The 71,667-nt window shown below is 41.3% G+C and overlaps 6 protein-coding genes across 6 annotated transcripts in view; 2 read left to right on the top strand and 4 right to left on the bottom strand.

Annotated features, from left to right (window-relative positions):
• LOC131302280 (beta-amyrin 28-monooxygenase-like) overlaps nt 1-1,656 on the bottom strand; it is a 2,138-nt gene extending 482 nt beyond the window's left edge. The window contains exons 1-3 of the mRNA XM_058328831.1: nt 664-1,656; nt 357-544; nt 1-31 (exon numbers count right to left, since the gene is read on the bottom strand). The exon at nt 1-31 is cut by the window's left edge and continues 482 nt beyond it. Of these exons, the coding sequence (XP_058184814.1) occupies nt 1-31; nt 357-544; nt 664-1,603 (1,159 nt within the window). The 5' untranslated portion in view covers nt 1,604-1,656. The remainder of the gene's footprint in view (nt 32-356; nt 545-663) is intronic.
• Nucleotides 1,657-7,808: 6,152 nt separating this feature from the next.
• On the bottom strand, nt 7,809-10,051 carry LOC131302317 (uncharacterized). The gene has a single exon (XM_058328883.1). The coding sequence runs from the start codon at nt 8,455-8,457 to the stop codon at nt 8,002-8,004; it is 456 nt and encodes a 151-aa protein (XP_058184866.1). The 5' UTR covers nt 8,458-10,051; the 3' UTR covers nt 7,809-8,001.
• An 8,963-nt stretch (nt 10,052-19,014) lies between these two features.
• Nucleotides 19,015-21,899, top strand: LOC131302318 (beta-amyrin 28-monooxygenase-like). The gene is made up of 3 exons (XM_058328884.1): nt 19,015-20,069; nt 20,914-21,099; nt 21,600-21,899. Exons 1-3 carry the CDS (start codon nt 19,131-19,133, stop codon nt 21,897-21,899), a joined length of 1,425 nt encoding a protein of 474 aa, XP_058184867.1. The 5' UTR covers nt 19,015-19,130.
• A 5,614-nt stretch (nt 21,900-27,513) lies between these two features.
• On the bottom strand, nt 27,514-29,455 carry LOC131302769 (beta-amyrin 28-monooxygenase-like). The gene is made up of 5 exons (XM_058329570.1): nt 29,448-29,455; nt 29,268-29,354; nt 28,375-28,412; nt 27,879-28,066; nt 27,514-27,711 (listed from the first exon to the last, which is right to left on the bottom strand). Exons 1-5 carry the CDS (start codon nt 29,453-29,455, stop codon nt 27,514-27,516), a joined length of 519 nt encoding a protein of 172 aa, XP_058185553.1.
• A 1,514-nt stretch (nt 29,456-30,969) lies between these two features.
• On the top strand, nt 30,970-31,359 carry LOC131302770 (scarecrow-like protein 9). The gene has a single exon (XM_058329571.1). It carries the CDS (start codon nt 30,970-30,972, stop codon nt 31,357-31,359), a length of 390 nt encoding a protein of 129 aa, XP_058185554.1.
• Nucleotides 31,360-32,914: 1,555 nt separating this feature from the next.
• LOC131302279 (beta-amyrin 28-monooxygenase-like) lies at nt 32,915-35,732 on the bottom strand. The gene is made up of 3 exons (XM_058328830.1): nt 34,725-35,732; nt 33,679-33,866; nt 32,915-33,414 (listed from the first exon to the last, which is right to left on the bottom strand). Exons 1-3 carry the CDS (start codon nt 35,662-35,664, stop codon nt 33,115-33,117), a joined length of 1,428 nt encoding a protein of 475 aa, XP_058184813.1. The 5' UTR covers nt 35,665-35,732; the 3' UTR covers nt 32,915-33,114.
• Between the last annotated feature and the right edge of the window lie 35,935 nt (nt 35,733-71,667).

Raw genomic sequence — 71,667 nt, forward strand, 5'->3', positions numbered from 1 at the left:
TTCTATGAGTCGAGTTTGGGTTCCAATATAACTGCATATCAACAAGAAAAAAAGTACAAGTTAATTGTTCCTGAAAATTTTCTGAAATCACAATTTCAGAACTCAAAAGAAAGTAAATTTTGAAAATCGATAACATCTTTTTGAGCTTTCCTTAAAATTGGTTTATTTCCATAAAAGGTATGCAGAGAATTAAAAAAAAAATGTTTTGAAAATGTCTTATCACAATTTTGATTCTAGGAAAAAACAACCGAACACGCTATAACTGACTAGCTAATATACTGCTAAAATCAGCAGTTGTTGACTAAACAATATATATGGACCATAGGACGTTTTGTTTTCAGGATACTTGCTCTTACCTTCGACCCTTTCTGAATTGAGAAACCGTCGTACGTGAAATCCGCTATTGCTTCTCTGAAAGTACCTAGGTTAGGGGGTGCAAGTCTCATCACTTCACATGCTACGTTCCATGAATATTTCATCTTTTGAATGTCATCCCAATTCAACAATTCACCTGGAGCTTTTGATTTCGCAATCTCCACTTGCTCTGTTTGTCAAATAAAAAATTAAAAAACAGAACAACATTGATCCATGTTTGTAAGTGTGATGAACTTAGCATTGCTTCTAAATTGTGACAATAACACGAAAAAGTTAGGAGTATATTACCTTGATAAACTACTTGGTATATATCAGGTAGCTCAGCAAGATACTTGACAATGGACGTACAAACGGAGCTGGAGGAGTCATGGCCAGCAACTATCATACCCAGTATCTGGTCGGCAACATCTGCCTCATGCATGAACTTGCCATTGTCATCGCTTGTCGAAAGCATACGCGACAAGATATCCTGAGTTGGCGACGCCTTTCCCTCGACCAAATCTATCTTCCTTTGTTTGATGATCACCAAAAGTTCCTTTCGAATTAAATTAGAAGCCTTGATTGCGCGATTAAATGCGGTTCCAGGAAAGTCTATGGGCATCGACACGATCCCCGCTGCCAAAACCCCAAAAGGCTTTTCAAGTATGGCAACATGTTTTGGATCCTCAACGCTCACAAACAAACGGCAGCCAAGCAAAAAAGTGTAGTGATGGGCAAGAGGGAAAACAACCACCGTGTCCTTTTTTTCCCAGTCAGTAACAAAGTGGCGGTGGGCGACGGTATCCATTAAACCGAGGTAGCCTTGTAACGCCATGGGTTTAAGGAGGTTTGGAAACATTTGCTTTAGCCTCAAGGCTTCTTTACTGGTTGATTTCTTTGTAGAGTGTTGGAAGATTTTGTCGATAGAACTCGGAGACCATGCTTGGACAAGCTTGTTCTCGTTGGAGAATAAGAATCGGTGCCCGTTTGATCCGCAGAAAACAATAACTTGGGAGCCAAGAAGGCTTGTTTTAAAGACGTGGGAGGAGTACTTGGCTATGCGATCGAATATGAATCTCTCAGGGTGTCCTTTCCACCCGGCAGAGAGGAACTCAAGGGTTTCCCCGATCGCCGGAAATCCGGTTTTCCCAGGTGGCCGAAGGTTTGCATTTCCACCCGACTTGTGGTTGTAGTAGAAGTAGATGACAAGAAGAAAGAAACCAAGGAGAGAGGCATAGAGAATTTCCATTGTAATTTCTTCTGCCGGTTGACAAATTTATATTTGTGTGTTTTTAATGAGACGAGTTTCGAACTGCGAAGGGAGGTGTATTTTATAGGGAGGAGGTTGATGAAGGTGGATAAATTAATAAGAAGCTCCAATTAACAATTTCATGAGTTTTGCAACGTTTAACCTTGCTGACAACGGTGTGGACTCTTATTTAGGCGTTAGACATCAGTTTCGTCTTTTTGTTTTTCTTATATATCGTTAACTTTAAGGCTTAGTTGTGTCTTTGTATCCGGGTGGAAATCTGTAAATGTCGTATTGTCTGATCTGTATTCAATCCGATGATAATCTGTAGATGCCGTATAGCTTTTTTAAATAGGTATGCTTCTTCAATCCGTTGAAAAAAAAAAGAAAACCTTCTTTAAGGAGAAATTGAGCATGGAATTGATTACTGGTGTAATGGCCTGTCTGCAGTCAAGGTTTGGACTGCAGATGTGCAGTCTAAGTAATTGCAACCGTCGGATAATGTTTTAAATGGTTCATATTTGTTTTGATATTCTTACTGGTAGGAATATATTTTTACCAATAAAAGTATTCAACAAATCTGAACTACTGATTGTTTTTTTTTTTTATTGGCAAAATAATTTTATTAATTTCCGAACAGAAAGTTACAAAGATTAAACAGGAACAGGAGGAAAACGACGTCACAACCAAAAACCATCAAAGACTAAACTGAACAACTGATTCTTAATATGAATGGTACAAATTAAACTGTACATGCTTCTCTGCAGTTGACACCTGAGAAGCGGGATCCTACTTCTTAATTTCGGTCCTATGTACGTATATTGGAATCACCGTCCTTTGCGGTTAGAACTTGTTTAATGGTTATGTATAACCGGGGGTTTGGTACCCACTCTCATTAATTCCCATTGACAAATTTCAATTATCACACGATTCTTTTATCAGATTGCCGTTTTGTTGGATTCAGGGGTGTGTTGTGCACCATCGGAACCATCCGTCTCGACAATTAATGGTCTAGATTTTTTAAAAAACTTTTTCAAGAAAGCGTTTTTCTTTCCCAAAATTTTTTTTTAAAAATTTGGATCATCCAAAATACTTTTGGACGTTTGAAATTGCACAGCACAATACTGTGCAGGGAAAATTTTAAAAAAGCCTCTGAACTATCAGTGTAATGTCCCGTAGACCTCCAAACTTTCTGTATTATGATACGATCGATCGATCGGCACCTCTCCATGGACGTCACCATCCCGCCATCCTCTTCTCCACTTGCCTGGTTTTAAAGAAAATCCATATCTCAATGATAAACCCATTTGCATACACAAATCCACCTCTGGCTCCCAAATCCCGCCTAATCTGTTTCCTTCTCATCAAACCAAAACAACGGAGGATGTGATTGTGTGTCAAAAATTAAAGATTTTCAGGAAAAAAAAAATATTTGACAAAAATGAATTACAATTCTTATACAATTTTGACACTTTGTAACGGCGGCACAACTCATTTGGCTACCGGGTTGCCTGACCACCATAGTTTTAAATATCGGCCGATACGTACCGTATCGGCCGATACGTACCGGAATTTTCGGCTTCCGATACGGATATTGGCCGATATATCGGTGAGATTGAAATTCACAGGCGTATCGGCCGGTTCCCGATACGTATCGGTCCGTAACCGATATTTGGACCGATACGGCCGATACGGCCGATACGTATCGGTGCTGAAAAAAAAAAAGAAAAGCAAAAAACAAAAAACTCCTTCCACACAGCTTTTTTCACAGCTTTTTTCACAGCTTTTTTGCAAAAATTTTGGATCTTGTCTTGGAAAATAAGTAAATGTGATAATTAAGCCAATGTTTGGGGTAAAAGTATATTTTTCAAGTTTTATACATGTTGCTGATGATTTTTAAAAATTCACGACCGCGACACCCGATTCCCGCGACGTATCACCGATATGTCCCGATACCGATATACCGCGACCGATACCGCGACGGCGACCGATACCGCGATTTAAAACTATGCTGACCACTCCGCCAATATACGGTTCTCACGATGTTGATAGCTCCGTTAATTGATCGTAGTTTGCAAAATAGGTGGTTGGGTTAATTTGACAGCCAGCGTACAAAAGAGATATTTGTGTGGTGGCCGGGGGCGAAGAAATAGGTAAATTCAACACCCCTTTCTCACATAACAGTACCCTATCAAACCAACGAAACTCTCCGAGAGCGCTTTGTGAAATATTTGTCAGATTGCGGGAACCCCTCGCCATATACAAACACAAGGAACTTGGTAATGTATATTCGGTTTTTGACTGGTTAGCGGTGCTTTGTGTACGGTATACCAATAGGAGTAGTTCGATTTTATAAGTGTCCATCCCACACGAACAAAAGGATTTATTGGTTTCATTTCTTTCTCCTGTGATCAAAATTTATGGCCACTCGGAATAGAGCCCAAGTTCTGGAGATCTTAGACTCCCCTTCTGCCGACCTGGTGGAGCTCTGCATTCTAGATCGAGATAGGATGAATCACATACAGTATTGCTTCATCCATCGTAAACTTCCTTTGCCACTGCTGTTGATGATAGGTGGGTAAATATGCCCCCATAACTTAGACTTGTTACGTCTATTTAGTGTGTTACTTGGAGTTTAATACTTGTTAATTGTATTTCAGGACTCTTGAAGCCGATAGATAACATTTGCAGCTAAAGCGCAAAGTCTGATTTTATTTGGTGGAAAAGCAAAGCCGGTGAACAAATTAGTTCGAAGGATGGTTCCAAGCCCTGATTGGCAATTCATTGGCTGATGATTTGGGAATTGGGATAAGATATCAAAGTATATCTGCATAAAATAAAGTTGGCCGGGCTTGTGGGTCCAATAGGAAAAAGGCACACGTGTATTTTTAGTGGGCCAAAAAAAAAAAAAAAAAAAAAAAAAGAAGGGGGAAAAGGGAATTACTCATCCTAGGTTTTACACGGCAACAAACTTATAAAAGTAGAAGGGTTTTTGTTCTTGGGAGGAGGACGAATAGAGAACAGGGTTGCCGACTGCAGAACGAAGAACGGGGCTGCCATCACGAGGATTGTTCCGAATATATTCTAACAGCTTTAGACTTTTAGAGTTGTTTTTCTTTTTAAGTTTTGAAGCTTTGTTCAATTATTCGCACTCCGATAACTCATTTTAATTTTAGTTCTTTGTAAAAGTTGCTCGTTGGTACTCGATTAGTTTATACTACTTGTTTATTTTCTCTCTCGAGTAATAGAAATATGTTTCAAACTAGGGTTTTTTTCAATTTTTACTTGATAATGAGTGATTAGTTGTATAGGTAGGGTCGCACATCGTGGCCAGGTCGGACACATTCTGCTCCTATTTCTCAATAACAATAAAAAGGCAATTTTAGGTTAGTAAAGTATTTTCGTTAGACGAACCTGGGTATTGTCGGAGCCTATGAGTGGCGGGGAATGGGGGACCAAAATTTGTTCTCCGCAGCGCATGGGTGAACGGCAACCAAAAAGGTTCGCATCTTTCGAGGTAACTTTTTCTATCTAAAGTCAAATGTTTTAAGAACACCGATTGGAACAGATGAGTTCGGAACTGGTTGCGAGTGTTATGAACCCTACGACCATACCTCCTTTTAATTATTTGAAAAACCTAGCAATTTCTTAAGTTTTAGTTAATCTCAGCATTAAACACAAAGGGTGGCTACCTAAGAGCCAGTTTAATCAGCTAATAACCCAAGTTTTTGTCAGCACACATCACCGTTTTTGTAGATTCGACTCTGGTTTTATCGGATATTGTGCTACGTCGGTCTCAGTCATACACTTGGGACAACCCATTATTTTAGGACTAGGAATTCGTCAATCAGTCGACTGAAGACTCACCGGAGGAACACACTATATATAATAAATACTAGGCCTAAAGGAGGAGCGAGTTCTGGCTATGATATGGAATTACATCAGAAAGAAGGTAGGAGCAGGTTATCCGCATCTTGTCTTAATTCCCATATATGACCTAGCACGGGCGAAGTAGACTTCCCTGATACCTTGGATCCAGGGCCAGAGACCCTTTTTCTTGAGTAAGGGAGCAAATGTCTGGGTACAGAAGAAAGAAATAAGGTCAGGCAAATCCACCATTAAAGAGCTTACAGTGAAGGGTCAATTGGGCAGTTCAAGTAGTCTCCGAGAAGAAGAACGGGCTATCATCATTGTCTTGGCATCCCTGTGGAACGGAATCGGATTAGAGAGGCACAACACGCCTCTGGATTGCTTTCGTTGATATGAATGACATGTGATCTAATGGTCGTTTTCTACAAGGAAAATGGATTAAAACATCAAAGAAGTAGAGGCACCATCGCATAAGTAAGTATTATTAGCAAAACAAACTATTACTACAATGTTGGGATGACAAACATCGATCTACGTACTTGTCTAGGACATCCCACAAATGGTACAACATGTTCATATCGATCTATACGCACAATTGTTTCCTAACGGTCCAACACACACACACAATATTTACACACCCCATAATCTCTATGGGAACAAGAAATTAGTGTGGAAAGAGGCGAATTGGAATACCTTTTTTCAAGACTAGGGAGGGGAATATAAAAAACCTTCTCGTTATGGATCAATTTTCACCACCTAAACCTCTTAACTAGGTGGTGCATGAATACGAGTATTTGCAACCTCACGAATTCTTTTCCGGGGCAAATCCTAGGTCCACCACCAAAAGGTAAAAATGTGTAAGGAGCAGGTCAGAACTTTCAAATTGTGATGGATCAAACTTTTGTGGCTTGGCAAAAAATTTGTGATTTCTATGAGTCGAGTGTGGATTCCAATATAACTGCATATCTATTAAGAGACTTGTCCTCAACTAACTCAACTACTATAACCAACTCAACAGAAGCTGTTGCTGGCGGTTTGGGCTGATGGCTTTGGAGGCAATGGTGGTGTGTGGTTTCGGCTCCTCTCAACCGTCCCCATCTCTGTTTTGTGGTCATCCGGTGTGCTATGGTTGTTCAGTGGAGGGCGCGAGAGTGCATTTCAGCTTTGGTGGCTGTTATTGGTGGTGGTTGTGGCTGTGGGCCTTGGATAGCGGGGGAGTGGAGGCGGCGATGGTGAGTTGGTGGCGTTGTGGCTGTTTTTTGCCTAGGGTTTTGGTGTTTAGTTTGGGCTGTTGGGTGTTTTGGGCCTAGCCCATTTGCTTGGGCTGGGTTCCTTTTGTTAGGGTTGGTTCCTTACCAAACCCTTGGAATTTAAAATTCTTGACCGGTCCCAAATTTTATATGGGGTTTCATACAAATCCTTTTTTAAAGTGTTATCCCATCTAGACCTTTTTTAAAGATACTTTTACTATTTTACCCCTATTACTTTTCACACCTCAAGAATTCACACCCTCAAGAATTCACACACCCAAAATTCACACCCCTCTGCAAGAATTCACACCCCATCGAATTCACTTCTATTTGCAGAATTCACACCCTTTTGCAGAATTTACACCCCCAGAAATCTCACCTTTTTGCACTTTCACACGCACAGAATTCACATCTTTGAAAAAAGACAATTCACCCCTATTTGCAGAATTCACACATACAATTTACACATATTTGCAGAATTCACTCCAAAATAGCTCGGTCTGCAAATTCACACCCTAAAATCCAAAATTCCCACTCTATCTACACAATTCACAACTCTCAAATTACACAATTTACACATCTAACTCTAGAATCACGCCACTCATCATTTTCCCATTCAGTAAAGCATCTCGAAGACTCGAACGAACATCATCATCTATGTATGTATGTATGTATGTATGTATATATACGGTTACTTATTTCATCGTTTCCCACTATATATGTATTTGTATGTGTATATGTAGAATATAGATTCACACGAAAAATTCACACCAATAATTTTCACTCCCAAAAATTGAAAGGCGTGAATTTTGGCGATGTGAATTCTGCCCTAGTACACCCTCTCTTTTTTTTTTTGTAGAATTCACACCTCATAATTTATACCTTATCTGCACTATTCACACCCCTTTGTAAAATTCACGCTATTTTGTGAAATTCACATCCATAGACATAATTCACACAATTTTTTATTTTATTTTATTTTTATAGAATTCACACATCATCTTCGCTATTCGCACACCAAAATTCACACCTCATCTGCATGATGCAACAACCAAAGTAGATTTGCAAACAAAAACCAAGATATTACTTAGAGTAGGTAAACAAATATTTAATTTTTTTTCCCGATAGGCGTCGTCGTCACGTCGAAAACTCATCTCTCCCAAATTGGATTCACTGAATCTCGCCTACAGATTCATAAAATCACACCCTTAGATTGAATCTGTCAAACACAAAATCACACCCGTCAGATTCACATCTTCGCCGACCACCATCCTGCCTTCAATAACGATGCCGGCCACCGTCCTCGCCGTTGTCGCCGGAGAACCAAAATGGAACTCCTCCAGATGGAGGAACACGCTTCCGTCGCAGTCGAACTTCTCGAAGATGGAGTCGTAGAGCCACGCCAGCTCCTCTGGCGCCATCGCCAGTCTCCAGGAGCTGGAACGACTCGAACGCCTCGCGCAGCTCGGATCGGAACAGTACGTCGTCGCGGTTGAGGTTGAGCGATGGTAACTTCTCGTCGACGCTCTCACTCTGCTGCTGCTGCTTACTCATGGACGGGGCAATTTGGGTACTCCACTTAAAACAGAGTTTATACGGGTAGGAGTTGACAATGGACGGGCCTTGACAGGTAGAGGAGGACAAAACAGGGCCGGCCTGGAACAACCCTTTTTTTTTTAGGACTTTTTTTTGGGGAAATTCCTGGCCGGTCCCAAATTTTATATGGGGTTCCATGCAAACTCTTTTTTAAAATGCTATCCCATCTAGACCCTTTTTAAAGATGCTTTTACTTTTTTACCCCTATCACTTTTCATATCCCAAAAATTCACCTCCCATAATTTACATCCCTCAGAATTCACACCTCGCCCAAAATTCACACCCAACGAAATTCACACCCCCCCAGCATTCACACCCTCCAAAATTCACACCCCTTTCACACCCCCAAGAATTCACACCCCCTAGAATTCACACCCCCAAGAATTCACACCCCGCCAAAAATTCACACCCCTAAGAATTCACACCGTTTACAGAATTCACATCCTTGGATTAAGAGTGAATTCTGTCTTTTGAACATGTGAATTCTGCATTTAGGACTTGTGAATTCTGCATTTTGTACAGTTTAATTGTCTCAAACCATCAAATCTCTCTGCAATGAGAAAACTGAAACCATTTAACCACCAAATTCTCCCAAATTCAAAATCATATTTGCAGAATTCATGTATATTTGTAGAATTTATGCCGTCCATAATTCACACCTAAATGAAGAATTCACACGTTCAAAAATACAAAATTCAGACCGAAATGAAAAATTCACATTCACACCTAAATGAAGAAATCACACGTTCGAAAAATACAGAATTCAGACCGAAATAAAAACTTCACATCCCTAAGAATTGAAACCTTTGAAAAATAAAATAAAAATTACACAACTCACACTTCATCTAGCATCAGCAGAATTCACATCCTCAAATTAAGAATTCATACATTCAAAAAGACGCAATTCACACTCAAATGAAGAATTCACACCTTTAAAAAAGACAGAATTCAAATCCCAAAATAAAGAATTCACACCTATTCTAAAATACAAATTCCAGAGAAAACTTGTAGGAATTTTGGGTGCCACTCTTCTGCAACTCTTTGTTTCAACCACTACAGTATTTTAAAGTTCAAGTATACGAGTCGAAATACGAAAAATCAAAAAACAAAGTAAAAACCTCTCTTCTTCTTTCTTTTTTTGACTTCTTATTCTCTTTAAAAACCAAACAGAAGGAATATCATCATCACCAAGCTGGTTGCTGTCCAGTTAGTGGATAAACAACCACCGCAACTGGTACGCCGTCTTGTAACTCAATCGGTACTTCGACGACACTGATCTCATCAAGAAGCGGTACCTCCAGAATTCACATCCATTATAGGGTGATTTGACCTCCATGGTTGAAATCCAGAAGAAGCTCCGAAGAGTACGCCCGTCTTCTCTGTTTCCATCACCTGTTTGGAGCCGCGAGAGGGTGGCGGAGATGCAGCGGGCGGCGTTGGATCCATCGATTGTGGCGTTCGACGATCTAGGGCTCATCTATTCCTGGAGTAGATTTTGCTGGTGGAGAGGGGAGGCGGTGTTGTGGTGGTGAGCCGGTGGGAGACAGAGGCGAAAGGTGGTGCGGTGGGGGTGGGTCGGTGGTGGTGGTGGAGGTGGTGGGTCGGAGGAGGAAGAGAGAGAGGGTCGAGAGAGAGACTTCTCTCTTTCCTGTTGACGATGAGTATCTGTTATCTGAACCCGTTAACGATGAGGCGGGGTGTTTTTGGTAGTTCACTTAAAACAGGGTTTATATGGAATGAGTTTGACAAGTGGTGGGCTTAGATGGGTAGGTGCCGGCAAAATTGGGCCGGCCAGTCAGAACCCCCTTTTCCTTACGGTTTGGGCTCAGCTTGTTGGGCCTAAATCAGTTTCCAACATATGGTTAGGAGAAGAGGGTCTTGAGTGGTTAGGCCGGTGTACCTAAGCCCCTATTATCTTTGTACTTTGTGTTATGAGTTAATGAAATTCTTTTTTGCTAATAAAAAAAAAACCTCAACAGTAGCTAACGTGAGCTAACAAGAAAAAAGAACAAGTTGTTTCTGAAAATTTTCTAAAATCACAATTTCCGAACTCAAAACTTTTGAAAAAAAAAAACACTCAGCGTTAACAAATCATGGTTATTTCTTTATGAAAGTAAATAATGAAAAAATCGATAACCTCTTTTTAAGCTTTCCTTAAAATTAGTTTATTTCCATAAAAGGTACGTAGAGAATAAAAAGAAATGTTTTGAAAATGTCTTATAGAAATATTGATTCTAGAAAAGAAAAAAAAACAACCGAACACGGTATAACTGACTAATATACTACTAAAATCAGCAATTGTTGACTAAACAATATATATGGAGTATTATGGACCATAGGACGTTTTGTTTTCAGGATACTTGCTCTTACCTTCAGCCCTTTCTGAATTGAGAAACCGTCGTACGCGAAATCTGCTATTGCTTCTCTAAAAGCACCTAGGTTAGGGGTGCATGTCTCATCACTTCACTTGCTACGTTCCATGAATATTTCATCTTTTGCATGTCCACCCAGTTCAAATATTCACCTGGAGCTTTTGATTTCGCAATCTTCACTTCCTAACCAAGGTGCTTTCAGAGAAGCATTAACAGATTTCACGTACAATGGTTTCTCCATTCCAAAGGGAAATTTTTATGGAAACAAAACCATTTTAAGAAAAGATAAAACAGATATTAGAATTATTTTAATGAGTTTTTTTTTCGTCAATTAAAAGTGATTTTTGGGTTTTGATATTTTGATTTTGGAAAATTATCAGAGACTTAACTTGTTGTATGCACTTGCTCATATGCAGATTTGTTGGAACACAGCCTCAACTCATAGATATCTAGAATTCTTTCCTGAGCCAGAAAAATTTGATCAATCACGATTCGTGGGTTCCGGACCAGCTCCTTACACAGATGTACCTTTTGGCGGAGAACCTAGGATATGTCCTGGAAAAGATTTCGCCCATTTAGAAATACTTTATATGCACCACCTAGTCAAGAGGTTTAGGTGGGAAAAATTTATCCCTGATGAGAAGATTGTTTATATTCCCATAGCTAATCCTGAAAAAGGGCTTCCAATTCGCCTCTTTCCCCATGAAGCTTAGTTCTGTTGGAGAGTTGGAACAGTTGAGAGCATAGAGATTAAGAAGAAGTTGTGGGTGGATTGGGGGTTGGGGGTTGGGAAAACGGAACCAAATAAAGAAATTCTAAGACAATCCAAAGCAAAGCAAGAGATGTTAATTCTAATGAAGGGGCTTGAGAGAGAGAGAGAGAGAGAGAGAGAGAGAGAGAGAGAGAGAGAGAGAGAGAGAGAGAGAGAGAGAGAGAGAGAGATTTCTTTTGAAGAAATGCTTGTGGCGTGGGACATCTGTTCTCAAAGTTTAGGTGGCACACACATTTTGTTGTTCACTCTTTCAAGTTTCTAGTTTTAGGTGGCACACACATTTTGCGTTCGATCGAAGATGAACAACCTTCCGTTGTCAAGTACCATCAGTATTCAGTACCTAAGTCATGACTCATGGATCCAACACAACTGTCTTAAGAGTGTTGTGCTTCTTTCTCTTTTTGTTCGTTACTAGATATTCAGCAAAGTGATGCAGGTGAAGTTCTTTTGTTTTTTTTTTTTTTTTAAACAAAATAAATCTTATTATAATAGTACAATTTAGGAGAAAGGGGATGAAGTTGGTGGGGTTTGAACCCTCACTTAGTGTAAGGAGTATAGTGTGTTCATCACTCGGCTGTCACTCAATTTGCCATATGTGAAGTGGAATAACCACTCTCATAGTCATTTAAAATTTTTCTACTAAAAAAAACAAAAAAACACCATGTCTTATGATTTTGATAGTAAAATCCTTTTTTCAGCATATTTCATTAAATTTTAAACTCTACTTTAATGTACCTAATCAATCTTCAGAATTTCATTTTTGTCAAAAAAAAATTCTCCTCTTAATTCGGCCTCTTCTGAGTGGAGATCTTGGCTCTACCATTGGGAAGTGGGTCCACCTTCATTACATATCCACCCGCCTTTTATATTCACCCAAAATCAAATCATCCGGCCAAACGGACCGATAGATTCTTGGATTTATATTATAGGAGGGGGAAATTGAAGAGACATAAACCTAAAGCTATTTTTAGACTGGTGAGCTGTAATATCATTATCTATTGATTCTATTTCTTTTGATGGGATCGATATATAATAGGAATAAGATTATTCTCAACGAGACTCAAGCAGTTTGGGGCATTGACAGGTCGTTAGGAATTACAGTAATTACGATGTCGATGAGGGTGAAGTAATTAATTAGTAAAATTGCTCAATTGGAAGAAATGGATGAAAAGCAGTACAGAGCCATGCTGATTGAGGTTCTGCTTTATGAGAAACGATTTGGGTGGTGGTGTCTTTGCCGGGGTGAAAGGGTTTTTAATTCGGGAGCATCTCCGACCCACAACTTCAAATTGAAAATGTCATATTTAAAACTTTTGTGGCATTTTGGCATTTTCAAATTTGTCATCAACAAATCTTCATCCCCAACCTTAGAGTTCAAATTTTAAGTACTCCATTAAAGTACAACAAACCTAGCTACTTTTTGAATTCAAAAATGACAAAAATAAATTGGCATGAGGAGTCAAATTTAAAGCAAATGGGGTGGAGCCAAATCTACCGTCGAATTTAACACTCCATTTGACATCGAGGTTGGATCAAAGGAGGATGCCAAAAGTTACCGTTTTTATGCCACATATAGGATTTGAAGCCTTAGGTTGGACATGCTCCTGTAGTGGTGTTGGGGTTAATTCTATGCCAAAAGTTACCGGTTGCGGTTGGCCTCTTCAAGTCCTTGTCCCTTGGGTTCTGGGCACCTTAAGCATCTCCAACGAAAGATGTCAAATCTGATGTGAAACTTGTAATGATAATATTTGATACTAATTGACAAACCAACCCAGATGCCTTAAGCTTCTGTTAGGCCAAATCTTACGTGGCTTTTGACATGGATGAATGTGGGAGGAAGCATGCCAACTTTGACTACCTATATCTTGCCTGCCAAATTTCAAAAATATATGACTGTTTGGATTTTGACATTAAAGGTTGGAGATGGATAGCTTGATGTAAAAAAAAATAGAATTTGGCATAAGAGTTGAAAATGAAGGCTTTGATGTCAAATTGAAGACGCTAAAATGCCACGTAAGCTTTCAAAAATAGTTTGACATCTTCAATATGAAGTCATGGATTGGAAATGCTCTTGCCCAAAGTCCCTTTTGTCTTCTTTGAGATTAAAAAAATTCCATTTTTGTTGTTCAAAAATAAGTTTTAACTATTTTTGAAATATAAATTTCATTGTTTGAATGGTATCTTAAATGAATATTCCATGTAGAATGACATGGTTTTGGATTTTCGTTCGTAATTAATTATATCAAAAAAGCTATGTGCACAGCAGCAGTTTTCTCCCGCCTCGGGTCCCACAAAGATGATCGGAACCGCTCATTTTGTTCAAAATATGTCGTTTAAGGTCTCTGTAAAAAATGAGCTTCGTTCGATATCGTTAGAGGCGTTAACAAAACATCCAAAATCACTTTTAAAAATGAGCTTCGTTCGATATCGTTAGAGGCGTTAACAAAACATCCAAAATCACTTCAGAAGTGATTTTGGATGTTTTGTTAACGCCTCTAACGATATCGAACGAAACTCATTTTTTATAGAGACCTTAAACGACATATTTTGAACAAAATGAGCGGTTCCGATCATCTTTGTGCGACCCGAAGGGAGAGAAAACCGCTGCTGTGCACAGCTACTGTGCACGTAGCACAGCTCTAATTATATAATCTGCATGTACTGTGCAGTAGTATTAGGTCTGCGGATGCAGTTTCGTCACAGACTCTGGAGGTAGCCCTTCTAAGACTATGAATTGTGACAGGTTAGGATGAAAATTCAACAAAAACCTAGAGAGGCTTTCATGATTTCCGGCATGTAACTCGGTAGATTTCTTTCGCAATCCATCGTGGGTTTAGTTTCGTCACCAACTCTGGAGGTGGCCCTTCTAAGATTATGAAATCTGACGGGTTAGGATGAAAATTCGAAAAACCTAGAGAGGCTTTCATGATTTGCGGCATGTAACTCATTAAGTTTTCTTATACTACCAATGCACTATGCCCTAAAATATTATTTTTGTATAAAGAAGCATCATGGTTATGGAAATTTCTTTCGCAATCGATCGCGGATATAGTTTCGTCACCAACTCTCAAGGTGGCCCTTCTAAGACTATGAACTCTGACGGGTTAGGATGAAAATTCGAAAAACCTAGGGAAGCTTTCATGATTTGCGGCATGTAACTTGGTAGATTTCTTTCACAATATTCCATCGCGGATTTAGTTTCGTCACCAACTCTGGAGGCGGCTATTCCAAGACTATGAACTCTGACGGGTTAGGATGAAAATTTGAAAAACCTAGAGAGGCTTACATGATTTGCGGCACGTAACTCGCGAGCAACTCTTGCAAAGCTCAGCTCGTTTAGTAATCGAGCCGAGCTTAAGCTCTGGTTTTGGAGTTGTTTACTAAACGAGCAAAGCTCGATACTCACAAAATCAGCTTGACCCTCAAAAGCTAAGCTCGTTTGTATATGCTCGATTCGTTGAAATAAACTTAATTGTTAAGTAAATTGTCTCGACTCGGCTTCGCTCATTTACTCATCTAGTACCGGATCAAATTGAAAATTTCGTTACTCTCTGGGAATGTCTACTATTAATGCGAATATTCGATTATTGGCATGTGTAATATTATAACGTGTAGGAACACATGGTATAAATATGGTATCAGTTGCGAAACCGTGCGATGCTCCGCTATGTACATCTATCTATGTTATCATACTAGTAGGAAATTCATAGTATACAAAATACAAGAGAACATAAATTGTATACTTCAATTAAGTAAAAGATTAATATATTGGAAGCAAAGTACGTGTTACTTTTCAACCAATTAAAGTGAACTAGAGGCTGGGGCAAACGCGATGCGTGTGCAAGTAGGATTTTTACAATATTTGTGAAAATTTGATCAAACAATAAGTGAAAAGCATATTTTACAAAACGTTGTGAAAATCCGACTTGCACACGCATCGCGTGTGCCCCAGCCTCTAGTTTCTTTTATTTTTCAATTCAAAATTTCACCATGTTGTCCGAAATTTTGACCCAACTTCACTAACTCAGTTCCAAATCAAACACACTCTCGAGTAAACTCACTTTCACCTCCCACCGTTGATGCCGCCGACCACCATCACCATTGACTCCGTCGACCACTCTTTGCACTTGTCCAACAAAATTGAAATCACTTATTTTTTCCAACTAATCTTCCCCAAAAACAGTTTGCTATAATACAAAACAGTTTGCTATGAAACATTGAAATTAGATGCAAGTTTCTCATGCTGATGCAGAAAAAGTTTCTCATTCTTCACTACATAGTCACAATAATATCACGGAATCAACGAATCGACAACAATAAAAGTAAGGACAATCGATCAATCACGAATATTCTCAATTATCGGATTGCAACGACTATCGAATTGTCAATGATAGATTGGCTCAAGAGGATTTCAAAAAAAGGGATCACAACGAATAGATCACCAAAATGCAATGCTCACGTACTCTACTAATCTGAATCACAATGTAGGTAAAATGCGCAAGTATAAGTACTTACATTAAAGACTATCAGATAAAATGCTACTGTACAGCTACTACTAATATGTCTAATAACAATTATGTACTTTATAAGTCTACCTCCCAATAATTCATGACCCTACCAAGCCCATCACCCACGCACACACAGCACCATCACTTCTCACAGCACATGCACATGCACACGCCACACATGCTCTCTCTCTCTCTCTCTCTCTCTCTCTCTCTCTCTCTCTCTCTCTCTCTCTCTCTCTCTCTCTCTCTCTCTCTCTCTCTCTCTCTCTCTCTCTCTCTCTCTGCACTATCAAACAAAACCCACTGATTCACTTTCTAAAGAAACAAAACCCATATAATAGAAGACTTTTTGCTGAACCATGTTAGTTGCCACATAGCATTTGACTACTGCTTTTGTGTGTGTGTGTGTGTGTGAGAGAGAGAGAGAGAGAGAGAGAGAGAGAGAGAGAGAGAGAGAGAGAATACCTTAATTGGAACAGAGCAGGTTTTGCATTGGAACAGCCGAAAGAGTGGTGAAACAAATGAGAGGGAACTGCTGGAGACGGAGCAGTTGAAGGGAAAAGGGTGGTAACTGTTTTTGGGAGTTTTTTTTGTGTGGTAAAATGTCTAATATATCTCCAAAACTAACTATTTTGTTTTGTGTGGTTTTTCTCTTTAGATGGTATTTTAGGAAAGAAAAATACATGACAAAGGAAGGAGACTCCAAAGGGTGCTCTACCTTTATATATTAGAATAGATGTAATAGGAGGTGTACACTGTTGTGCTTAAAAAGCCATTTCCAATGGCATGTCCGGTTCGTAGACGTCCATTTTATTCCCACGGGATTTCCATCTCTGATGTTTAGGCTTTTGTCTACCAGATGAATAATATTTCTCGCCATGCATGCATGCGTGTATATAATTTGCAAAAAATGCATTCGTGTGGTGATGGAATGGTCTGCAAATTAGTGGCGGAGAAAGTTTGGATTTTGATAAATATGGTATCAAATTCGTCCTCATAATATTAGAAGAGTAGTATTTTTATTAATCATCGTATCTGATGATAGTTCTAAAAACTTTTGTAAACTGAACTCTCATTTCACATTTTAACAAATCAATGATTTCTGAATTCTGAATACAATAAAAGAAAGCCCTAGCTCTACTTTATATGCAGAGATCAGTGGTTGTTAATCCTCAACTAACTGCACGATTATACTAACAGAAACCTCAACTAATTGCACGATTACAGTAACAGAAAATCACTAACAGAAATCCTAGCTGGCACACAAGTCTGAGGTCAGCTGACATCATCTGTAGTGGAAGCCACAGTATCACTTAATACACCCCCGCAAACGGATGCGGGAAGGTTTGACAGCATCAGTTTGGCCTTGAGAAACTGAAATCTACCAATAGTAAGTGGCTTGGTAAGAATGTCGGCCACCTGAAACTGAGAAGGAACATATTTGATGGCCAATTGATGACGAAGAACTTTTTCTCGGATGAAATGAAAATCAACCTCAACATGTTTTGTTCTGGCATGAAAAACTGGATTTGATGCTAAAGAAATAGCAGAAACATTATCACACCAGAGCAAAGGGGGAGGAACTGGGGAGGGCAAACGTAAATCTTGAACCAATTGCATTAACCAAACAAGCTCAGCTGCTGTATTTGCCAAGGCCTTGTATTCAGCCTCCGTTGAAGATCGAGCAACAGTCGGCTGCTTTTTAGCAGACCAAGATACAAGATTTGAACCAAAATACACACAGTACGAATATTGTGGCCGACATTCATACATTTCGCGCGCCGCATACTGTGGTTAAAAAAAATCAGGTCTTATACGAATATTCTCTCCCATTATTGATTCTATGAGTATCACGGGTTATTTTTATCAAGTATACATAAAATAAGGCCGTTACAAAATCTTTTTGATAACTCATGCGTATATAATATATAGTACTAAGCATCAGTGTTGCTAGGTTAGTACACGAGATTTCAGAGGCTATTCGTAGACCTGAATTCCAAACGTCCACGACGGGATTCGAACTCTGACCTCCCTTACCGCTAATATATAGCTTGCGTGCAGGGGTTGTTTTCGTGAGAAGGCCCCGAGTGCACCCACCCTTGAATTTCTTAGTATATTTATATAATTAAATTATTTTAACATTCAATTGTTCCAAACAATAACATAACTAGAATTTGAAAAAAAAAATCCTATTAATTAGGTGGTGATAAATCAACTATTTGCCTATCTATCTCCGTTATCATATATTACGATAAGAAGGTACGTACATTTAAAAAACTTTTTCACTTTATTTTTTCTTCCAATTACCGTACGTTGCTCGGGTTCATGCCAATTTTCTTTTATTCAAACAATCGTGTAAAAATGCTTGTGCCCCTTTGTTCACCACAATGCTTTTCAGAATAGGATTGCCAATATTTATGGACATATATCGATCCTTATCGTTTCAAACACGGCCGGAATCGAATCAAATACGGTAATCAACTAATTTACTCGGATTTCGAAGAATCACGAGCCCCAATAAAAAATACAAGTCGACAGTAACTATGATTCTTTATCGCGCGGTAACCTGCTTTTTTCTTTTTAGAAAAACACGAACAAACCGTCCAATACATGTAAACCCCACACAACATCTTTGTTTAAACTAGCTATTACTCTATTTTATTTAATAATTCATCAATTAATAACTTAGAAAGCAAAGACACAACTTACCCATGACAACATGAATACTACCAAGTGCACAGGTTTGGCCGCGAAGTGTGTAGTGCTAGCATCTTCCGATAGAGCAATCCCGGCGCTCCTTATTCCGGGTAAACACAAAGTCGTAGCAGTAGTGGCAATTAAGTAGACTGGTAGTCTGGTACCAAAGTGGTAGGCACCATGAATATACCGCCCATGCATTTGACAAGGGTTCGATTCTCAATAACTACAACAAATAATACTGAATTTTGCGCGCCGAGGAAATAAATAACAATAATCCATATGTTTTTAAAGTTAAAAAACACCATTACTAAATTACCACCTTTGTCCCTCTTTATCAACCTCTTGCCTATAAAATACCCTCCTTGGCCCTGCGAAACTCATCATCTCATTAAAAACACACAAGCACCCACACCTTTGTCCACCTTGAACTACCATTGCCTATAGACAGAAGAAAATAAAATGGAAATCCTCTATGCCTCTTTCCTTTGTTTCTTTCTTCTTCTTGTCATCTACCTCTTCCAAAACCACAAATCCAGGGGAAATACAAACCTTCCACCTGGGAAAACCGGATTTCCGGTGGTTGGGGAAACCCTTGAATTCCTCTCCACGGGATGGAAAGGTCACCCCGAGAAATTCATATTTGACTGCATAGCCAAGTACTCCTCTTACATTTTCAAAACAAGCCTAGTTGGCTCGCCAGTTGTCGTTTTTTGCGGATTAAATGGACACCGATTCCTATTCTCCAACGAGAACAAGCTTGTCCAGGTATGGTTTCCCCGTTCTGTCGAAAAAATCTTCCTGCAATCTACACGAATCTCTCCCATGGAAGAATCCCTTGAGACCGCAAATGTTGTCCGAAAATTTTTCCAGCCGGTGGTAATGCAAGGCCACATCGGTTTAATGGATAGCATTGCCCACAACTACTTTGTTACCTACTGGGAAAAAAAGGACACAGTTGTGGTTTTACCACTCACCAAGCACTACACTTTTTTGCTTGCCTGTCGCTTGTTAATGAGCGTCGAGGATCCAAACCTTGTTGCCCTACTCAAAAATCCTTTTGGGTTGATGTTAAAGGGGATAGTTTCTGTGCCTATAGACTTACCCGGAACCCCATTCAATCGTGCAATAAAGGCTTCTACTTTTATTAAGAAAGAACTTTTGGTGATTGTCAAGCAAAGGAAGATAGATTTGGCTGAGGGAAGGGCATCGCCGAATCAGGATATCTTGTCGCGCATACTTTCAACAAGGGATAACAACGGCAACTTCATGCCTGAGGCGGATATTGCCAATAAGATATTTGGAATGTTAGTTGGTAGCCATGACAACATCACTTTTGTTTGTACTTCCATTGTCAAGTACCTTGCTGAGTTGCCTGAGATCTACCAAGGAGTTTACCAGGTAACATATTCCTCGTGGAATTGGATCATCTCCCATCTCTAATGTGGATTTTGATTAGAATGGTTAATGACTTGTTTGGATTCAAACTTGGAAAAAAAAAATTCCAACTTAAAAAATACTTATTATCCCTATTTTCAATCATTACTTTTATCTCTCTCTCTCCGCTCATTATTTTTATCTCCAATCATTACTTTTATTTCTCTCTTTATCTCTCTCCACTCATTATCCTAATTTCTCTCTCCACTTACTATCCCAAAAACCAAACTCAAAAAAACTCAAATTTGAATCCAAACAAGGCATAATATATTGATTGAATACCATGTAAGCTGATACATATAACGTAGTGTTGTTTTAGGGTCCTGAGCAAATAGCGTATAGGAAAAGTGGCTAACAATGTAGTATATCCGTTATAATTTCTGCAAAACTAAAATATATATGGAAAAAAAAAACCACAAACTAATGAAACGTTGACATAATTAATTATTTGAACATAGACAATATATGGAAGTTTCGAAAAACTTATTGATCGAGGCACACATGAAACACTACTTAGAGAAGAAACATCCCCTCTTGTACAGGAGCTGCACATGACACTTCACTCCCGATATACAACGATGATCTCCTGAGAAGCATTATGTGAAGCTAGAGTTTCCCATTAAGTTAGAACCACCTGTGTATACTCAAAGTAACAAAAATAAGATATCTCCCACAACTCTCTCTATCAAAATCATCAAATATACATGGGAGAAATATCCTTATAATTTCTCCCCTTTGTGCATGTATAATAAATCCATAGGTTATGGTGTCAATGTTCTTTTGCCTTTTTTTTACTATGAAAATAGAGCAACTGGAGATTGCGAAATCTAAAGCACCTGGTGAATTGTTGAGCTGGGGAGACATTCAGAAGATGAAATATTCATGGAACGTAGCATGTGAAGTGATGAGACTGGCACCCCCCAGCCACGGTTTTTTCAGAGAAGCATTAACGGATTTCACGTACAACGGCTTCTCAATTCCAAAGGGATGGAAGGTAAGATCAAGTATACTCAAAATAAGTCATCCAACAGACCATATATATCCGCCGTTGTGGTTGTTCACGCCTTTGTTGAAGAATGAATGTGCTCCTTGTTTGTTTTTCTGATGATTATCAATGGTACTGGTTATTCTTTTGGCAAAAAATAAAAACGGGCCATATATATTGTTTTAGTCGGTAACGGCTGTTATTGTTGTTGTTGTAGTCAGTAACGGCTGGTTCGAGCACTAATATGCATGCTTGTCACCTATATAATATATCGTGCCCAGTAGTTGTTTTAGTTCAGAATTAAGTCTGTGATTAGACAATTTCTAGACTTGATTAGCAGATGAATTTTGAATTTTTTTTCTTCTCTTTTTCTCTCGATAACTAATATGGAAACGAACCCATTTCTAGATTAAAAGGATATTATGAAATTTTTAATGGATTTTGGGTTCTGAAATTTTAGTTTTGGAAAATTATCTGAGACGACTAACTTATTGTTTTTATTTACGCAGATTTTTTGGAACACATTCTCAACTCATACAAACCCCGAGTTTTTTCCCGAGCCACAAAAGTTCGATACATCGCGATTCGAGGGTTCTGGACCAACTCCTTACACGTATGTACCTTTTGGTGGAGGACCTAGGATGTGCCCTGGAAAAGATTTCGCCCGGTTAGAAGTACTCGTGTTCATGCACCACCTAGTCAAGAGGTTTAGGTGGGAAAAATTGATTCCTGATGAGAAGATTGTTTATGTTCCCGTAGCTAATCCTGAGAATGGGCTTCCAATTCGCCTCTTTTCCCATGAAGCTTAGTTCTGTTGGAGAGTTGGAACAATTGAGAGCACAGAGATTAATAAGTGTTTTAATTGTGTGTTTAAGTGTTTTAGATATAAATGTGTGTTGCATCATTTCTGTGAGAGAGAGAGAGAGAGAGAGAGAGAGAGAGAGAGAGAGAGAGAGAGAGAGAGAGAGAGAGAGAGTGAGTGAGTGAGTGAGTGAAAGCAAAAGAGTTGCTCTATGTGTATTGTCATTTTCAGTGCCAATGTGAAATAAATTGATGTCTCTCTTAATTCGAAATCTCTCAGTTGCTGTCAATTCTTTTGGAGGTCAGTTTATACGCAGTTTTTCTCTATTTTTAATTAAGACCCATGAAAATGAGCGGTCCACTGGAATTGATCCCCGGGATTAATTTAGTTGCGCGTATATATATAAGCTAGTTAGCCCAGATATTGGAGTTATCAAAATAAATCTCTCCCATCGTCAAGTAATTTCATTTCTCGAGTTAAATAATAGGAGTACTATCGTATTTGACGCAAGACGATATCTAATTCTCTTAATTTATATCTTCGCTCTTAAGTATTACTACTGTAGAAAGACTTTAATTTCTCGAGTAAATAATAGGACTGTCCAATCGGTTTGAAAGGGATCAAGCAGCCATATCCGAGAGACATAGTTCAAAGACTACATCCAACCCCACCTAAACAACAACATATACAATAGCTAAAAACTAAACAAGCACCACACCACGACGGGAGATAGGAGCCTCCACAAACGGAGGAGAGTCCCACAAAGGGCAACTAGCCGGAAATTTTTTTTAAAAAAAAGGACTAAAACCCTCCAGTTTGTGGCAAAGCCTTCATCTTTATGCCCACCATGCTTCACAAATGGAGCCTGATTGGAAGCAGAGGGATCACCTTGCTACCTCCAGCTTCTGAATCCGCCGAAGCATATAGATGAGAGCTGAAGTCCCGTACTGACGAGGGGGAGAAAGTCTCCGGCGACCACGAGCTGCAAACACAACCTCCAACAACTGCCAGACTACCCAGGAGAATAGGCGGAAGAGGGATGGCGGATGGTGGTTTCGAGATGAGAAGGATGGGGAGATTGAGGAAGGATAGGAAACCTCTTAGATCTAGCATCGGGAGAGAGAAAATACCGCGGATGGTGGTCCTATTCCGAGCTCGTCCAAATTTTGCCAAATTGGGTAATCTGAAATTAAACATCGTTTGAGCTTCCGGGGCTTGGCTCGGTCCAACTAATCAAGAAATTTGAGTGTTCTACATAAGTTGTCCTTTAATAAATGTCTATTTTGTAAAGCTAGTAGATAAAAATTAGTACATTTTTCATTTTGCCCATAAAAGTAGATTCTATTTTAAAAAGTTAGTAAATAAAAGTGTAATGATGATGTCTTTATAAAGGGTAAGTATAGAAAATGAAGGTAAAAGTTGATGTAAAATGTATAATGATTATGTTTTCCTAATAAGTTAGAATTACTAAATTGAACACTTCAAAAGGAACGAAAAGAATATGAAGAATGGACATGAAAAGAAAGTGCATACCCAAAACTATTAGCTTCTCTCACGTAAATCTTGATAAAGAGTGGCATTTACCTTATTCATAACATCATTTGAGGTGAAATTTGGGAATCCTGTAGTGCTGGTGTGCACTACAGAGTTGTAGGCACCAAATCTACGTCATTCACTTAAAGTTATTCTATGTAGTTGATTTTTTAAATTGTCATTGGAAAAATTATTTTAAAATAATACTTAGGCTTTGTTTCGTTAAGAGAAATAAATACTTGTTTTTCAAATAAGTTCTTATTCTTGGGTTGTTGTGGTTGTTGGAGGGCTGCAATTTGTGGTGGTGGGTCTCGCAGTTGGTGGTGGCCTTGGCGTTTTGCTGTGGCTGTTGGCGGTGGTGTGTAGTTAGTGGTGGTGGCGAGTTGCTGTTGGCACTTTGAGCTCATTGGAACTGGTGTTAGGGCTATAGAGATTGATTAGGGTTAGTTTTGGGCTCTTGATTTGGGCCAGGCCTAGGTGCTTATTAGAGGCTTGTATTTGGGGTTTGGCCCTTAATCAGGGTGTGTTTGGGTTTTGTTCCAATAAATTTTTTTTTTCTTTTCATCCAACCTTTGATTGAATTTCCCTCCCGCTTTACCTTTATTGATGTACCATTTTTCAAAATTTCTTAATAAAACTTTTTTTGCCGATCAAAAAAATAATAGTATGTGCATATAATTATTTGAATTAAATGCAATTATATTGTGAGAAAATAACATATCTTTGAAAACAAAAAATGAATACTAAAAAAATAAAAATCTTAACACAAGGAGGCATTATTAGTGAACAATAAGAGCTAGGCACCTCTCTATATTGAAAGGAACGTTTATATTCTTGATAGTACGTGTCAATAGTTGACTATGAAACTAAACAAGATAACATCAAGAAACTATATCGTAACAAAAAAATCAAGTGACCAATTTTTTTTTAATTATTTTTCAAAAAGAAACTATATTGCATCAAGGGTTGTAAACAAACTGTGCAGCTCGCGAGCTCGGCTCAACTTGGCGCGTTAACCTCGGCTCAGCGTTTAGTACGTTCAACAAAAAACTTGGCCTGTACGCCTCGGCTCAACTTTAGAGGCTCGTTTTGTAAATGACTAAACTCGACTCATTAAGGGCTCGGCTCGTTAAAGCTCGAGCAAACTACTGTTCATGTTAACCAAAAAATTAATTTTGTGTTCAACCCAAGTTCACTTAAATGCATGAGTTTTATTTTTGATGTTCATACCTTTTCTATCTCTTTCTCGGCATAAAAAATTTATTAATCTCTAATTTAAAAGGACAAACAAAGATTAAATGGACCAACAGCACATTGACAAAAGCCACCCAATATATAGAGTATCTTTTAATAACTCCCACTGATTTAAGAAAATCACTGGTTTCTCTTCTCTCTCTATCTCTCTCCACAAATGATATAATACACATCCAAATGTAATATCACATAACATGCATGACACCCAAATAATTTCACACCTCACATTACCTAAATCACTCATTTTTCCAACCCACAATTAACCCAGAGAACCACTGCTTAAATATCTGTATGCTCTCAATTCTTCCCACTCTGACAACATAGTATATATATATATACACACCATACTTATAAATCAAGCTTCCAATCGTAACACAACTATGCTTCGTGGGGAAAGAGGCGAATTGGAAGCCCTTTTTCAGGATTAGCTATGGGAGTATAAACTGTCTTCTCCACTACAAGAAAAATTACATTGGGTGACGAATGAAAATCGTCGCATATTGTGTGTGTTAAGGAAACAGAATCCCACATTGCTTGGGAGTGGAATGGGTGATCACTTAATAACATCTGAGACCTCTCCACTCATTGCCAATTGGTTTTGAGATGGATATAAAGTTTCTATATGGTATCAGAGCGGGGCCCGTTCCACCCCACATTTTAAAAAATTAACAATCCACACCCTACGATGACAGACCAGCAAAAAGGCTGCACGATGATAGGACCCAAAAGTGGCCACACGTGACAGACCTCAAATGCGGCTGCACGTGAGGGGGGATGTTAAGGAAACAGAATCCCACATTGCTTGGGAGTGGAATGGGTGATCACTTAATAACATCTGAGACCTCTCCTCTCCTCTCCACTCATTCCTATGTTTCAGCCACAGTTTGCACAGGGTTCCTTCTTACCTCAATTTTCTCAGTCCAATTCAAGATTTAACAACAATAGGACCAAGCCAAGAGGACAAAGTTTTGTTCCCTTTTCTAAACCAGGATGTTGTCAAATTTGTGGCAAAGATAATCATACCGCACGTACTTGCTATTATAGAAACACACAGCCATTAGGTTTCAGCCACCAGCCTCCTTCTTCAGGATTTCCTCAGACAAACATGTGGAGACCTACTTTTCCACGTCAGTTCTCAGCACCATCCTATGGACAGAATTACTCTTCTACTTTTCAACATGGACCTCCTCAGGCTCATTTTGCTAATACTGGTTTTCCTCAACATATTGGTCCTAAAAGTGGTTCTTATGGCAATGGATTTTACTCACATCAAATTCCTTCAGTGTTTGAACCTCCTTCAGAGCTGTTTCCCTCAGGCTTTCCTTCTGCTACTGCTTATACTGCCACTCATTCACCAAATATGGGGAATTCTGGACCTGGTTCTACTTCTCAGAGTTGGTATTTTGATAGTGGAGCCACCAATCATGTAACTCCTGATGTTACTAACCTGTCACACACTCAACCTTATTCAGCAGGGGCAGGGGTGATGATTGGAAATGGTAAGTCCTTATCTATTGCTTGTACTGGAAAGGGGATTTTACCTACACCAAGTGCGAACTTTCATTTAACCAATGTTTTGCACACACCTGCCATTACACACAATCTGCTTTCTATTTTTCAGTTTGCTAGAGACAATAATTGTTCTCTAACATTCAATTCCTCTGGTTATGTCATTCAGGACAACCATTCTCATCAAATTCTATTTCACGGCCCATGTCACAAGGGTCTTTACCCTATTCAGAGTTGCTCTGATACCATATAGAAACTTTATATCCATCTCAAAATCAATTGGCAATGAGTGGAGAGGTCTCAAATGTTATTAAGTGATCACCCATTCCACTCCCAAGCAATGTGGGATTCTGTTTCCTTAACAGTGTGTTTTTCGTCACAAATAATATAGGTGACGAAAAAAAATTTGTCGACTAAAGGTTGTCGAGGATTCCTACATGGTGACGAAATCTATTTTTCGTCACCTATAATGCCTTTTGGTGACGAAAAATTTCGTCACGGAAAAATGACTTGGTGACGAAATTTTCTTCGTCACCTATTGTGCTTTTTTGATGACAAAAAATTTCGTCACAAATTATTCCGTTTGACTCGTCAAAGGTGACCCATCGGTGATGAAATTTTTCGTCGCGAAAGATATTCTTATATGTGAAAAAAATCTCACTTTCTTGCTCCTGCGGGGTTTCGAACCCGAGTCTCCTAAGTTTTGCACGCAAGCTTTAACCAACTACACTACACAAACTTTTCAGCATATGTTTGAAATATCTAATATATAACACATACATTGAACATTAAAATATATTTTGAACGGCATTTTGAACTATTAAACATTAAAATTAGCAATTTTAATAAACATGAAAGTCGTAGCTCTTTATGTTATTGTTCAAACCCAATTTAAATTATCTCAATCGGAGTTCTGAGAAAAGAGTTATGCCCGAAATATATTTGGAGACAAAGCATAATTCATAAATTTCGTCACCAAATGATAAATTTTTCGTCACTGAAAACGTAAAAAGAAAACGAAAATATTTTTCGTCGCCAAATTGGTTCATTTGGTGACAAAATATTTTTTCCGTCACCGAATAGTTATCTTTGGCGACAAAAAATAATTTCATCTCCTTTTTTACTCTTTTGGTGACGAAAATTTTATTTCGTCGCCAAATAGGAGCCTTTGGTGACAAAAATATCTTTTTTGTCGCTAAATAGTTATAATTGGTGACAAAATAATTTCGTCAAGGAAGTTATCAAAACAGTGACGAATTTATTTTTTTGTCGCCAAATATACTCATTTAGCGACGAAATTAAATTTTGTCGCCACTTTTTTGTCACTAAACATACTTTTTCTTGTAGTGCTCGGCAGGAATGAGTTTTTCCCACCGAAACCTAGTGACTAGGTGGTGCATGAACAAAAGTATTAATTCTAACCGGGCGAATTCTTTTCCAGGGCACATCCTGAATCCTCCACCAAAAGGTACATATGCGTAAGGAGGTGGTTCGGAGACCTTAAATCGCGATGGATCAAACTTCTGTGGCTCAAGAAAAACTTCATGATTGCTATGTGTCGATTTTTGGTTCCAATTAATATATCTGCATATCAACAAGTAAAAAAGACGCCGAACAAAAAAAAAAAAGTAAAAAAGATTATAAGTATCAGAAAGATTTGCTTTAAGTATATATACTTGCTCGATCTTACCTTGCACCCCTTTGGAATTGAGAAACCGTTGTACGTGAAATCCGCTAATGCTTCTCTAAAAGAACCTGGGCTAGGGGGTTCAAGTGTCATCACTTTACATGCTACAGTCCATGAATATTTCATCTTTTGCATGTCCTCCCAGTTCAACACTTCACTGGGAGATTTTGATTTCACAATCCTCGGTTGCTCTATTCATACAAAAACAAAGAACATTGATATAACCACACACTTTGAAAATTATTACACATGAGCAATGTTAAGTATTTGTTGAAGCAAACAAAGAATAGACAAAATTAAAAGAGCTGGATTGAGTAATACTATATGGAAAATTCTAAAATCAGCCTAATAGGCTGACAATAATAGATGTGTGAATGTGTATTAAATAGTGTAAAAATAAATAGAAATACATATTTTTCTTGCCTTCTAGTGTACTTATCGTCAGCCCAGCGGGCTGACAATAGCAAGACCATTTCATGTTTGATCCACATTTGTTTACCTTTTAATTTGCTTCCTATTATCAGGACGAGGGGTTGTCTAAAAAATATTGTACGTAATACAAAACTAACAAAAATGTAAGTTCAATAAAGAAATAACTACGCTAAAATAAATAAAGTTATAACTGGTCCATGTGTGTTACCCATCTCACGATACTTTTGTTGGGAGTCTAATCCGCATGAGGTTCTCCCGTGTGAACGTAGGACCTATCCGTTGGGGAGTATTCACGGAGTGCTGGATCTAATATAAATTGAATGACTCATATCCACTTAAAATGCTAAGTCTTGTAAGTGCTGAGTCATCCAATTATATATTAAGGTTCAATCTTTTTTTATTATCCGATGTGGGATTAGTGAGATCACCTATTGATTTCACCAATTTATTGTGTAGTGCTGAATATTCATCTGAATTTGAGTGAACACTTCATTTCTAGCATAGATATGGAAGAAAAAAAATTCCAACCGATAACAGATGATATTATAACTCCAACCAAAAAATACATCAAAATGAAAACTCGTAATCAAAAGATCGATCGATTAATAAAGTATTTTTTTTTGAGTATGTCACGTTATTCATATTTTCTCTCTCGCATAGATATGAAATTGAGAGAGAAAAAATATGAATAACGTGACATACCCAAAAAAAGAATACTTCGTTAGTCGATCGACACGTACGATGTCAACTCTTCAACTTCAGAACTTTGACGCCAGTAGCTACGATTCTCAAACCAGTTTAGATCAGGCCCACGGAGAATCTCCCGTGATCATTCCGACCATTAGAGAAGAAATATTCCTTTAACACCAGGTTAATTGTATATATGACACTTTACTCCCAACAGAAGAGACAACGACCTGTCAGAAAGGTGTGTAGACATGAGTTGACTTCGAAACTAACATGACAACAAGAAGAACGTCATGTAGTGTGACAAACAAATCAAGTTTGAAGTTTTTGTATAATCTTCTATTAGTTTTCGAATTTCTCCTGCCATTATACAATACGCCAATAGAAAACTGGATAAGTGTTCATGTTAAGCAACAACTTAACGAATTGTTTGCTCAACGCAAGTTAATTTACCTGAGCATCCGCAATGGGAATAATCAAAATCAATAACCAAAATGTGTCACGTCAGCATTTGATTATCCATTTAGTTCATAATCAAACTTAACAATCTTTACCTCCACATTGGTTATTTTTGCATCCCTATAAAAAAAACTCCCACAGTACATAATGCACCTATGTCCAATTGCAAATAAGTTTCAATCACGCATCCAGCCACACCAAATTATTCGTCTCGATGAGACGATTCTAATATGGGGTATTTTTTAGTTATTGAGTTTTGAGTTTGGTTATTGGGTTTGGTTATTGAATTTTGGTTATTGGTAAAAGTTGTTAAGTTTGGTTATGGAATGAGTGAAATTTGGTTATTTGCTAAAAGACTTGTAACTTTGATTATTACAATGTGAAGTGTTTTTTTAGTATTATTGTTAAGTTTGCTTATTCATATCAATTTGATTATTACAATGGGGATGCTCTAATACATGAGCTTTTTATTATGATTTTTAGACCATACAACGTACTCCGATTGATCTTTTGATTACGCAATATGCTTAAGTATTAACAAAAACCACAAAAAAATTTAACGCGTTTTACCATTTCGTTTCTACTAACAAAAAAAATTCAGCATTTTTTCATCTCGTTTTCACTAACAAAAACTTTTTTCCTACAGTAACTCTACTCACAAACCTATTAACAATTTATTCACTACCGTCAACAACTTGACATTTCTCAACAACTTATTCACTACTGAAAACACCTATCAACTTCACAACCACAAATAAAAATTTATAAATTTTTCACTACTGGAAACACCCCCTAAATGCAAATAGTGAACTCGAAGTGTCCATGTTAAGCAAAAAATTACTCCCTCCGTCCCCTTTTTAAAGTCCAATATTTCATTTTGGGTTATTCTTTAATAAGTGTCAATTTTATAAAATTAGTGAGTAAAAGTTGGTACATTTCCTATTTTGTTCCTAAAAGTATATTCCATTTTGAAAAATTAGTAAGTAATGATGATGTCTCCATACACTACTACAATAATAGATATGCGTCACACTAAGGAGATTCACAAAGATCACGGTTTTAGTGAAAGCGTGATAAAAAGTGGGTTTTAGCGCAAAATAAAAGACCTCGCTTTTGCGGTGAGATAAAAGAAAAACAACATCACCCTTGCATAGTGATAAAAGATTTTAGAGCGAAAAAAAATGAGATAAAAGATCTCGCTCTTGTGGCGAGATAAAAGAGAAAAGATCTCACCCTTGTGACGTGATAAAAAAGAGAAAAGATCTCACCCTTATGGTGTGATAAAAGATTTTAGGGAGGAAAAGAATGAGATAAAAGATCTCGTTCTTGTGGCGAGATAAAAGAGAAATGACCTCACCCTTGTAGCGTGATAAAAAACTTTGGAAATTGAGAAAGGTGAGGTGCTTGTTGTCATCAACTGTTCGTTTTAGCTGATGTACCTACTCGGCGACACACTTATCGAGCATAGTCCGCGCGATGCTGTTCTGAGCTTATTCAGAAGGATTAATCCGGATATATGTTCATCCATTCGATAGTCAATGTAGCTTATAATTCCCAATTTTTCATCTCTCGGTTCCACGAGGCTTTATTCCACTACTCTGCATTGTTTGACATGTTTGAGGCCAATGTGCCGTGCGAAAATGAGGAGAGGATGTTGTTTGAGAGGGAAATTTTGGGGAATGAGATTCTGGGTATCATCGCGTGCGAAGGATTGGAGAGAGTTCAAAGGCCAGAGACATACAAACAGTGGCAAATTCGAACTCAGCGGGCCAGGTTAAGGCAACTTCCCCTGAGCCAAGGAATCATGAAGACAGTGAAAGCTAAGGTGAAAAACTGCTACCATAATGATTTTTTTGTTGATGAGGCTAGTAATTGGTTGTTAGAGGAATGGAGAAGCCACCATTGAAATTGAAATTCAATATAAACACAAAATTCATATGAAATGGTTAGTTTATAAAAAAAATAAATTAAAGTTTGTTCATAATCTAACAATCTGCATGTTGTGATAATTTTTATAAAAATACATAGCGCACACTACAACAAAAAATGCTATTGTCAACTAAATTTACTAGCTAAAACTAAATTTTTCGCCCCAAGAAAATCTTTTGGTGACAACAACTAATTTTGGTTGGAGAAAAATCTACTGTCATATTTTAAATTTTTTTTAAACAATGTTTATATATGTATTTTTATATATTTTAATATCATGTTAATTGCAGTCCAAAAAATTCAGCAAATTTTAAGAGAAAATTTTTTTTTCTCACTTTAGGAAGTAAGTATAAATATTTTTGTTTTCCTAATTTAACAGAAGTTCTTGGCTAGCTTAGTGGTAAGGGCTTGGGAAATCAACTAAGGGTGCGTGGGTTCGAAACTTAGCAATGACAAGAAAAGATAGTCTAGTAGATACAAAGAAAAGATCACGCACAATGGTTTTCCATCTCAGTTTATTTTGAACCTTCTATCACGGTTATAGACCGTGATCTAAAGTGACATACAATCACACCCAGAAAAGAGAAATGATCACGCCCAAAAGAAACAATCACGGCTTATAACCGTGATAAAAGAGAAACGATCACACCTATTGGCCGTGATTGTTTCTCTCTTTCAATCACGGTTTATAACCGTGATACAAGAGAGTGACTTACAATCACACTCAAATCCATCACGGTAGCAAGAGCATGATGAAAAACTTACAATCGCGGTCAATAGCTGTGATCTTTATGGTTTATTGTAGTAGTGATAGAAAGTAAATAAGAAAAGTAGATGTAAAAGTTGATGTGAAATGTGTAATGATGATGTTTTCTTAATAAATTGAAGTTACGAAGCGGGACATTTAAAAAGAGACGGAGTGAGTAATACTTACACGGGTTTTTATTACAGTATGACTTTCAGATCATACAACGATCTCCTACCTTTTGATTACTCCCTTTTGACTTTCCGCCTTTGATTGACTCCCTACATTGTACACGCAATTTGTTTAATGATGTTAGATTCTTCTTTCATAGTATGTATCGAAGGTTGACAACTGACAAGATAACAACAAAGAAACTGCAGTGGAATCTTCCATTTTTTTCTTGGTTTCTTCCCTTTGATGTTGTGTAGGTTGGGTTGTTAAATTTAGTTATCTCGTAGATTCTCACACAGTTAATGTAATGTCTCCTGATTTCTACTTTGTAATTTATAATACATGATGATATAAATGTTCTCTTCTTTCGATCGGAAGAAAATTCTGTACTCGTCACTACCTATATATTCATCCAAATTCAGTTATTGGAAGAAAGGAATATTGGGATTCCTTTGGTGAAACTGCGATCTGTATTTTCTTTGCTGATTTTGGGAAAATGTGTGCTTGTAAATATTTTGATTTCTTTATTGATTTCATTCAAAATCTTGAAGTTTTAAATAGATCAGCTAAAGTGTGGAAGCAAATTAATTACTTGATGATGACAGAGATCTACCCAAAACTCAAGCACAATTTATTTTACACTGGCACAAAATATTACATTACAGTACTGACACCCAATTAATTTCACTCCTCACATTATCTAAATCACTCACATTTCCAACCCCCAATTAATCTGTATGCTCTCAACTGTTCCCACTCTGACTCCAACATAAATACACACCATACTTATAAATCAAGCTTCCAATAGTAACAGAACTAGGCTTCGTGGGGAAAGAGGCGAATTGGAAGCCCTTTTTCAGGATTAGCTAGGGGAGTATAAACAGTCTTCTCGCCAGGAATGAGTTTTTCCCACCTAAACCTCTTGACAAGGTGGTGCATGAAAACAAGTATGTCTAACCGGGCGAATTCTTTTCCAGGGCACATCCTAGGTCCTCCGCCAAAAGGTGCATATGCGTAAGGAGGTGGTCCGGAGCCCTCAAATCGCGATGGGTCAAACTTCTGTGGCTCGGGAAAGAATTCGTGATTCCTATGTGTCGATCGTGCGTTCCAATATATCTGCATATCAACAAGTAAAAACAATTATGAGTCCCTTGTGAAAAAGACTCATCGAAAATATTTATAATATATATCATTTTAATCTTTCCTTAAAATTCGTTTATTTCCATAAAAGATATCGAGAGAGGGCAAAAAAAGAAATTTCAAATTCCATCAAATATTCAACTCTAGAAAATATCATATTTAACAAATGAGGTTCTTAAAACAACCACCGATCACTGTATATATACTGGATGACTTGCTTTCGAGTATACTTGCTCTTACCTTGCATCCCTTTGGAATTGAGAAACCATTGTACGTGAAATCTGTTAATGCTTCCCTGAAAGTACCTGGGCTAGGTGATTCAAGTCTCATCACTTCACAAGCTACATTCCATGAATATTTCATCTTTTGAATATCCTCCCAGTTCAACAATTCACCAGGAGCTTTTGATTTCGCAATCCCCAGTTGCTCTATTCATACAAAAACAAAGAACAAAAGAACAATATTGACATGACCATACCCTATGAAAATTATTACACATACGCAGTGTTAAACGTTTGTTGATTTAAATTTTATTTATGTTCAAACGTCTCCAAGTGAGGTAGCAAAACCAAAATTAAACCATATTTGAAGATCTATATCGTCAAATTTGGTACACCATTTTGGTGTAGCTCTCTCACTTTTCAAACTTGAAGAGTGAGAAATGGGTCTTCAATCGAAAGCTCTAACTTTAACTTGCACACAAAATTTCACAGAGGATTGTTATATCTCGAGAGTAGAGCTAGCATTATACAACCCGGTGCAATAGGTGATCTTTCTTCTCCAAGGAGAGAGTTTTGTGTGTGTCTCGATATATCGATCCATTAGTTTTTCTTTACTTACATTTTTGCTATTCAAATAATTATGTCAACATTTCATTGGTTTAGCTGACAAAATTTTCCAACAATTCTTGTTCTTATGTAGTACTTACTCAGAGCACTAAACAATACTTAGGTCGTATATTGACATTAATTGGTCATGTACCACCTTAATTACACGGTATTTGTCTTTCTCTGCAAAAGTTTGTAGTGTTAGAATAATTAAATTAGCACCTTAAAAAAGTTGAACTCCTGATCTCTTTACTCTTTAATACCTAAGTGCACCATTGATGCCGTTATGCTAAAAGCCGCATGGTGCGCATGGTTTTGACCACACCATATAGTAATCAATAGAGTATTCTACTACATCATTTAGTTGATCAGATTAGCCAGATATTGAAGTCTGATCACTAAAGGATTACTATTAAACTACTCAAAAAGACAAAAAGAAATCGAGAAATACAATATGACCTTGGAAAACTCCTAGGTAGATCTCAGGCAGCTCAGCAAGGTACTTGACAACAGAAGTACAAACAGAGGCAATGTTGTCATGGCTGCCAACTAACAATCCAAATATTTTATTGGCAATATCCGCCTCATGCATGAAGTTTCCGTTGTCATCGCTTGTCAAAAGCATATGCGACAAAATATCCTGAGTCGGCGATGCCATTCCCTTAGCCAAATCTATCTTCCTTTGCCTGATAATCACCAAAAGTTCCTTCTGAATAAAAGAAGAAGCCTTGATGGCACGATTTAATGGGGTTCCGGGTAAGTCTATGGGGACAGAAAATGCCCCCTTTAACACAAACCCGAGAGGATTTTCGAGTATAGCAACAAGGTTTGGATCCTCGATGCTCATCAACAAGCGACAGGCAAGCAAAAAAGTGTAGTGTTTGGCGAGTGGAAAAACTAGAACCATGTCCTTGTTTTCCCAGTAGTTAGCAAAGTAGCAGTGGGCGACGGTATCCATTAAACCGATGTGGCTTTGCAACCCCACCGGTTTGATCAAGTTTCGAATAAGTTTTCTGCCGTTGATGGCTTCTTCAGTGGAGAAGGTTTCTGTGGACTGTAGAAAAATTGTGTGTATGGAACGGGGAAACCATACCCGGACAAGTTTGTTCTCGTTGGAGAATAAGAATCGGTGTCCGTTCACTCCGCAGAAAACAACAAATGGTGAGCCAAAAAGGCTTGTTTTGAAAATGTTGGAGGAGTACTTGGCTATGCGATCAGATATGAATTTCTCGGAGTGACCTTTCCACCCGGCGTAGAGGAATTCAAGGGTTTCCCCAATCACTGGAAATCCGGTTTTCCCAGGTGGAAGGTTTGCATTTTCACTCGATTTGTGGTTGTAGAAGAGGTAGATGACAAGAAGAAGAAAGAACCCAATGAGAGAGGCATAGAGAATTTCCATTGTCAATACTTCTTCTGCCTATTGGTAATGTTGTAGTTGTATATGTGTTTGTGTGCTTTCAATGAGATGGGTTTCATACTGTGAATTAAGGTGTATTTGTAAGCCGAAGGTTGGGGGTTAAGGTTGACAAAGGTGTGGTTGATATTGAAATAATAATTATAATTTATAAAGCTCAAATAATGAGATGAGTTTTGCAATGTATCCTTCAATACGTACGAAGGCTTAATTACTGGTGTGTACTTGTTTAATTAAATAAGTAACATATACACTAACTAGATAAGCTTTTGTTTGTAATTTGCACATGTAGACCAAAATGATTTTGGTGGGGGAAATTATAGGACATAAAAGAGACTTTTTTTTTAGAGGCGGCTCTGCATAGTGACCAAAGTGGTCACTTGAACACCCAAATTTTTTTCTCTTTGCTAAGCTTATATGTAATATTTTTAGTTTAATTTTAGTTTATCCCTTTCTCGACTGCCCAACCCAAAATTATTTGAATACCTAACTCAAAAACATTTGAACACCCAGCCCCAAAACCAGACAACAAATCAATTCAATGAATAATTGCGCAATCAATGAAAGTTCAGTGATGAATAATTTCTTGGTTACATACATTGAGAGTTGAATTTGACCATTGATAATGAGGGTATTATATATGCAACGGTTTCATATATAATATGAAATCGCGTCAAGGAAAATTGCAATATACTCCTTCGTCTCCAAAAGTTAATCCACTATACGTGCAATTTTCGGATAAAAAATCAAGTACTTTCATGCATAATTTTCCAAATTTCTACGCACCAAAACGAATTTAATTTGGCTCGAAAAATTCAAAAACATGTAAACGCAATTAATTTTTGTTTTGATTCATTGCAAGTCTTTTCATAATAGACTAACTTTTTGTAACATAGAGAGTATACTTACTTATTTTTGACTGGCATTATGGATAAATTTTATTATATTCAGTTGTAATTTTTAAAGGTAGTAAAGATTTTGAACACCCTACTTAGTTTTTCTGGAGCCACCACTAATTTTTCCGGAAGAGGATATCTCGGACGACGTTGATTTTAAGGAGGATGTCTCTCTCTCTCTGACTTTTTGACCTTGAGATTGGGCTGGTATGAGGTGTTTTTTTGCTTATTTTAGTTTTGCTTAGTGGCTATGTGGTGTTGGTTTTGGCTGTTTATTTGGTTTAGTTTTGGCTATTCCTTTTGGGAAAGTCTTCAATACACATCTCTTTAAGGTGTGTACCATATATACCTATTGTGTGCTTCATATTGTGCCACCTCATAAAAAATTATTGGTAGGACCGGTCATTCATAACATTTTATTTCGTATCGTAACTTTTATACTAAAAATTCATAAACTTTTTATCAATATGATTCGTAACTTTTTCGCAATAGATTCATAACATTTTGGTGTGTTTTAATGAGAGTGCATACGATATACACCCAAATAAGAGGTATGTATTGTAGCACTTCCCATTTCTTTTTGTTTGTTTGGCTCTTTGGCTTTTCGGCTTGTTGTGGATGGGAGTTTAGGTACATGTGTGATGCTCGTTTGGATTTTTGGCTGTTGAGTTTCTGTGGGTTTCTCTAGTGTTCAGTTAGCGTCTTGCCTTTTTTTAGGTCTCGGGTGACTTTTGTCGGTGTGCCCTTGATCTTTTTAATCTTTGTAATCCTTTCTGAAGATTAATAAATTCTTTTTGCTAAAAAAAAAGGCAACAATTTAATTGATTGGCTCCCTACTTTGCGCTACATAATATGTTTGCAACGATGTTAGAATATTCTTCATAGTATATATGTATCGAAGGTTGACTACAAACAATTGACATGATAACAACTATAGCGTAACATGGAAATCTTAAATGCAAAGTTAATCGAGAAAAATTGCAACATACTCTTGTAGACACTCTATTTTGAACTGTTCAGACCAGCTTATTTACGGATTTTGATTCCCCAATGACGATTGTAATCAAGAACACCCCAAGGCTAGTGGTGTATTTGAGCTTTGAGCGTCCTGAACATCGTTCAAACCTTTGTCGAGCCTGACCCATACCCTTTAATCAAGAACCAAATGGCCTCAGCAAAACCATACTCTCTTACGTCAGTACCGTGCCAGTGTGCGCCGGTCAACTGCCACGTGTCAGTCATCGACCGTTGACTCAGTTCTTACCGGCGCACGCAGGTAAATCTTCGGCGTACTCCAGTCAAACCCGGTCAAATATCACTATTCAACCACGTGCTCGGGACTTTTATGGCCACCCTGACGTAGGCTACAGTTTCCCTAATGATTATACTCTGCAGAGACGTTCCCCTCTCTCTCCTACATCCCCCCATCACCTAGTCCTATGCATTTAATGCATGGGAGGCTCTATTCCTAACCTAACCAGCCCTTAACCCAACTGATCAGCCCTCTCCTCAGTCCACTCCTGGCCTATAAATACCCCCCTTGCATTTATATGCAAGAGGGTTCACAAGGTTAAGACTCAAAAAGAGCATTCAAGCCCTCTTTCTCTTTCTTCTTGCACTCTTTCTTCTCCCATCAGTTGAAAGAGAAAGCCAACCCTCTTCCATACACTCATCACACCCTCATACCCGTCATCCATCCTTCAAACTACAAGTTCAAAGCTCAAACCTTCTACCAAAGGCCAATAAAAGGTATACCACCTTTTGTTCTGTGTCCTGTTCTGACCTCTGAGGGGTGCTAGCAGGGTCAAGGCTGGTAATCAATACCAGTCTTGGCCTTAAAGCTGACAAAGATTCAATGATTGTGTGTGATAATAAGTGGCGCGCGCCAGTAATTACAAGCCGTGCGCCAGTTATGGCTGTACGTGCACCACTGGCGTAGGGACCATCGATCATCCTATTCTTATTTTATTTTATCTTATCACCTTTATGCATGCTAAAAACCAGTTTACTGCTTTTTGTACTTTAGAATTGTGAAGCTGCTTTTCTGTTATTCTTATTTTTAAGGCCTCTGGGACCCTTCTGGTCGTGTTCCAGAGCTCAGATTATGCAAAGCCAAGCACTGGTTGAGTAGTGTAACTGGCGTACGGGGTCTTCGGACTGGCGTACGACAGTTGTAATGGATCCAGTGGCTGGCCCTTGCATGTCAGCTAGTTCTGGCCTCTATCAACTTCCCCACACTGTATATGGGGTGCACCGTTCATCTTATTTCTTTGGATCTACTATCGTTGGCTGTAGTCGCATTCATTCTGCTATATTAACTGCGTGGTTTGTCCTAGGTGTGCACTGGTCCTTCTAGAGCCTAGAGGGTTGAGAAATAGGAGCTGTGAAGTTTAGATTTACCGGCGCACGCCAATATACCAATGGCGCATGCGAGTCGTCTCTGCATGCTCACTGCCTGGCCAATGCATACAGCTTCCTCTTACGTGCTCCATTCTGGGACAGCATGCCCCAGTTCATTTGAAACACTCATAGGTGCTTGTTTTCAATCTATTATTATTTGTTTCAACAAGCATCATTCACCATCATTTTGTCATATAATGCAACTTGTTACAGTTTTAATCCTCTTTAACTGTTCCTCGCCCTAATTGACTAAAAAATGATTAAAAAGAGAAAAATGTAAATGTTTTTATAAAATGCCCGAGTAGAGACCGGTCTCCGGATTGGGCGAGAGGAGTGCCATAAAACTCTTCCCCTCTCGTAACTTGGCTCCCGAACCTCAGATATCGAAGGTGACGACGGTCCAATCTACAACAAGCCTTTTTCAAATCAAACAACGTAGCAAAATGTTTCAAGTTCGGTTCCTTGGGTATTTCACCGCTAAAACCCGAGTGGCGACTCTGAATCGAAGCGTTTCGCCGCGCTTCCCAAATAGGGCGCACCCGATTTTATGCACAAAAACTAGAATTTTTGGGCCGTGTGCCCACAGTGGCGACTCTGCTGGGGACTCGTTGTGTTGATTAACATTTGGCAATTAATACATAAATAAACAATTTCCAAAAGTCTGTCAAAACAGTACGCTCTGGGCTACTGAAAAACAGAATGGTAACATAACAGGATCTCAGTATCCGACCAATCCAAATTGGGGCTTTTACTATTGTTCACTTGTGTAGTTTTCTCCAAATGTTAATCAATAAAAGTGAGCCAAACTTCAAAAGGCATTTTTTTCAAAAAAAATATTGCGTTTCTCTCTCTTTTGATCATTCTTCGGCATTCTTCCATTCACATCGATGTTGGTCAGCCCCATTGAGGTGTTTTGGGTAACTGGCACAATTTATTGGAGCCCGGGGTCCTCGAACGCCCAACAACCTTGGACGATGATGAGTCGTACTACCATTCGACCATTGCTTTGCTCTACGCGTTGCAATGGGAGGTATATCGCGGCTCTAGTCAGAGGAACCTCTTAAACCAAAATCGGTCTCTACATGCGTACGAAGCACTAGAACCTTTCAACATAGAACAGGAACCCACAGGGTAGGATTATTTGCATCTAACCCCCATTTCTTGTCTATGTGTTACTGTTTTCCCTATCGCATGCCTGTGCATACATTCATACCGTCTTGCGTAGGAGCATGCTAGGGCGGCTTTTTAGGATGTCTTTTGTCGAGTCTGTCTTACGCCTGTTCGACGTTGCCTTCGACCGATGACGAGTCATGCATCCCGATGGTGCACGTTATCAAAAAATTTCAAGTCCTCGATCAATGAGACTTTGGGAAATCAGTACTTTCTAAGTCCTTATCTAACGCCCGATCGAGGTTTCAAACTAAAAAACTAGGAACAACGGAGAGAATGTCGTGACACTCACACCACTCAGGTTAAAAGTGCTAATCACTTACACCACTCAGGCTCCGGCACAGTGCTGCTTATGCCACTTCGGTTACGATATCACGCCATCTACACCGAGTTGTCCCGAACTCAAACTTTGAAACTTCGAGGAGGAAAAAGTCAAAGGCTTAGGCTGTTTTGGCATCTCTTAGTGACAGTTGAGCCAACCAAGGATACACCATCGAAAAGAAATCCGAGGATGCCAGGGCAACGTCCTAATGTCGTGAGACGGCCTCTCTCTAGTTCTAGAGTCTAGGAGGACACCGACGACGTTGACATCCTCATTTTCCATTCTTTCAGATAAAATTGTTGCAGGCTATCACTGAGCTCTTATACTTTGCTGTCTAGCCATGCCGATATCAAAGCAAGGGTCCGCAATCAAGAGCCAAACCTACTTGGGATCGTCCATCAGGCCCGTTTGCAGGTTTGATTTGGGGTTCATTTTTTAGTCAGTCACAACGGAAGCTCTGGTCTGCACCTTGTCAAGGGAGGATTCGCCACCAACTACTCCACACGTGTCCCCTCCGTCCACTCTATCTTCGCCCGCATCGTTGAAACTTGTTAAGACAGAAGCTCTAGCCATGGCAGATGTTCCACCCCCGAATCTTGCTACTGTATTGGCGGATCTCCGGCACAACCTAGCCATCATGCAGCAAAGGGCCGACCAGGCCGACGCCTCCATGGCCAATCTTCGCACTCTAATTGAAGAAAGACTTCCTCTTGTAGCAGGAGGGGAAGGCGGTGAAAGGCGCGAGCGGGAAGTCGCTGCCGAAGAGGTCCCTCTGATCGAAAACCCAGCTCCAAGCCCAAAAATGGCTGAGTTGATCGCCAAAATGGCAAAACTGGAAGAAGCAGTCGCTAAGTCCGAAAGGAAAGGAGCAGGAGTGCTAGACATGGATCGCCTTTGCCCATTCCCTAATGCAAGATTGCCCGAAAGGTTCAAAATACCCGACTTCGCGAAGTTCGACGGGACCGAAGATCCGAAAACTCACCTGCTAGCTTATCATGGTGCAATGAAACTACACGATATCGAGGAAGACGCAATGGCTCAGTTATTCCCGCCAACTCTCGTCGGTCCCACTTTCTAGTGGTTCTTATCACTCGACATTGCCAAAAGAAGAACGTGGGAAGATATCGGCACTGCCTTCAACGCTCAGTACAGCTACAATGCCCAGCTCAAGATGACCACACGGGAATTGGAATCAACTAAGATGAGTGCAAATGAGTCTTTTGCGGACTTTATCCAGAGGTGGAGGGCCAAGGCAGCTCTCATGTCCGATCGCCCGAGCGAGAAGGACCAAATCCGCATCATTTCCCGCAACCTACAGCCGGACTTTGCTAAGAACCTTGTGTTGGTTCAAGGAGCGAACTTCGAGACTTTCTATGATTCCGGTTTAGCCATCGAAGAAGCTCTCCAAACGGGTGTTCTACCCAGAAGTGACACCTCCTCTTTTACCTCAGCTTCAAAGTCAAAACCCCGTGCGTACACTGGAAACAGCACTGCTCTGTTTGGCGGTAACAATTACACCAACACAACTTCTGCCAACAACGCCTCTGCCCAAAGCTCCAATCACATTGCCAATGTCAACCAAGTGCAAACCCCTCAAAGACCCCGAAACCGCAACCAACCCCGTAACTTCGCCAACTTCGAGGCACCGCTATCCTCGGTATTAGAGAAGTTAGTCAAAACCGGACACCTTAGGCCTCTAGCCCCGACTCCACTTCCTCAAAATCCACCCCCCAGCCATAACCCCAACGCTTTTTGTGCGTACCACCAGATGCCCGGCCATTACACTGACCCTTGTTATCGCCTTCGTCATGCGATACAAGATTTGGTGGACAATGGTACTCTTCTAACTCCACCTACTAAACCCAATGTCATTACCAACTCCTTGCCTAAACACGACTCCAACCCCTAAGTAAACTAGATAACTCTCAGCTCCACCATATTCAACCCCATCGACCACATTACCTCAGCCAGCAACCCTAAACCAATCGTACCCTTTCCTTCTAAGCCAAGCGTTAACATGATGGCAGCTAGATGGGCCATGGAGGACAAGGCTAGGAAATGGGAGGAGCTTTGTACCAATTGGATCGAGCAGTACAACATGGGATTTCCCGCGGACCCTCAAGTCAATCAGATATGGCTAAACCAGTGGGAAGAAGAATGGAATGCGGCACAGGCTGACCCTCTGGACGGTCTCTTTTTGTTCGCACTCTTCTACTAGCCTGAACTAGACCAAGTCGAGTTAGAAGGTGAAGAATACGTATGGGATCCACAACCTGATGGATGGCAAATAGGTCAAGGTCTCAAGGCTGATTTGGACCAGAGTGATATCAGCAAAGAATACTGGGGCTACTATCAAGAAGGGGAAGTCGTGCCCGATGTCCGTCGCCCACTCGGCGCCATGCTACCTCTGATAGATTCAATTGCAGGCATGGTTGACCGCCGTATCCATGAGTTTGACCCTACTATCGACATCGTTTCCGTGAGTCAACCTCGCCCTATCGTTTCTGCTCCCGGGGATGACTGCTCGATCATGGTCTTGGATGCACCTCCTGCTGACCTTTGGGATGCAAATGAGACCATCAAAACTTCGCTGCCTGCTGATATCTGGGATGTGGACAATATCGTCGATTTGAACATGGGAAGCGAAGTGTGGACTGTCAACACTACCCTTATCGATGGAGGATTTTGGGACGTTCCATTTGTTACCAATCCGGGGGCACCCTTTGAGGAAGATGCTGCACAAGATCCCGCTTTTTGTGAGGGATTAATGATGGAGGATTTGGAATGGGACTCAGCTCTGGGACCAGATTCGACCGCAGCAGTTGCATCAATAAACAAGGGAAAGCGCAAGTTGGAAGATGTGCCAGCTGATCTGTGGGATTTTGTTGACTCATCTTCCTGGTGGGATGTTGCCAACGTCACAAGGAGCGGACGAGTGTTCCAGCCATCTAATCTGCAGGCTGGAAGCTCGTCCAACCCGATTGCTCAGAACACCACTGCTCACGCCGCTCAGAAGAATGATCTGGTCTTTCTAAGTGGGGTTCCCAAAGAAGACTCTATTCTGAGACAGCTCGAACGGATCCCTGCCGCTGTGTCCATCTGGGGTTTGATATCGTCATCAAAGGAGCATTGCGAAAAGCTATCCTTAACATTGGCCCGGCTCACGGTACCGAATGACATTACCCCCGAAGCCATGATCACCCTTGGACTACCGCTTCTCTCTAAACACTCCGTCACATTTACCGAGAAGGACCTGCCTGTCGAGGGAACCGCTCATAACCGCCCTTTGCACATCACGGTCAAGTATCGGGGACATTGGGTGCCAGCTGTGCTAATTAACAATGGCTCTGCAATTAATGTTTTCCTAATGAGGGTTGCCTACCGCTTAGGGCTCACAAAGAATGACTTAACACCTTCCAATCTGGCCATCAAAGCATATGACAGCACTTGCCGTGTGGTGGAGGGGACTCTGATTCTCAAACTCGACGCTGAAGGCTTTGAAATGGACGTAGAATTCCACGTAGTCGATGTTCCTACTACCTTCAACCTGCTGCAGGGCAGGCCATGGCTTCATAGGGCCGACATCATGGCGGTGCCTTCAACTCAGCATCAAAAGGTCATGCTAGGGCTCCCTACCAGGACTTTGACGATTTGTGGGGATTCTGGGATTCGCCTGCTCACGGATGATGGAACGCCTGTTTTGGGGATCATGCATGGGGAAGAAGACTCGGATTTTGGGGGTTTCTCTTTTGACACATCAGGCTCAGTCCTCGCCATTGCCATGGATGATGATTTTACCATAAGTTCAACTGTTCTCGAGATGATGAGAAAAATGTCATTCATGCCTGGCCTAGGACTCGGGATCAACCAACAAGGGATCGCTGAGTTCCCTGTCTTTCCTTTCATCGAAGGCCGCTTTGGTTTGGGTTACACTCCATCGGCCAAAGACGCCAAAAAAAGGAAAGATACGGGAAAACCTCGAACCCTTTTTAGTAACCTTGACAGCTATTTTGTTCGGGAAGGAGGAAGCTCTACTTACTCGGGACAGATAGAGCCATTTTGGGATCTAGAGACTTGCACTTGGCTATCAGATTTTGAAATCTTTGCTGCAGACACCTGGTCTGATGATGAAGAGGAGATAGCCAAAGAGGAGCTCGCTAAGGGGAAATTCAAGAAACAGTTGGCTCGGATCAAGGAAGAGGTTGACTGGCTGAGGGCTTTCGATCAAGGAAATCTGGAGATGGTGTTCTCCCAAGTAGGTTTGGTTGGCAAGAGCGAAGAAGCTGAAGTGCTGAAGCTTGGGCCCAACTCATCAGATATTCTCGAGGATCCTACCTCTCTCATCGTGGAAGCGAAGGGAAGTATTAATAACTGCATTTTCACTTCACGCCTAACATGCATTGGCGATGTATCTGAATCTGACACAGAGTCTGTCAAGTCTAGGTCTAGCTCAGAGTCGGAGTTTGTGCCTCTCGGCCCTCCACGTCATAGCTTTTACTTTGAGTTCGAGTCGTTTGTACTTGGCAACCCTGTTGGGCTTTATGATCCTGCTTCTGATTACTTTGCTAGCTTCTATATAAACTGTGTCGACCCTGACGATGAAGGAACAGACTTCGACGGGAACATCTCGGCTGAGTAGCGTTCCCTCATCGAAAAGGAAAACAAAAGGCGTGCTCAGCCTCTAAAAGAAGAAGTAATTTTTATAAACTTGAAAGACGAGGATGACCCCCGCATGATGCAAATTGGTGCAAATCTGTCCCCGAAAAATCACGCTGGAACAATAAAGCTACTCAAAGAATTCCCCGAGGTGTTCGCATGGTCTCACAAGGATATGCCCGGCATCGATCCCAAAATAGTATAGCATCGAATCCCGTTAGATCCCTGGGCTGTCCCTGTCAAACAGAAGCTCCGCAGAATGAGGCTGGATTGGGTTCAGAAAATCAAAGAGGAGGCCACCAAGCAGATTGACGCAAGATTCTTAAGGGTCGCAGAGTATCCCAAATGGGTCGCCAACATCGTGCCTGTTCCTAAGAAGGATGGAAGAATCCGAGTCTGCGTCGACTTCAGGGACTTGAACAAGGCAAGCTCCAAAGACAGTTTTCCCTTGCCACACATCGACGTGCTTATGGACAACACGGCAGGGTATGCCTTGCTCTCTTTTGTCGACGGATTCTCCGGATACAACCAAATCTCTGTGGTACCCGAGGACCAAGAGAAAACGATGTTTGTCATGGAATGGGGCACTTACTGCTATGTGAAGATGCCATTTGGGCTGAAGAACGCCGGTTGTACTTTTCAAAGGGCCCAGACGACCTTGTTTCATGACTTTATCTATTAGACCGTTGAGATCTACGTCGACGACATGATTGTGAAGGCAAAGGAGGAAAAGGACTATCTTCCCTCACTCAAGCAGTTTTTTGAGAGACTTCGCAAGAACAACGTACATTTGAACCCGTAAAAGTGCACATTTGGAGTCACGGCAGGCAAAATGTTGGGATTCCTGGTCACCACAAGGGGAATCGAAGTAGATCCCTCCAAAATCAAGGCGATTCTCAAAATGGAGCCACCGAAGTCCGAGAAAGGCGTGCGAAGCTTTCTAGGGAAGGTCCAGTTCATTAGCAGATTCATCGCCAAGCTAACCTTAACCTGCGAAACGTTGTTCCGTTTGCTCAAAAAAGGGGTCCCGTTCGAATGGACAGATAAGTGCCAAGCCGCCTTCGAATCTATTCAGAGGTATTTGCAGAACCCGCCAGTATTGATGCCGCCTACACCGGGTCAACCGTTGATTCTTTATCTGTCGGTCACTCCAACGGCCATGGGATGTCTACTGGCGCAAGAAGGGAGCAATAGGGTCGAGAAAGCCGTCTACTATCTGAGCAAGAAAATGGTGGGGTCTGAAGAGCTCTATACCCCCCTGGAAAAGACATGTTGGGCACTGGTTTGGGCTACCAAAAAGCTTAGACACTACATGCTAGCCTATTCGGTGAGACTGATTTCTCGAATGGATCCTATCAAGTACCTATTCGAGAAGACTGTGCTCACCCATAAGCTAGCACGTTGGTTGCTTCTGCTGGCTGAGTTCGAACTCCAACACGTCACGAGAAAGTCTGTAAAGAGGCGTGCTGTGGCCGAATTCTTGGCCGATCACCCAATCGACTGCCCGGAAGACGCGGATTTCACTTTCCCTGATGAGGAGGTGCTGACAGTGGTCGAGGAAGTATGGACGCTTTATTTTGATGGAGCTGCTAATCAAAAAGGGTTCGGGATCAGAGTGTTGTTGATCACGCCCGCCGGTGCTCACATTTCGCTTGCTTTCAAGTTGAATTTCGATGTTACCAATAATCAAGCTGAGTACGAGGCCTGCATTGTCGGAATGGAAGCTGCTATTGCTTTAGGGGTCGAGAAGCTCGAAGTAATTAGAGATTCAAACCTGGTGGTCTCCCAAGCCAATGGAGATTGGAAGGTTCGTGAGGAAAAGCTGAAGCCTTATCACCAAGATTTGGAAGAACTGATTCCTCGCTTCAATAAGGTGACTTTCACCCATGTCCCACGCTTGAAGAATCAAATCGCCAATGCTTTGGCGACTTTGGCTTCAATGATTGAACTTCCAATAGGCATTAAGCTGCGGCCGATTGTGATCGAACAGAGGGATTTGCCTGCTTATGAATATGTCAACGCCATTGATGATGTCGATGATGGCCTACCCTGGTACCATGACATTTGAAACTTTGTGGAGCGCGGGGAGTTTCCTGCCGAAGCTACGAAGAAAAATCGAATTGCTTTGCAAAGGTTGGCTTCTCAGTACATCATCTGTGGAGGGAAACTGTATCGAAGGTCTCACTGTGGGATGCACCAGCTCTGCGTCAACGGTGCCAAAGCAACAAGGATAATGGAAGAGGTTCTTGAAGGAGTCTGCGGACCTCATATGAGCGGCGTCATGCTCGCTAAGAAAGTCCTCAAGCAGCGTTATTTCTGGTCTACGATGGAACCACAGTGTATCGACTACGTACGGCGCTGTTACAAATGTCAAATCCATGTGAACCTGCAGCATGTTCCTCCATCTAAATTGTATGGCATGACCTCACCATGGCCCTTTTCCGTCTGGGGTATCGATGTTATTGGAATGATCAGACCGTCTGCTTCGAATGGCCATAAGTTCATACTGGTGGTGATAGACTACTTCACCATGTGGGTCGAGGCTGAGTCCTACAAAACCCTGACAACGGTTCAAGTTGCTCAATTCATTCGAAAGAACATCATCTATTGGTAAGATGTTCCTCAGGCGTTTGTATCGGCTAACAGAAGTCATTTCAAAGGGAGGGTTTTGAAGCTCTTTGAGGAATTCGGCATCAAGATCCATCATTCAACGACCTATCGTCCATAGACAAATGGAGCAATCGAGGCCGCAAACAAGAATGTCGAGATGATCATCAAGAAAACTGCCGAGTCTATAAGGGACTGGCACGAACAGTTGCCTCTCGCCCTGTAGGGGTACCGAACATCGATCCGCACGTCTACTAGTGCAACTCCTTTTTCTTTGGTCTATGGAATGGAGGCAGTGCTTCCTATCGAGCTCGAGGTCCTGTCGTTGAGAATCATGGCTGAAAGTGGTCTTAAGGAATCTGAATGGTTGAGTGGCCGGTTTGTCGAACTAATGCTATTTGATGAGAGGAGGCTCCAGGCTTTGTATTATGTTCAGGGTTATCAGCGTCGAATTGCTCGCGCATTCAACAAAAAGGTGAAACCCAGGGGCTTAGTTGAGGGAGACATGGTTACAAAGGAAATCCGCGCCCCAGTGTTTGATCCCCGCGGAAAGTTCAGGCCGAAGCGATCCGGGCCTTACATCATCACGACCATCCTATCTGGGGGTGCTGCTAAGCTCATCGACCTCGACGGCAATAAATTCAACACCCTAGTCAACCTGGATCAACTCAAGCGTTACTATCCCTGAGAGATGCTCGTTGGATCGAAAACCACAAGGGTGGGCGATTCCAAGCAAAAGTTAGAGCAGCCTGCTAGACCGAAAACCTAAGGAGGCGGTTCTAGGCAAAAATAAATAGGCCAAAAGTCGAAAGCTCGCTAGACCGAAAACCTGAGAATGATGGTTCTAGGCAAAAGTTAGAGCGTAAAAGGAGAGGTAAAATACACGAGTGAACCTTGACCTGAACTACGTTCTGACCTGATTCCTTGAAAAGGGATACGTAGGCAATCTCACTTTGAGATTCGGTCATATTCTATCAAACCTGATCCAGGGTTGACATTTTTGGGTCCACGTCACAGTTTGAAAAGGTCGAGCATAAGTCAAAGCCGCATTGAAGGAAATCAGAAAAAGGGAAACCCATCGTCTTTCGATGTTGTTACAAATTACTATTTTTGATACATAAGCTAAGCATAAAAGCCTTAAAACAGTTAAGGCATGAAAAACAGAACAAAATGCTTGAGAAGCCTAACGGCTCACAGTTTATTCTAAGCATAGCAAAGTGGTCCGGAGTCAATCAATGTTTTCCCTTGCGTTTACATCCGCTCTCAACCATTGTCTGTAGCGATTCCTTAGCCCAGTGGTGAAATCTGGCATTTCTGCTTGAAGGACTCTAAGGCCCCAGCGCCTTTAATAACCGTTGAGTGTTTGGGCATTGAAATTAGGGACGCAGAAGTCCCCAGTACTGATGCGGTGATTCTCCTGAGAAATGCCCAATTGGCGAAGGATACGGCCGGGAATGTAGAAAGTAAAGCTTGACAGCCCTGTAATCACCATCCTATCAAATCCATCGGAGTGAATAGCCATATCCGGGAGGTCCAGCCAAGAGCACCTCTAGACGATCTCGTCAAGATGCATTTGCTGCATGAATTCATACCAACCTTCTATATCCATGTCAGGGTACCGCATCTCCCTTTGATGAATCCTCTTTGGAAAAAGATTCCAACCTTCCACCGGTGGATGCAGCAACCCAAGCTTGTCTGATAGCCATAGCAGCATGAGCGAAAAGACAAGTAAGAAGCCAGATATAGCCTGAGCAGAAAAACAAGCAAGAGTTAGGAAGCAGCCTAAGCCAAGCGACGAGGTAAAACGAGAAAGTGTGAAAAACCAGAAAAAGGTGAGCTGAGCGAGTTTACCTGAAGCAGAAACGGACTCCCACTAAAGGTGTTCGTTTGACCTGCATACACCAAGTCCAAACCGAGGAACGTTTCCGCTAAGACAAGAGGCACCACATTCCTTCGCGCCCCCATCTGAGCAGCAATGCTCACCAACGAGGGACACACCCGCCCATCGGCAAGAATGAACAGGTAAGCGGCTAGCAAGCAGATTACCAAGGCAAACCGGCGCCAAGCCTGCATAGCGTTGTCATCCAAATCACCGTCTAGACTGTACCGCTCAATCAGACGCATGATGTTGATTTGACCACCCTCGAGCAAAGTATTGGCCAAACCCCTAGAAATGTCGAGTGAAGACGCCGATAGCCCTGGCATGCTAACTTGGTAGGGAGGGACGACGATTGTCGCAGACGCAAATGTCTGGAGATACGCCTGAAATTCCTCAACAGTCGGACATATCTCATCGTCACCAAAACGGAGGACATGGACGTCAGGATCCCAAAATCGGAGGGCAGCCCTCAGAAGTGCTGGCCGAAGTGGCACGTGTCAAAGATACCGAAACGAGGCCAAGCCATGGTATTGGAAGTTTAGCCAGTCAATGCTCAAAAATTGTGCTAGCCAAGGCCTGAGCAAGGTTGGGAGTGAGTTTTCCATGTTGGAAATGCAATGGGATACAGAGTATTGAAATGGAAATGGTACGGGGATGGGGCAATGCGTGCATTTCCTCTTTGTTGGCCAATGAATCATCTTGTTTCCTGTGACATATTCAAAGCCAACCACTAAAGGTCCAAACATCCTTACAAGCAAGGACTCTGCCTCCTGAAAGCCCAGAAACCGTGTTCAAAACGTGTGGAAATGAAGACAAGGGGCTCCTAGAAACACTACAAGAAAAATGGCCATTCCCGGCATTTTTCTTCCCGGCATTTTAATTAATGCTGGAAAAGCCAATATTACCGGCATTTCAAGAAATGCCGAAAAAAAATAATTATTACCGGCGTTTGTTCAAAAAAATGCCGGCAAAAGTCAATTTTTCCGCCAAAATAAGTACCGCCAAACTATTACCGGCATTTGTTGAAAAAAATGCCGGGAAAAATCAATATATAATATAAATATTTTTTATTGTGCATTGTAACCCAATATGGTGGCTAGCCTAGTTGATAGCTACACGCGCGCGCGAGGCAAAGGTCACGAGTTCGAATCTTGGGGCAAGCAAATTCTTCACAAAAATTGCTTGACACGCGGGCGCCACGCAAGCACCCACGTGGCATTTTGTCTTATATGGTACAATTTTTCCCGGCATTTGTACAAATGCCGCAAATGAGTCCATCTATTCCCGGCATTTATAAAGACCTTTACTGGCATTTGTACCATTACCGACACACTTCTAGACGGCATTTGTTATAAATGCCGGTAATACTTGACAAATGCCGGTAATACTCTTTACCGGCATTTTTTGAACTTTTAGCGGCATTTATAAAATGCCGTGAAAAGCAAAATTTCTTGTAGTGAAAAAGGACGTTTGGTCAGACAAGTGGATATGCACTTTACCTGACCGGTGCACGCCAGTTATTTACTGGCACATACATGTCCCCCGATCTCGGCGTACGCCATTCCAATCGTGGCGCACGCCAGTCAAAGTACCAGAAACAGGTTCTACAGCAGCTACTGTCGTCGAGTGTGCATTTTTGATCTCGAGGCCTGTTTTGCTGGTTTGGTGGTTCACACAAGTCATGAATGGTATATGGGACTATGTCAAAGCACCGGATACCAAACGTCGCGTTTAACGAAGATTTCGGACGCCCGGTGGCTCGTTTCAAGTTCAAATCAAGGTTTCGGGAAGTCAAAATCCATTCCAAGGGCTTTTGCCAAGTTTTGTCATACCGTGCGCGTCATATGAGCCTAATGTGACTGTACAGGGGTGTCGGTTTCGGTCCGGGACTAAATTGAGTCATCTTTTGTGTCTTATGTCCGTTTTTGTGACATTTTTAGCATTTTTCAGTGTATCCCTCGCCTCGGAGCATGCCTTGCCGATTTTGTCAATTCGTACGAGTCATGGAGCACCTATGGGGTTATGTCAAAGTGTCAGTTGCCCTCGTCCAGGAGAACTTCAAGTTTTGGTTCGTTAATGCCCAAAATTTCATTATTTCTCGTGTGTCATGGGGTACGTGTCGTATCCTGAGGCTTTCCTATCCTTTTCTCTCGAGCTAGGTCAGTCGTGCACATGTGCAAGTGCGGATTTGTCAATTCAGATCATTTATCAATGCATGTGCTTGACCGATTCCTAGACCTAAAATAATGGGTTGCCCCAAGCGTAGGGCTGAGATCGACGCAGCACAATATCCGGTAAGTCCGGAGTCGAATCCACAGAGACGGTAAAGTGTGTGTTGTGGAATCACGGGTTGTAGTATTAAAATAGCTCTTAGGTAGCCACCCTTAATCTTTTGGTTGATTAATTAACTAATGCTACTGATAAATTGCTTAAATGATTAAAAAAAAAGAGAGGCACGGTCGTAGGGAATCCGGCGCTCGCTACCCAATTAGAATCCGCTCGCTTTTCATAGTTCTAAAAAAATGGTTAAATTTAGGGAGAATTGGAAACCCCGAAGAATGCGAATCCTAAGGTTGCCGGTCCCGTACACAGCGGCGAACAGGTTTTGGTCCCCCGTTCCCGCTCACATGAGCCCTGGCAATGCCTCGGATCGTCCAACGGACGTAGTTTTCACCAATTAAATTTATTTAATTGAATTAATGTGCAGAAAATTGCGAGATGAATCCTAATTGGGTCGCGGCGCACCTTTACCCAGCGACCAAACCTCAGAAAAACTACTCACTCATTATTAAAAATAAAAAGAAAGAAAAATAAACTTTAACTTGCATCATGCTTGGAAACAAAAATTAAACAAAGGATTAAAACTAAAAAGAGAAACACGAGCAACTTTAATTAAGAACAAAACGTGATACGAGTTACCGGAAGATGTGTTCTTGAACAAAACTTGAAAGCTTCAAAAGAAAAGAGCTCTGGAAGAAAGAACGTAAAAAAAGAAAGCTGCTCCTCAAAAGTACGAACCCTAAAAATAAAGTTCTCTGGGGTATTTATAATAAAACCCCTTATATTCCGAATAAAGAAAAACGGGAAATAAAACGACGTAATAAACAATGATTTTCTCCCTTTGGCCGTCGGTATCAAAGTTATTAACAATGATTATTTTTTTCCTGTGGCCGTCGGTATCGATACGAGGAATTAGTGTATCGATACAAAAACTTCTGTTTAATCCTTGGAAAAATTTTACACTGCATTATATCGATACGTGGCACGGCAGTATCGATACCGCCCGCTACAGTGGCCATCTTTCGATCCTTGCATGGGTTTTGAACACCCGACATGCAAACGACGTCACCTGACATTTACGCCTCCGCTTTGGCATCTCGGCAACGTATGAACCGGCCTCGAAACTCATTCCAACCTTGGCGCTAAAACCACCCTATTACCTGTGAAAATAATAAAAACACAAAACCAAAGCAAAGCACGGCATCAAGTGGAAAATGGAATAAAACGCGCCTCTAATGCGCTAATTTGCCCTACTTAGGTGCTCATATCCAAGATATCACGCACCTATCACACCCCCCAACTTGAGCGTTGCTAGTCCCGAGTAACGAACGAATGGAAAATAAAAATAAAAACAAAAACTGAAATGGTAAAAACGGGGATACGAGGGTTATGCAAAATTAATTAGACAGCCGAAAGGTTTCCGTATCACTCTCCTGCAACTCAAAAATATGAATGCCTTGGCAAAAAGATGAACAATATTAGTGCCGAAACAACAATAGAGATAAAATGCCCCACGAAGGCAATGTTGCTACACTCGCTCACCGGAAACTCTCAAACATCCCATGAAGAGCGCTTGGCGAACTACGTGGGATTGAAACAAGGTCACCACGCGCCAATCAAAAATAACGCTCGCAAAGAATAACAGCTCAAGATATCACTCATGATTCCACAATTTGAGCGACATTAAATAAATCACATGCATCTACGAGAGTTAACAACGTGCGTAAGATCTACTAAGGTCTTAATAAAGCTTATAACGACCATGGTTCCGAATAAAGGGAGAGATATGCAAAGTTAGGCGGCGGCCTATAGTAGTGAAAGGTAAACTACCCAGACTGGCCGCCACCTTACCCTTAGCTAACAGCATGCACCCATTGGTGCCAACTAAACCAAGTCCAACGAGAAAATTAACCAACAAACTAAATTATTACAGACCCAAATACTAGAAAATTAAAAACAGTCCACCGACACTGAAAAACATGAAATACCACATAAAATAATATCACCACCTAGCCTTATGCATCATGGAAAACCCAACTCAATCTGAATCACTCCTGGCAAAGCCGTCGCTAACCTCCAACTCTGGAAACTCGGGATTCTGATAGGAGGCCGAAGACTGTCCTGTAATACGACCATGCAACCACCTGTTCTGATATGCCAGCATGTGTTGGACCCAACCAACTTGCCTCAACTCATTATCTATTCCACTTTTTTTTTTTGTTTTTTTTGTTTTTTTTTTTTTTCTTCTTTTTTTTTTTTGTTTTTTTTTTGACATAGCTTTATGGCTTGAAGGTTGGGTTTGGTTCCAAAATAAGACACCCAATCAAGACTTCTTCACTTTCACTTCCGACGACAATGATGCTCCAAATCCAATGCACCAAGACACCCATGATGCACAAAGCTAGACCCCCCAACTACAATCCAACCCACACACCGGTTTCCTAGGCTAGACTCAGGAACTGACTCAAACTGGTTTAAGATTGGTCAATGGGACTCATTTGTGGTCTAATCATGCAAAAATGCCTTGTCTCATCCCCTATACACGTTACCAACTCTCACAAATGCATGCAAAACATCTTGCTACTCAATTGTGAAACAAAAGCCTACTATTTTCCGCAAATGCGAGAAAAAGAAAACAAAGAATATGGGAATGTTTATCAGAATGCATTATTAACTACGTGGGGACACATACTCAACATTATTTATGGCACAAACATGTTCACAAAAGGCACCAAATATATGCATGAATTTGAATTAAACAGGCATAATAATTCGGTTAATTCTAACATGCTTGTCTAACAATACAATCAAGCATAACAACCGTATCCTTGAAAAATAAAAAATAAAAATTACCACCCTAGCAACGCACAAAAACATGTACAAAGTACACTCTCCCCCCAACTAGAAACATGCCATGTCCCCAGAGCATGGAGACACATCAAAAGAAAGCACAAGGGAGAAGAAATGGACCTACGGGTGGCAGCCAACCACCATGACCTCGGCCGATGTTCGAGGAATTTCCTGTCACCTGGGCTCAGGGCCAATCACCGTACCCTGCAAAAGACATTAGTATCGCCCGGTCGTGGTATCCGGACTCCCAAGACAAAAAGAAAAAGAAAATACTCCACCAAATCGTCACGCGATCAACGTGTCATACTTTTCTCCCCATCCCTCGCCGGTGGGCAAGAAACGGGTGGCTATACAAGACCATGATGCTATTTTTTTTATTTTTTTTATTTTTTTTTCAATTTTCTAGTTTTTTTTTTCTTTTTTTTTTTTTTAAATGAGATAAACAACTAAACAACTAAACAAGCGACAAAAACTAAGAAATGAAAGACAATTATACATAGATTGTGCCAAAAACACCAGAACTTACTAAAATCCAACGTTACCAACACAAAATTGCCCTTACTAACCGGAGCTGGGCACACGATCCTTATTTTGATAGCGGCGTGCGAAGCTATAAAACCCAAGTCAATGATGGGTACCCCTATTACTAGGGGCCGGGTCCACTTCTCAATGAAGAGAGTGGTACGCAAAAGCTACCCGTCGGAACGTAGCCACAACGGCTACACAACAGGGTCATCCGAATAAACAGGATCGACCAACACCGCAACCGGTTCACCCAGTTCACCCAGGATCGACCAACACCTTCATCAAACTCCCTAATTCTGGAGAATCTAAGAATGACGCCTTCTTGGCTATCTCCAGAAGATCCTTATACAAAATATTATCGACATGCTCCTGCACCAGCGTGTCGATCAAACTCACCTCATCATCCTTGACTTGGCTATCCGCATTGAACACTTTCACCTCCATTTTCAAGTCTCCAAACGACAGTTGGACTTGTCCAGTTTTGCAATTCATAACAGCACTGGAGGTGGCTAGAAATGGACGGCCAAGGATAATAGAAGTCTTCTCAAAGACCTCCGGTATCGGGCATGTATCCAAGACAATAAAGTCGACTGGAAAAAGGAACTCGCCCACCTGAATTAAAACATCTTCCACTACCCCCTTTGGAACTCTCACACTCCGGTCGGCCAATTGTAGCGTGACCGGTGTGGCTCTCAGATTGCCTAGGCCAAGCTTTAAGTACACCGAATAGGGGAGCAAGTTGACACTTGCTCCTAAATCCAGCAAAGCCTTATCGAATTTTTCGCCCGCGATAGCTATAGGGATGGTGGGACAACCAGGGTCCTTGCACTTGGTGGGGATCTCAGCTTGGAGAATGGAGCTCACTTGCTCCGTCAGAAGCACTTTGTCCTGACTCTTGGTTCTCCGCTTCGACGTACACAGATCCTTCAAAACCTTTGCAAACTGAGGAATTGCGTCAATGGCTTCCATCAAAGAGATAGGAAACTGAACTTTCTTGAATAATTCAAGCATTTGAAAGTTCACATTGACCTTAGGTTTCGCCACCAAGCGATTTGGATATGGAGCAACGGGTGGCGTTGGAGTCATGGGGGCCGCATGGGCAGACACCACCACTTCAGGAGACTCCGCCTCTTTCTCTACCTCAGGGACACTTCCCAAGTCTGGAATGACTGCTGGTGCAACCACCGGCACCAGTGGTGGAACCGAATTTTGCTTTGGAGGTAAGTCCTTATTGATCACCTTCCCACTTCTGAGAGTGGTGATCGCCTTAGCCTCTTCCAGACTGAGATTCGAATTGCTCGGGCCAGAAGAATCGCCCACATAATGAGTACCGGCGGCATTGACTTGAGGTTGAGAGGGAAACCTTCCCCTCTCCTGCTGGACTTGTCCAACTGCCACCGTTAACTGGGTCAACTGGGTCCTAATGTCACCAATTGCCTGTTTGGTTTGTTCAGTGAAGCTTAACTGAGACTGCATGAGAGCCTTCATCATCTCATCAGTCTGCTTATCCCTCGGGGGATGGTTAATGCCAGGGGGTGGTCCAAAAGATGAAGGACCGAACCCCTGCTGCTGCTGAGGAGGGTAACGAAACTGGGTCATTTGGCCTTGAGGAGGCCGAAATTGCTGAACTTGTGGCTGAGGTGGTGCTTGGGGTTGTACCGGGGCTTTTTGATCCCGCCAACTCAAAAGTGGGTTTTGGGCCCACCCTGGATTGTAGGTATTCGAATACGGATCCCAACGCTGATTCAGCGCGTTCACCTCAGCCTGATTACTATGGTATGCGTCTTTGACAATGGGAAACGCAGGGCAAGCAGTGACAAGATGCCCCGGACACTCACATAACGCACACACCTCCTCGACTCTCACCTCGTTTGCCTGATGGACTTGCTTAAGGTTCAAGTCCTCTAATTGCCTAGCCATCTTGTCCAATTGAGACTGGACATTATGCTCTCGCACGCTCGAAGGAAAAATGCCGGACCCGCTGGGTCCTTGTGCAGCCATAGCCCTATCACCGAGGTCGGAAGGTTCCCAACTTCGATGTTTTTCAGCCAACTCTTCTAAAAAGTCCCACGCATCGTCCGGGGTTTTGTCTAGGAAATCCTCCTCCTTACAGAGGTACTCAAGTTGTTGGGTCGTCGCAACGTTCAGACCCAAGTAAAAAAATGACACCAATTGGGGTTTGACAAACCCGTGGTGTGGTAAGGACAAAAGCAAGTCCTTGAACCTCTCCCAGCACTTTAAAAATGACTCGCCCTCTTTCTGCTTATACGATTGGATTTGGCGAGTCAAGTACTTCGATTTACTTTCCGAGAAATATTTCTTGTAAAATAAATCTCGGACAGCAGCCCACGTCCTAAGAGACTGTGGTTTCTGCATCCGCAGCCACTTATCCGCATTATCCCTTAGCGATGCTGGAAAAAGTTTAAGACAAGCATTCTCCCACTGAGTAGTGGTGGCCAGGGTGTGCACCAACCCCTCGAAATGACGGACGTGCTCATACGGGTCCTCATTCTCCTTCCCATGAAACAGGGGAAGGGCATTATGCGTACCAGGTTTTATGGTGAAAGCATTATGTGCTTCCACCGTCTCGGTTGGCAGAACTATTGGACCGAGAGGAGTGGTCCTCGCAGGATGCATGTGATTACGCATCGACATTGGTGGCTCTGCCATCTGGGGCTCGATTATTAACTCAACGAAAAGGCCCCCAATATCAAAAGAATCACCACTAAAAGATTCTTGATCCACGGTTTCTCTCGGCACTCTCTCAATGGCTACGAGACGCCTGGTATTGTCTCGATAGTACTTAGGTTTTAAAGGTGATTGCTTTCCTACGATGGAGGATTGCTTACCTCTACCTATGTTGACTCAAGACAACAAAATAAACTAAAAAGAAAATTAAAATAAAACTAACTACCCGAATTCTTTAACGCACTATACCGTCCCCGGCAACGGCGCCAAAAATGCTTGACCGATTCCTAGACCTAAAATAATGGGTTGCCCCAAGCGTAGGGCTGAGATCGACGCAGCACAATATCCGGTAAGTCCGGAGTCGAATCCACAGAGACGGTAAAGTGTGTGTTGTGGAATCACGGGTTGTAGTATTAAAATAGCTCTTAGGTAGCCACCCTTAATCTTTTGGTTGATTAATTAACTAATGCTACTGATAAATTGCTTAAATGATTAAAAAAAAAGAGAGGCACGGTCGTAGGGAATCCGGCGCTCGCTACCCAATTAGAATCCGCTCGCTTTTCATAGTTCTAAAAAAATGGTTAAATTTAGGGAGAATTGGAAACCCCGAAGAATGCGAATCCTAAGGTTGCCGGTCCCGTACACAGCGGCGAACAGGTTTTGGTCCCCCGTTCCCGCTCACATGAGCCCTGGCAATGCCTCGGATCGTCCAACGGACGTAGTTTTCACCAATTAAATTTATTTAATTGAATTAATGTGCAGAAAATTGCGAGATGAATCCTAATTGGGTCGCGGCGCACCTTTACCCAGCGACCAAACCTCAGAAAAACTACTCACTCATTATTAAAAATAAAAAGAAAGAAAAATAAACTTTAACTTGCATCATGCTTGGAAACAAAAATTAAACAAAGGATTAAAACTAAAAAGAGAAACACGAGCAACTTTAATTAGGAACAAAACGTGATACGAGTTACCGGAAGATGTGTTCTTGAACAAAACTTGAAAGCTTCAAAAGAAAAGAGCTCTGGAAGAAAGAACGTAAAAAAAGAAAGCTGCTCCTCAAAAGTACGAACCCTAAAAATAAAGTTCTCTGGGGTATTTATAATAAAACCCCTTATATTCCGAATAAAGAAAAACGGGAAATAAAACGACGTAATAAACAATGATTTTCTCCCTTTGGCCGTCGGTATCAAAGTTATTAACAATGATTATTTTTTTCCTGTGGCCGTCGGTATCGATACGAGGAATTAGTGTATCGATACAAAAACTTCTGTTTAATCCTTGGAAAAATTTTACACTGCATTATATCGATACGTGGCACGGCAGTATCGATACCGCCCGCTACAGTGGCCATCTTTCGATCCTTGCATGGGTTTTGAACACCCGACATGCAAACGACGTCACCTGACATTTACGCCTCCGCTTTGGCATCTCGGCAACGTATGAACCGGCCTCGAAACTCATTCCAACCTTGGCGCTAAAACCACCCTATTACCTGTGAAAATAATAAAAACACAAAACCAAAGCAAAGCACGGCATCAAGTGGAAAATGGAATAAAACGCGCCTCTAATGCGCTAATTTGCCCTACTTAGGTGCTCATATCCAAGATATCACGCACCTATCAGCATGTTAGGTATTAGTGGATGGTTTATTCTTTCTTCTGCCAAATGCCCATCAAAAGGAGATCAATAAACGGAAAACGCAGTTATTATATACTAGCAAGTCGATGTGTACAAAGCAAAAGGTGGAAATGTACTAAAGCGGCACAACGGCCCGAGAAAAGCAAGCAACAATACGTACTAGGCACATCCGCCCAAAAAGTCAAAAGGCACGCAAGCCCCCATCTCCAAAGTAGAGTATCAAATATCAAAGTCAAAAGACAGCAAAATGACTGAAGCTCAGTGGTAGCCCTCAGTCGTCGAAGAGGTCCTCGTCGTCGTCGTCCTCTCTCTCCCTTGGGTCTATCCTGAACCCAGGATCGTCGGCAGTGTCGTCGGAGCCGTTGCTGAAGGGCAACTGCACCTCCTCCTCTTCCTCTTCCTCCTCCTCTTCTCTTCTTTTCTTTTGTGATGGCCCCTCGGCTAGCCTCTTCTCTGTAGGCTTTTTCCTCAGCTCTCTGCGGAACTGTGGCTCATCGCTCCTGGAAGCGATCTCGACTCCTCTAGTCCCTGGCCTTGAAGAGCTGGCCGCCTCTATGTAGCGACCGGAGTGGAGGAGGATCCAACTGTCTTCTTCTATGGAAGAGGCCGCAAGCTTTTTCTCTTAGGAGCCGCCCTAGCCTGTCCCTGCATGGTCATAGTCATTAAATGCTTAGCATACATTATGCATATTGTATATATTGAAATGCTGAACGCAAGAAGTGTCAAAGAGCAGCTCTATCAGGCATGTTATCTATCTAAGTATCGAAAGCAAGACAAAGCTGAATTTGGGATATACCTAGGGCTGTACAGCAGGAGTCGGATCCGCCGGTGGGTAGTGCAACTGTAGAGAAGCGCCGCCTGCTATCTTGTGGAATTCCTTCTCCATGGCCAGCATCAGGCGAACGGCCTCTCGCACCCATTCCGTTGGCGCTTGCGTTTCATTTTTGGATCAAGATCAAAGTCAGTTTCAAAAGCAGTTCAAGCATAGTATGAGGAAAACAAGCGTAACGGAAAGCAAATCATACTGGTCCCGTGATAGCCGCTGGCTCTGTCCTGACATGCTCAAACTGAATTGTGGCAGCATCCCCCTGCGCGTCCCGCACTGCTAAGGTCCAAGAAAGTCGAGATAGCCCAGTCGCTGTGGCATAGTCGCTCCTCTCGAGCGAGCGAGCTGCCCTGCTCCCTCGGCTCCGCCTCTCCTTACCAGCTTTCAGCGCCTCGCCCTGCACGGCAATGTGCTCCAAAACCCAAAGTGGCCTCGCCAGGCTTTGCCTCCGGTAAACGGCATAGTCACGCTCAGGTCTCAATAAAGCAGCAAGGCCAGCCGGAACAATGAAGCATCGCAGCTCAGCTAAAGTGTACCTGTCTGTATGTGAAGAGTGGGGCGGAAGTGGCCTGGGAACCTGGTACTCGAGAAAGCCAAGTGACTGCCACGTCACTCGGTCACCTATGTACCACTGCCACCCAAAGGCCGACTCCAGTAGCACCCGGCTTGCTGTCACCACCATGTTCCTCGCTAAATACTCAGGCTCAGGCTCTACATTACTCCATGGGTCCCAATCCACCTACGAAACAAGCACAAAGGTTTAGAGTCAGATGGGCATCAGCGACAGCATTAAAGCAATTCTAAAGACAGAATGGTCAATTGACGTATTGCTTACCTGAGTACCCGACAGCTCATCAAGGTATGACCTGAAGGCTAGAAGGCTCCCCCTCGATTTCTTCTTGCCGTTGTATAAAGGCCCCCAGATCATGGCACGTGGGAGCATCCTTAAGTTCGGACACTTATTCTCCGGTGAGTACATCTTCAGCACTTCGTAGGCCCACAGCTGCAAGTATTCAGACAATCAAAGCATCAAGATATAGTTCATATGCAAATCAAAGATAAGTGCAAGAAAGGAAATAGGAAAAGAATTGCAAGCTTCGTTTCTTACCTCCCACACCCTCCAGTAGCCAGCAATCGCCTTCTTCCCCCGCGAGAACTCCCCCATAAAGCCATAGCACGTCCCCAGAGCTGCTCCTCCCCAGTTAAAGCATGAAGCTGGGCGTAAGTCGCGAAGGGCCGGTAAGTAAGACAAGTGCACTGTAGATCGTTTGTTCGGGAACAGTGTAGCCCCAAACAAGTACAACAAGTAGGCTCTCGCCATCTACTCCATCTCTTGCTCTGAGTCCGGCACCCTCCCCTGCAAATACCTCCTAAACTGGTCGTAATGGATGGTCTCCGCTTCACCTGCCGGTGCCTGCCCCAAGAACCACTCCAGTACCTTGGTATCTCTATGAATCTCTGAGTCGAACGGGATAGGCTCTCCTCCTACCCTCAAGCCGTTAAGAGCTGCAAAGTCTGACGGAGTCACCGTCATCTCCCCAATCGAAAAGTGAAAGGTATTTGAGGAATCCCACCACCTCTCCGCCAGTGCAGTAAGCAAGGCATGGTCACTCTTCACTGCCGTCAAAGTGAGGATGAATGGCCGGAACCCTGCAGCGCCCACCAGAGCCCTGACTCGCTCCGGTAGCCCTCTGTACAACTCAAGCGAGCTCGCGGACCGCCGTGATCCCGAGTGCTGGCTGCTCCTCTCTGCATTCAAAGATAAACAACAAAAATAGGTTCATCAGCAAACGCAATTCAAGTCCAATAGTCAGTCGAATTTAGAATCTCAAAAGTAACTCTACGGCCGAGATAAGCATTATAGGAGTCGATCAAAGCTACCAGGTGCTCGTGTTATTTTATCCAATTTTATTATCGGCCGAATCAAATCAAAGGCATCTCTCAGTCAGGTTCCGAACTACAAGGCATTACTTTCATCAGGGTACACTTTTTCAGTCGATTTCAAAGGTGTTTCGTTCATCATGTCATGGCAATCTACCTAGTCGAATTCAAGTTCAAAGGACTATGTCATCAGTCGAAGCAGCCTACAATTGATTCAAGCTTGGCCTTGGCAAATTTCGTCGAAGTTATTGATGCTCTACGCTCTAATTTCGCTATATGACAAGTGTTTTATCAATTGAATCAAGTTTCAAGGTCGAGGTATACTATCAAATTCTACTTACTAAGTTGAGTTACAGTTCAAGGCCTTAACCTACGTGCATTGCAAACTATGCTACGCCAATTCAAGCTATGTACAGTTACAATGACATAGCATGAACATCAAAGCAAGTCTAGAAATATACCTGCGCCCAATCCACGGATAGGTGCCTCTCTGGATCCTTTAGTACGAGCTCTACATCATAACTATCTCGCAAAGGCGTGAGGCTCTCAGCCCCGGACGGTATGAACAAGTGTGGCTTCGGCAAAATGTACGTGTCCGCAACAAACCTAGCACGGGGTGCCTGCCGTAAGGACTCCGCAAGTGTCACTGCACGCTCGAATGACCATACCTCCCCCTGAACCTCCTCGGCTAACTCGGTCTCACGCGTAAAGGCCTCCTCCTCAGCCTTGGCTCTCTCAGTCTCCGCTCTCAAACGCTCCTCCTCTTGGGCTCTCTCAACCTGCCTTTGCCGATCCTCTCGTGCTGCTATCACTGCAGCCACCACCCCTGGATTCTTTCAGAGCAAACGGCCAAGCTCCTCCTCTGTCACAAACTCGGCAAAGTCTCCACGCGTAATAGGAACGTGCACCGAAGGCCCCACTGTAGGCCTAAACTCGACCTCCTCTACAGGTACCTCCCCGGATATCCCCTCCTCAACCATCGGGTCTTTACCCCTTGCCAGGTCTCTCGGTGGTGTCTCCGACCTGCCATCACTGCCACCACTACCACTGCCGCTGCCGCCGACTCCAGCCGAGCCCAGGCCGGTGATCATTAACCTCTCTACACCACTCCTTGAGTCCAGACGACAAACCCGTGAATCCCCTGGCTCAGCAACAGCTGGCGTACGCCCCACCGCCCCTGGCGTACGCTGCCCGTCGTTGCCGCCTTCTGCTGCATGGCCACCATCGCCGCTGCCACCACCTGGAACCTCTGCACCAGTGATCGACGACGCTTCTAGGGCCATCTGATTGTTGATTGGAGACCCCGAAGTCTCGATGCCACCCCTTGGTTGGTTTTCCTCTTCACCAGCATTGTCATTACCGCCGCCACCATTGGGTTTTGCCATGGATGAGTATAAGAACGTGGGTTTTGGAGAAAAATGGAAGAATGAGGAAGAGATTAAGAGATTTGAGGGAGCTTGGAAGCCCTTGGGAGTTCAAAGCCGAAGGATGGCAGTTTCTGCACTGGCTGAGAAGTTTATACGATATGAGAGAGTAGCTGGGCCTGGTCTGGGCTGGATCTGGGCTCGGGCCGATCAGGTTTTCCGGCATACGCCAGTGGAATGGAGCCTTACGCCAGTGTTATCTGGGCCTAAGGCCCAAATCACTTTTGGAGTCGAAATTCAATGTCGGCATGAAAGCCCAAGTGGCCCAGTTTCACATTGGTACCTGTGGTGGACCCATCACCAAGCAGAGGCCCATATGATCAAATCAACGAAAATCCATCTGCCTAATTTCAAATCAACGATGATCTATCCGTCCAATTTCAAATCAACGACGATCTATCCGTCTAATTTCAAATCAACGACGATCCATCCCTCCATTTTCAAATCGACGACAATCCATCCCTCCAATTTCAAATCAACGACGATCCATCCGTCCAATTTCAAATCAACGACGATCCATCCGTCCAATTTCAAATCAACAACAGTCCATCCGTCCAAATATCTTTTTTCCCCAATAGAGTCGATGCTCTTACAAAGGGCTATTCCTTAGGAAAGTCTGCCTTTTACGGAGCCCTGTGCTGCCCTTCCAGTACAATTAAGCGGCGGTCCACCCATCTATATTATCCCCGGCAACAGCAATTTTCCTTAATGATTCGCTCGGCCGGACTCAACCAAGCAGGTTCTTTAAAGTTCATGTATGTCTTGTTCTGGATAGCCTAGAAGAGGGTGTCTAGAAAACCTTTGACAATACTTGTACCAAATCAATGGTGTTTCAAGTTCCGTCAAAGGGGGGCTACTGTAGACACCCTATTTTGGACTGTCCAGACCAGCTTATTTACGGATTTTGATTCCCCAATGATGATTGTGGTCAAGAACACCCCGAGGCTAGTGGTGTGTTTGAGCTTTGAACGTCCTGAACCTTGTTCAAACCTTTGTCGAGCCTGACCCAGACCCTTTAAGCCAGAACCAAATGGCCTCAGTAAAACCAGACTCGCTTATGCCAGTATCGTGCCGGCGTGCGCCGGTCAACTGCCACGTGTCAGTCATCGACCATTGAATCAGTTCTTACCGGCGCACACAAGTAAATCTTCGGCGTACGCCAGTCAAACCCGGTCAAATATCACTATTCAACCACGTGCTCGGGACTTTTATGGCCACTCTGACGTAGGCTACAGTTCCCCTGATGATTATACTCTACAGAGACCTTCCCTTCTCTCTCCTACATCCCCCATCACCTAGTCCCATGCATTTAATGCATGGGAGGCTCTCTTCCTAACCTAATCAGCCCTTAACCCAACTAATCAGCCCTCTCCTCATTCCACTCCTGGCCTATAAATACCCCCCCTTGCATTTATATGCCAGGGGGTTCACAAGGTTAAGACCCAAAAAAAGCATTCAAGCCCTTTCTCTTTTTCTTCTTGCACTCTTTCTTCTCCCATCAGTTGAATGAGAAAGCTAACCCTTTTCCATACACTCATCACACCCTCATACCCGTCATCCATCCTTCAAACTACAAGTTCAAATCTCAAACCTTCCACCAAAGGCCAATAAAAGGTATACCACCTTTTGGTCTGTGTCATGTTCTGACCTCTGAGGGGTGCTAGCATGGTCAAGGTTGGTAATCAATACCAGTCTTGGCCTCAAAGCTGGCAAAGATTCAATGATCGTGTGTGATGATAAGTGGTGCGCGCCAATAATTACAAGTCGTGCGCCAGTTATGGCTGTACGTGCACCACTGGCGTGGGGACCACCGATCATCGTGTTCTTGTTTTATTTTAAATTATCACCTTTATGCATGCTAAAAACCAGTTTACTGCTTTTTGTACTTTAGAATTGCGAAGCTGCTTTTCTGTTATTCTCATTTTTAAGGCCTCTAGGACCCTTTTGGTCGTGTTCTAGAGCCCAAATCATGCAAAGCCAAGCATTGACTGAGTAGTGTAACTGGCGTACGGGGTCTTCGGACTGGCGTACGACAGTTATAATGGATCCAGTGGCTGACCCTTGTATGTCAGCTAGTTCTGGCCTCTATCAACTACCCCACACTGTTTATGGGGTGCACCGTTCATCTTATTTCTTTGGATCCACTGTCGTTGGCTATAGTTGCGTTCATTCTGCTATATTAACTGCGTGGTTTGCCCTGGGTGTGCACTGGTCCTTCCAGAGCCTAGAGGGTTGAGAAATAGGAGCTGTGAAGTTTAGATTTACCGGCGCACGCCAATATACCGGTGGCGCACGCGAGTCGTCTCTGCATGCAATGGCCTGGCCAATGCATACAGCTTCCTCTTACGTGCTCCATTCTGGGACAGCGTGCCCCAGTTCATTTGAAACACTCATAGGTGTTTGTTCTCAATCTATTATTATCTGTTTCAACAAGCATCATTCACCATCATTTTGTCATATAATGCAACTTGTTACAGTTTTAATCCCCTTTAACTGTTCCCCCGCCCTAATTGGCTAAAAAAATGATTAAAGAGAGAAAAATACAAACGTTTTTATAAAATGCCCGAGTAGAGACCGGTCTACGGATTGGGCGAAAGGGGTGCCATAAAATCCTTCCCCTCTCGTAACCTGGCTCCCGAACCTCAGATATCGAAGGTGACGACGGTCCAGTCTACAAGCTTTTTTCAAATCAAACAACGTAGCAAAACGTTTCAAGTTCGGTTCCTTGGGTATTTCACCGCTAAAACCCGAGTGACGACTCTGAATCGAAGCGTTTCGCCGCGCTTCCCAAAAAGGGCGCACCCGATTTTATGCACAAAAACTAAAATTTTTGGGGCGTGTGCCCACAACTCCTTCGTCTCCAAAAGTTAATCCACTATACGTGCAATTTTCGGATAAAAAACCAAGTACTTTCATGCATAATTTTCTAAATTTCTACGCACCAAAACGAATTTAATTTGGCACGAAAAATTCATAAACTTGTAAACGCAATTAATTTTTGTTTTGATTCATTGTATGTCTTTTCATAATAGACTAGAGTATACTTACTTATTTTTGACTGGCATTATAGATAAATTTTATTATATTCAGTTGTGATTTTTAAAGATAGTAAAGATTTTAAACACCCTTCTTAGTTTTTCTAGAGCCGCCACTACTTTTTCTGAAAGATTTTCAAATTCACTAATACTTTTGTTACCACATTTTGGATACCATTGTAATTTGTCACCATTGCATTGGTAAAATATGTCCCATATGTCATGTAGTGGAGACCATTATACCAATACAATAGTGAAAGATCACATAGTATCCAAAATGTACTCACCATATATAGCATTGCTCTTCCGCCTTTTCAAAATTGAAAAAGTATTTCGGAGAATCTGTTTGAGATCCAAAGGGATTCCATTGTTTTTTTATCTTTTGCTCTTGGTAGCAGGTGTGTCGACAGTTGTCTTCGAAACTAACATGATAACAAGAAGAAACGTCCTATAGTGTGACAAACAAATCAAGTGATGTTTTTTTTTTTTTTTAATCGGCAATAGAAATTTATTAACTCGACAAAGGGTACATCGAGAAGACCAAGCTCTAGATACAAGGAAAACTTGAATCATAGAGAAGACCATAAAAAAAGAAAAAATACATCCAATGATAGATTGAAAGAAACCATTAGGATAATCAGTGGATGCATCCAAACGATAGATTGAAAGACAATTGCTGCTGTATTTGGATGTTTTATATAATCTTCTATTAGTTTTGAATTTCTCATACCTTTATAATTAAGTAGTATACTATGTCACTAGAAACCTTGAAGTGTTCATGTTCATGTTAAAAGAAAGGATCCATGATCTAGATGATTTTGAGGAAGAGGATATTTCGGAGGACGTTGATTTTAAGGAGGATGCCTCTCCCTCTATGACTTTTTGAACTCGAGATTGGGCGGGTATGAGGTGTTTTTTTGCTTATTTTAGTTTTGCTTAGTGGCTATGTGGTGTTGGTTTTGGCTGTTTATTTGGTTTAGTTTTGGCTATTCCTTTTGGGAAAGTCTTCAATACACATCCCTTTAAGGTGTGTACTATATGCACCTATTGTATGCTTCATATTGTGTCACCTCATAAAAAATTACTTGTAGGACCGGTCATTCATAACATTTTATTTCGCATCGTAATTTTTATACTAAAAATTTGTAATTTTTCATCAATATGATTCGCAACATTTTAGCAATAGATTCATAACATTTTAGGAATCCTAACATTTTGGTGTGTTTTAATGAGGGTGCATATGATACACACCCAAATAAAGAGTGTGTATTGTAGCACTTCCCATTTCTTTTTGTTTGTTTGGCTCTTTGGCTTTTCGGCTTGTTGTGGATGGGAGTTTAGGTACAGGTGTGAGGCTCGTTTGGATTTTTGGCTGTTGAGGTTCTGTGGGTTTCTTTGGTGTTCAGTTAGCGTCTTGCCTTTTTTTAGGTCTCGGGAGACTTTTGTCTGTGTGCCCTTGATCCTTTTAATCTTTGTAATCCTTTTTAAAGATTAATAAATTCTTTTTGCTAAAAAAAAGGCAACAATTTAATTGATTGGCTCCCTACTTTGCACCACATAATATGTTTGCAACGATATTAGAATATTCTTCATAGTATGTATCGAAGGTTGACTACAAACAATTGACATGATAACAACTATAGCGTAACATGGAAATCTTAAACGCAAAGTTTTTTTTTTTTTTCTATTGATTTTTAAATTCTCATTCCTCTAAGAGTATAATTTGCAAAATAGTGAACTCGAAGCGTCCATGTTAAGCCAAAATTTAATATTTTAGTCAACGCAAGTTCACTTAATACATGAGTTTTATTATGATGTTCGCAACCAACCAAACGTATAAAGCATCTTTTAATTAACATGCTCTCCTCCACTTAAGGGATCTATCTCCCTTTGAATATTCATCTTAATGATGCTTTATACGTTGATCGGTTCCGAAACAAATTCAAATGAATATTCAACAGCAATAAAAAGGTGACATCAAAGGGAGAACTCTTGAGTGGAGGGGAGCATGTTAATTAAAAGATGATTTCACCTATTTATTGCTGTTGAATTAATATTCATCTGAATTTGATTGATCAACGCTTCGTTTTCCCCTTTTTTGCTAAGGCCTTTTGAGCTAGAACTTTGGGCCTTTGAGGCAGCTGCCAATTGGAAGACTCTCTACGCATCACAAGTTAGGCGCTCGTTCAAGGCAATGTATTCTTCAATGCGTACGCAGGATTGATTACTAGTGTGTGTACCTGTTGAATTGATAAGTAGAGAAATGCTAAGTGCAAAAAAAATGGGCAAAGAATTGACCCTTAAAGTGTACATGAACGGTTCAGATTCACTATGCAGTGAATCTGAACCGTTCATGTACACTTTAAGGGTCAATTCTTTACCCATTTTCTTTGTCCCTAGCACTCCTCTTGATAAGTAACATATACACTAACTAGAAAAACTTGCGTTTGTAATTTGCACATGTAGACCAAAACAAATTGTTGTGGGAAAATTGACAGGGCATAAAAGAGACTTTTTTTGAAAGATTTCCGAGTTCACTAACACTTTGATGACTACATTTGAATACCACATTTCAGATACCATGTAATTTGTCACTGCTTACAATGAAAAGATGCACTCCTGAATGTAATAGCCCGAAGCGGAGGGCTTCTAGTCATTTGCAGAATAACTCGGTAAGACCGAGATCAATCCACAGGGAGATCGAATATAGATTGTTCGGATTGTAGGTTATATGTGAGGTTTTCAGCGTTTAAGACGGCCAACTATCGGTACTGCTTTGAAAAGTAGAAAACTATTGTAAAAAGACTAGAAATGGGGTTTGAAACTTAGAAAAACGGGCGGCGAGGTCTAGGGGATCAAACTGCTTAGCTTCAGACCTCGCCTTCAAATAAGATTAAAATACCCCAAGCGTAGGGCTAGATCGTTGGAAGCATAATATCCGGAAGTCCGGGATCGTACCCACAAAGAATCAAAATATAGCTAGTTTGGATTGTAGGTTTTATAAGGTCGATTGCGGCGTTTAAGACGGCCAACTTGGTTTTGCTTTAAACGGTGAAAATGCTAAAACAAAATACTAGAAATGTGCTTAATAAACTCAAAAAGGCAAGTCTAGGGATCGTCTAACCCTTGACTAAGGTCGTTACTGGTTCTCAATATAACTCAAGTGAGAATCACAACCGCATGCTCTCACTCGGAAGATTTAGCTTTAATGACTACGTTTAGTGAAAGATGTGATTAACTGGAATTAAATCAACCTATTTTTGCGAATGTATCTAACACGTAGGAGGCCACAAGCCCTCAATATGTCGCTTGCCAAGACCGCTTGACTAAACGACATATCAAGGAGTTAACACCCCTCGCTTAGACCAAAATGGCTAGATTAATCCATTTCCGAAAACCATGATTTTAAGCCCAATGGTTTGAGAACCAAATAACCACCTAAGTCATGAGGAAAGATTATCCCGAGACTTACCTAAGAAACTACTCACACATAGCTAAAAGACTAGAAATTATGCTAGGAATGATAAACATGTTTAACCGACGAAAACAAATATAAACTTGAAATTAGTAAAGATCTAAACCATAGCTACAACATTAATAAACGAGAAATTAACATAAGAGACAAATACTTACTTGAGTTCTTAAGAAATTAAGCTTGAACAACAATGGAGGAAAGACTAGAAAGAAAACTAACCTAGCTAGAGCATAAAGTAGATGATGAACTAAAGTGAGAGAGAATGGTATTTATACAATTCAACTTCTCTCCCAACAAATATCCTATAAACATACTATAAGTAGCAACTTTTCCATAAGTGGAAACTTCAAAAAGCAGCAAATATTTGGCCGAAAGCTCATAGTATCGATACTTATTAAGCAAAAAATCGATTCCACACTGCTAAGCTGAAATGGCCAAATTTCCCGTAAAGCTCCCATATCGATACGGCCTTAATCCGTATCGATACAACAATCACTGTCTTCCCACTACTCTAATGCGTATCGAAACAGAATAAGGCTGTATCGATACGGAGAGCTTATCTCCAAGTCTTCAGCCAGCCTTCAAAACTTGGCACCCGACGGCTCCCAGCAGCTTCCACAGTGTCACAGCATCTTATTTTCATTTCCTAAACTTAAATAAAGACTACATTTTAAACCTTTCTTTTAACTTTTCTTTACTTTAATTTATTTAATGAAAACTTAAGTAAAGACTACATTTTAAACATTTCTTTTACCTTTTCTTTATTTTAATTTATTTAATGAAAATAAGAAAGTACCCTCCATTTGGAAACAATGGCATTATCAGAATTTTAAGATTCCAATTAAATCAAAATGTCAACCCCCCACTTTTAGTGTAAAATGAAAAACTGCATATTTTTCGCAAGAGAAAATAGCTCAAAACATGACCCTACTCTTCAAATAAAACCTTGCAACTTTGTAGTTACTCTTAGAAAAATTCAATGATCAATTATCGCCATTTTTTATCTCGAAAATCGATACTTTTTCAGAAAGTTATTTTTTCATACTTAGACAGATTTTAAGGGGCCGATAGGGTCTTTGGATACTTGGAAGCACTTGGACCATCCATGGCATCAAAACACGTCTTATTTGCACGATTTACTTGAAAACACTTAAAAATACACCTTACGTGCAATATCGAATAAAAGCTAGATAAATAAAAGTTAGAAAAACACAAAACGAGACTAGTCGTACCAAATATCTACAATATTAGATGCTCATCACGAACCGCCCGATGACTTAACCAATTTAACCGTTTCTTTCTAACAACTCAAGTCCAAGACGTAGACAATTTTGAAACCAAAACACTCAACGTTAAAAGCCGAGCATAATCATGGTTTAAGCTCGGGAATGACTTAATTAATCTTATTTTGAAGACATTTAACTCAAACGCCA

The sequence above is a fragment of the Rhododendron vialii genome, chromosome 10a (assembly GCF_030253575.1).
Source record: "Rhododendron vialii isolate Sample 1 chromosome 10a, ASM3025357v1".
Taxonomy (NCBI): Eukaryota; Viridiplantae; Streptophyta; class Magnoliopsida; order Ericales; family Ericaceae; genus Rhododendron; species Rhododendron vialii.

Coding starts and splice junctions, on each gene's coding strand:
- LOC131302317 (XM_058328883.1), bottom strand. CDS start 8,457: ATGGAACCCCATATAAAATTTGGGACCGGCCAGGAATTTCCCCAAAAA.
- LOC131302318 (XM_058328884.1), top strand. CDS start 19,131: ATGGAAATCCTCTATGCCTCTTTCCTTTGTTTCTTTCTTCTTCTTGTC. Junction 20,070..20,913: donor TCTACCAAGGAGTTTACCAG/GTAACATATTCC, acceptor ATGAAAATAGAG/CAACTGGAGATTGCGAAATC. Junction 21,100..21,599: donor CAATTCCAAAGGGATGGAAG/GTAAGATCAAGT, acceptor TTATTTACGCAG/ATTTTTTGGAACACATTCTC.
- LOC131302769 (XM_058329570.1), bottom strand. Junction 28,413..29,267: donor GACGTTCTTCTTGTTGTCAT/GTTAGTTTCGAA, acceptor AATATTTTTTAG/ACAACCCCTCGTCCTGATAA. Junction 27,712..27,878: donor CAATTCCAAAGGGGTGCAAG/GTAAGATCGAGC, acceptor CTTGAGCCACAG/AAGTTTGATCCATCGCGATT.
- LOC131302770 (XM_058329571.1), top strand. CDS start 30,970: ATGTTCATCCATTCGATAGTCAATGTAGCTTATAATTCCCAATTTTTC.
- LOC131302279 (XM_058328830.1), bottom strand. CDS start 35,664: ATGGAAATTCTCTATGCCTCTCTCATTGGGTTCTTTCTTCTTCTTGTC. Junction 33,867..34,724: donor CTACCTAGGAGTTTTCCAAG/GTCATATTGTAT, acceptor TTGTATGAATAG/AGCAACTGGGGATTGCGAAA. Junction 33,415..33,678: donor CAATTCCAAAGGGATGCAAG/GTAAGAGCAAGT, acceptor GTTGATATGCAG/ATATATTGGAACGCACGATC.